This window comes from Carassius carassius, chromosome 36, assembly GCF_963082965.1.
Source record: "Carassius carassius chromosome 36, fCarCar2.1, whole genome shotgun sequence".
Taxonomy (NCBI): domain Eukaryota; kingdom Metazoa; phylum Chordata; class Actinopteri; order Cypriniformes; family Cyprinidae; genus Carassius; species Carassius carassius.
In genome coordinates, this window is record NC_081790.1 from 23,116,994 (window position 1) to 23,177,941 (window position 60,948).

General features: G+C 43.1%; 1 long non-coding RNA gene across 1 annotated transcript; it reads right to left on the reverse strand.

The window, feature by feature from the left end:
* Positions 1-51,114: 51,114 nt before the first annotated feature.
* Positions 51,115-60,578, reverse strand: LOC132116786 (uncharacterized). Its single transcript, XR_009425697.1, has 2 exons — positions 60,258-60,578; positions 51,115-51,409 (listed from the first exon to the last, which is right to left on the reverse strand). It is a non-coding gene; the product is annotated as an uncharacterized LOC132116786 (long non-coding RNA).
* Between the last annotated feature and the right edge of the window lie 370 nt (positions 60,579-60,948).

Consider the following 60,948-nt stretch of genomic DNA (forward strand, 5'->3'; position numbering starts at 1 on the left):
ACGTGTCCGCCTCCTCGCGCCATGTCAATCACTGCGTGAACAAGGCGGGGCTTGCAGAAGGTCAAGAGACTCAAGGATTCAAGTGAGAGAACATGGACAAGACAGTTGGTCCGTGTACGTTTTGATCATTACGGTTTATAGCTTCAATATTTCATTCGCACTTGTGGGCGGAGCTAAAACGTTGCTTTCATTTGATTTGTCGAATCGCTCCACCTTCAGCTCGGTCTTTTCATTCTTTCAGGCAGAATAAGAGTCAGTGCAGTGCGACACTGTAATGTCTGAAACCACCGCTCACGGTTAATAAGCATAATATTTGAATCAGATGTAGCTGGGCACATAATTTGTGCTGCTGCGACCTTCAAATTATCTCTAGGTTGTAGTATTGTATGAATATTGTCCCACTGATAAATACAGTGCAAATAGTTCTGTCTCTTTGGATAAAAGTGAAGTGGAAATAAAAATCAATAATCAATAGACTGAACAGTTCCATGTCTGTAACATTTACCACTCTCGACAGCAACTAGTGTATGAAATGGCAAATGAAAATTATGTAATTATGCTTCCATAATCTTTCACTTTTTTTATTGTGGATCGTCTCATTCTGTTTTTTTACTCCCAAGACGCAGTTTCTGAGCGTGAGTTATTCCATAACGGACACAAACAATACTGTCCATGAAGAACTGAAATGTAAACAAAGGAATTATCATCCATATTACAACGTTATTGCTTAGTTGTACTAAACATGCTCTACGGGATGTCATTCAGTGGACCCTTACCTTTCTAACTAAACTGGGATTTACAGCTGTGGATGTGTTTATGAATCGTTATTACGACGAATCTGGTATGTACTGAGTTTTCATTCCTCATGCTTTCATGTGTACTGTTTACACAAATTTTAGCAAATACATTCTTTATAAGCTTTCCATTGAAAAACAGTGATCTGTCGTCAATGCTTGAGTCTTAGATCTTTATAATGATATATAGTTTGTCAAGATAAAATGTTATCTATTCGTAAATATTGACACGTGCAAACAAGGGGAGTTCAGGGTGCCCGCGTCTGGGTGCATGTTAACAGGTTTTAAACAACTTCAGTCTGTGTGCATTTAATTTATTTAATACATGATTTTTACAATTTAAGTTGAATTACTGAAATAAATGAACTTTTCTACGACATTCTAATTTATTGAGATGCACCTGTATATCCCACAAATTGTCTTTTTGAGCTGATTTCCAACTACATGGAGAAAAAGAAAAACAGATTATGTAGGAGATGCAGGGAACAGTGATTGGGTGTTCTGCAAAGAGAGTTGGAGGTAAATAATTTTGCAGTAACTGTTATGCTGATGTTGTGGCTGGTCAAGCAAATGTTTGTGCTTGTTTCTGTATGATATAATTGTTCATATACTGAACCAAATTGTAAATGCAACATTTTTGTTTTTGCCCCCATTTTTCATGAGCTGTGCCTTAGGCTTGCCACAATAAAAGGCCACTCTAAATTGTGCAGTTTTATTATATTGGAGGGTCCGAAAACCAGTCAGTATCTGGTGTGACCACCATTTGCCTCACGCAGTGCAACACATCTCCTTCGCATAGTTGATCAGGTTGTTGATTGTTGCCCGTGGAATTTTGGTCCACTCCTCTTCATTGACTGTGCAAAGTTGCTATACATTGGGTGGAACTGGAACACACCGTCGTATACGCCAATCCAGAGCATCCCAAACATTCTCTATGGGTGAAATGTCTGTTGTGTATGCTGGCCATGCAAGAACTGGGATGTTTTCAGTTTCCAGGAATTGTGTACAGATCCTTGGAACATGGGGCCATTCATTATCATGCTGCAACATGAGGTGATGGTGGTGGATGAATGGCACAACAATGGGCCTCAGAATCTCATCACTTTATCTCTGTCATCAATAAAATGCACCTGTGTTCATTGTCCATAACATACGCCTGCCCATACTATAACACCACCGCCACCATGGGCCACTCGATCCACAACATTGACATCAGCAAACCGCTCAACCACACAACACCATACACGCTGTCTGCTATCTGCCCTGTGAAAACCAGGATTCTTCCATGAAGAGAACACCTCTACAAAGTGCCAGATGCCATCGAATGTAAGCATTTGCCCACTTAAGTCGGTGACGATGACAAACTGCAGTCACGTCGAGACCCCGATGAGGAAGACGAGCATGCAGATGAGGTTCCCTAAGACAGTTTCTGACTGTTTGTGCAGAAATTCTTTGGCTAATTATTTTTGCCAATTGCACACTCCCTCAAAACTAGCGACATCTGTGGCATTGTGCTGTGTGATAAATCAGCAAATTTTAAAGTGGTCTTTTATTGTGGCCAGCCTAAGGCACACCTGTGCAATAATCACACTGTCTAATCAGCATCTAGATATGCCACACCTGTGAGGTGGATGGATTATCTCAGCAAAGGAGAAGTGCTCACTAACACAGATTTAGACAGATTTATCAACAATATTTGAGAGAAATAGACATAGGAAAAGTCTTAGATCTTTGAGTTCAGCTCATGAAAAATGTGGGCTAAAACAAAAGTGTTGCATTTATAATTTTTTTCAGTTTATATCTATTAAAATACTGATATTCTGGTCTATAACTCCTTCCCGAACTTCCCTCTGGCCTGTATCTTGGTCTCTCATTGGCTGTTGGTCATCGCCGATGTAGTTTTCAGTCAGAAATCATTGCACACATTGTGATTTTGAATTGCTGACAGCTTCAGATATTTAAAATGCCAAATATTTTGCTGGCATCGGCATTGTGTCATTGATTCCCTCATATAGGATGGTTGTGTATATACACTGCCAACACACATTTATGTCCAAACAACGTGTGAAAGTAAATTTTGCATAATAGGTCCCCTTAAAAAAATTACTGAAAGGAAAACAAGATGCTGCATCATGGTTTTGACACTATAAGAATGCTTGGTGTGAAGGCAAAATCTGTTTCCAAGAGTAGCTAGTTAGGGAGGCTGCAGCTTCAGCTGTGAAAAAGTTCAACTGTGAAAGTAAAAAAAGTGAAGTGAAAGTGTTTTGTAGCCAAGTTTGGTGTCCCATTCTTGGAATCTGTGCTCTGCAATTAACCCATCCAAGTGCACACACATATGTCGGCAAAGGGCAGCCATTTTTGCTGTGGCACACGTGGAGCAGTTGGGGGTTCGCTGTCTTCCTCAAGGGTCTCACCTCAGTCGTGGCATTGAGGGTGGAAGAGAGTGCTGGCCATTCCCTTTCCCTCAACCTATTATACTGTTACCGAGACTCAAATCCGTGACTTTTGGGTTACAGGTCAGACTTTCTAACTAGGCCACAACTGCCCCCATGTATCTAATTATTTATCTACATTTTTAAATCTAGGCTGCACACAATTAAACTTAAATCCTAGAAAAATGTGACTTTCCCCTGCTATGATTACAGTCAAGTTCAGCTTTGGTTGACCATTTGACAGAAAGTGGCGTCTCATGACAGTCCACATGTGGTAAACGAAATTTGAAGATGTTTATCCTTTTTCTACCCATAAACCAAAAAATCAAGCCAAAATCTTTTTACATTTTTGTTTGTTTGTTTGTTTTAACTGAAAAAAAAAAAAAATAACAAAGGCACTGTTTTTTACTACTGTCTTCTTATTTCATTTTAAATTGCGAAACAAACTGTCTAAACTCGGACCATTCTGTCAACAAGTTTACCAACTATGCTCACAGTGATTGGTTAGTAGGGGGTAGGTCTATGTCAGTGGTTAGAAATATTGTATAATGAGATATCAAGTTTTTTAAATGAAGTCTATGTCACTAATTAAACAGATATACAGTATGTTCAGCTAATTGTCAGCCTCCTACAGTACATGGCTGCATCTTTTAAACAATTAGCATATAAGTAGCCTTTTAATTTACAGACTAGAATAGTCATGGATGATAAGACATTGTGCAATCATAAAAAATTCAAATAAAAACTAGACGGACGCAAGAACAACTGTTACTTCTTGCCCAACTTACATGAAAAGAATGACATAATCAAAAGGAAATTTTAAGTTGAGATGACTTCCAAAACCAAAAAAACCAGCCTAACAGCATCCAGCTAATGTATGAAGCCTTAGAAAGGGATTTATGTACCCAACTTAAACTCTTCCACCAGCTTTACTTTCGATCCCTATGATCGAAGTTGCCACACTGCTTTGTGCAGGCACCTGGCTCCCATTTACTGTGGCAAGACCTTCATGCAGAACTTTCTTATCATGGAACGATCACAGTAAGGGCAGCCAGCTCTCTCAAGAGCCAACCAAGTGTGCTCCACTCCTAAACAGATGACACACAAACAGCAATGCACCTTCTAAAGCACCTTCTAAAGCTGCTGGAAATAATGTTCTTTGTTTCTTCTAATAACAAGAGATTTCACACACTCACACACAGACAAAGCAGCTTCCTGAAGAAAAAGATGCTGATGACGTTTTATGTGTTTTATGTTTATAGTGGTATCTCATATCATTGCAAGAGTAATTCAATATTGGTGTGTTTCCACATATGATTCAAACACCAGCTCAAATAAAGCTGTCTATAGTGTCAACACCATGAAAAGGATCACGTTCCCTCTAAAGAGAATTTTGATTTCTTGGCCCATGCAATCATGAACATGACAACAGTCCTATCTTACCCACCTTGTCCTGTCTGGCCTGGATCAAACCTGAAATGAAAGCTAAAATTATTTGATTAATTAAACTTTTTTATAAATCCTGCCATCTGTCCTCCATCAAGTATACAGACTTCTAATCAGACAAGCGACCTCATCAGCTCCATCCACCAGTCTGCTAATCTCTGCCGCATGGGCTTTAAGGAAAATGAGTGGCTTGGGGAGGATGGAGACATCGAGATTGGGCGAATGATTATATCTCTCTCTGCCTGAAAGCGATGAAGAGGGAGGTGGCCCTGGTTAAGACAGACCAATCGGTAATTCCCCAGGATGTTAATGAGGCCACTGGGCTGGTGATGAATGCTGAGGTTAAGCCCAAGGATGAGCTCTCGCCTTTATCTTTGCTCATGTCGGACAAAATACTGCATGATCCATGCCTTCTCGACACTCAAGGCCCCTTCATAGATCCATCATGGCCTTTGATTATTGATTGACTGTCTGCAGTAAACACCAGGGCACCGAGAGGTCGTGCCCTTCTCATCTGCCACCACACTGGTTCAATCAAGACAAGCATCATTCTTCTCCATTCACCTCCCATTATGAGGCCTGCAGTCAAGCGATTGTACCCTCCCCCTCTCTGGATAACCTTGCAGGCTGGCTGTTTTTCTTAATGTCACTGCACTTGAAAAAGATTATATTAAATTTTGATCGAGTGGTTTTAATGAGAATGTGTTTCAAGAAACCAGATGGACTGATTCGTATTGTCTTTGGTTAACCCTGTATCTTTTATTGAATACGACACGTAAACAGACAACAAAATATAAAGCATTAGGGGAATAATTTATGTAAAGCAGAAATAAATATTTGAGCAAACCACAACACAAGGTCAAATAAAGTAGTATTTTAATCTATTTTATCACTCGCTCATAAATTATCCAGAATGAAGGTTTGTAGTGGTATACGTTTGTTACTTGACATTCATGGCCATCTAAATTAGATCTTCATGACTAACTTTGGTAGGTTTATAGCATGTTCAAAGCTTGTAGTCATGTTATATCAACATGCAGCCACATGTGTTCAGTATGCTGGGCTAACTAGTTTTATATATATATATATATATATATATATATATATATATATATATATATCTTGCAGGGAGCAAGTCCTTTGGAGGATCAGGTGACCATGGTGTAGCTAGAAGAGGTCGAGACCACCAGCACTGAGAAGGAAAAAAAAAAAATTAAAAGGTTTACTCTACAACACTCAAGTACATTTCACTCAGTCACAGCTAAAAAGCGCTATTATGTATGCGTTTTTTTTTACAAACATGCAAGCAAGCAGACAGCTTGTTATCCTTTTTAAAATAATATCTACTCAATATATTTACTATCCAAATGAACACAGGGACCTCAATAATGTATACAATGGTAACAATCAGTGGATAGAGTTTGAGTATGAATGGGTCATTGAGTAAAAAAATTAAAACTCCAGATGTTACAAACCAAGTTATATTAAACCTAACAACAAAACCATAAAACAGTCTAAATACAACTTGAAAAAATTGAAAAATGTAACCTATTATTAATGCTCTAGTGCATAATGAGAACAACAGGATCATAACTTGTTATTTACTTACAACCCGAATTCCGGAAAAGTTGGGACGTTTTTTAAATATTAATAAAATGAAAACTAAAGGAATTTCAAATCACATGAGCCAATATTTTATTCACAATAGAACATTGATAACGTAGCAAATGTTTAAACTGAGAAATTTTACACTTTTATCCACTTAATTAGCTCATTTAAAATTTAATGCCTGCTACAGGTCTCAAAAAAGTTGGCACGGGGGCAACAAATGGCTAAAAAAGCAAGCAGTTTTGAAAAATTCAGCTGGGAGAACATCTAGTGATTAATTAAGTTAATTGATATCAGGTCTGTAACATGATTAGCTATAAAAGCTTTGTCTTAGAGAAGCAGTGTCTCTCAGAAGTAAAGATGGGCAGAGGCTCTCCAATCTGTGAAAGACTGCGTAAAAGAATTGTGGAAAACTTTAAAAACAATGTTCCTCAACGTCAAATTGCAAAGGCTTTGCAAATCTCATCATCTACAGTGCATAACATCATAAAAAGATTCAGAGAAACTGGAGAAATCTCTGTGCGTAAGGGACAAGGCCGGAGACCTTTATTGGATGCCCGTGGTCTTCGGGCTCTCAGACGACACTGCATCACTCATCGGCATGATTGTGTCAATGACATTACTAAATGGGCCCAGGAATACTTTCAGAAACCACTGTCGGTAAACACAATCCGCCGTGCCATCAGCAGATGCCAACTAAAGCTCTATCATGCAAAAAGGAAGCCATATGTGAACATGGTCCAGAAGCGCCGTCGTGTCCTGTGGGCCAAGGCTCATTTAAAATGGACTATTTCAAAGTGGAATAGTGTTTTATGGTCAGACGAGTCCAAATTTGACATTCTTGTTGGAAATCACGGACGCCGTGTCCTCCGGGCTAAAGAGGAGGGAGACCTTCCAGCATGTTATCAGCGTTCAGTTCAAAAGCCAGCATCTCTGATGGTATGGGCAGCTTGCATGTTTTGGAAGGCTCTGTGAATGCTGAAAGGTATATAAAGGTTTTAGAGCAACATATGCTTCCCTCCAAACAACGTCTATTTCAGGGAAGGCCTTGTTTATTTCAGCAGGACAATGCAAAACCACATACTGCAGCTATAACAACAGCATGGCTTCGTCGTAGAAGAGTCCGGGTGCTAACCTGGCCTGCCTGCAGTCCAGATCTTTCACCTATAGAGAACATTTGGCGCATCATTAAACGAAAAATACGTCAAAGACGACCACAAACTCTTCAGCAGCTGGAAATCTATATAAGGCAAGAATGGGACCAAATTCCAACAGCAAAACTCCAGCAACTCATAGCCTCAATGCCCAGACGTCTTCAAACTGTTTTGAAAAGAAAAGGAGATGCTACACCATGGTAAACATGCCCCGTCCCAACTATTTTGAGACCTGTATCAGAAATCAAAATTGAAATGAGCTCATTTTGTGCATAAAATTGTAAACTTTCTCAGTTTAAACATTTGCTATGTTATCTATGTTCTATTGTGAATAAAATATTGGCTCATATGATTTGAAAGTCTTTTAGTTTTCATTTTATTAAAATTTAAAAAACGTCCCAACTTTTCCGGAATTCGGGTTGTAAATCATTCTTGTAAACGTAGCAAACAATTCCAAGTAAAATATACTTATTGCCTCCCCAGTCTAGGGGATGGGAGGGAGTAATAAAGAAAATGGTGGAAAAATGGGAGTTCTTCCCTTCTACTGACTCCCACAACAGCGCAAGTAATGTGAAAACCAAATAGAATTTATTAAACACAAGGAAGCAAACAAAACTTCAGGAGGGGTCCAGGCCAACATAAACAAAACCTACTAGCTCCCAAAAACAACCTAACTAACCTACAAAATAAAAAGAAAACAAAATACAAAAGATTACCCTAACTCCCTAACTGATCTTAAACAGGAGAAAAAGTATAATCAAAATATATAGCAACCACCTCCCTACAGCTTCCCATGAAAACAAAAGAAAACAAAGATTCTAACAACAAAAGAAAATAACTCTCGTTTGGGCTGAATAAATCCTCCCACAAGAGGACAACTAGAAATTGATCAACAAACTTCTAATCACAACAAATCAGCTACAAACTCTAGTGACATCAGCAGAAGGTACTCTGCTCCAAATTCCCACACTCCAGACATCGCAACTGTCTTTTATTTCCAAGCATTTCCTCGTGTGGGCCAATCAGGATAGGGCAGTCATCAGAAGAATCATCCACTAATTGATCTTCACCTGTTAGTCCTTATCAGCACTTGAGAGGGCGAGAAAGAGAGAACACACAAGGCACATACACAAAAGAGACCGTCCCAATTAAGTAGGGCCTGGGACGCAACACCCCCACCACGAGATTTCAAACTAACAAAAAGTTTGTAAACAACCCCAACCCATTAATATGCTTAGCTTTCCACTGAATGGACCCTGGACAGGGCCTCGGCCACAACATTCTCCGAGCCTTTTTTATGGCAAATGTCCAGATGGTATCCCTGCACCATCAAGGACCACTGCATCAACCTCTGGTTTGAATTAGCCATTTGGGACAGGAACCAGGGGCCCGTTCTTCGTACGTCGCGAACTCAGTTAGCTGGATTTGATTGTTGACGATTTGGCATGATCTTGGATCGTTTGGTTCTTCGAAGCTCATCCTAGACTTGCTGTCATAGCAACAGGTCCGTAAGCTCAAACCTGCTCGGGAGCAGGCTTATTTCATGTAAACAGGATTAGATTGAGGCTTTATAAGCGGAGGAGATAGGGAAGTCTGTCGCAGCCATGTCTTGTCCGTTTTTACGCAAGCAACCTGTTGCGGAAGGTGCGAGAATAATTCGCAGAGCTTTTCAAATTAATCGGGTATTGCGGGATAGAAAGGATCCTTTAGCCCAGCGCGAAAGTGTAATTGTTGAGAGATACCGTTTTTCTCGTGAGGGTGTCATTTACATCATTAATTTGTTGGAACCACACATTAAGTGTTCAACACGGAGGAGTCGGGCTTTGACAACTGCACAGACTGTGTGCATTGCCCTGAGATTCTTTGCGAGTGGCACTTTCCTTTATACTATTGGAGACGCAGAGAACTTGGTGAAAAGTGCTGTCTGTCGTGCCATTCGCAAAGTTTACCTGGCACTCAAGCAGTTTTTAGGGGTTTTTGTGGTATTCCCAAGCCACTTAAGACCCCAGGTTGTAAAGCAGAATTTTTTCGCTATTGCAGGTACATTTATAATTGTTAATTGCATGCAATTGTAACCGAATCAGGTAATGTTATTGTTAAGGGCTCGTGATATGGTGCTGAAACGGCTGTGTGGGTTTAACATTCTTTCGGATATCAAATAGGCGTGATTCCCTGTATTCCATGGTGTAATCTGTGGGCATGACTGACCAATCCGTGTCTAAGCGTGCTATCTAGCGTGATCTCCTGATGGTAAGTGTTTATACGTTATTATGACTGCGAGGGGGGTAGTATTACGATTGTTAACATCTCCGTTTGTTATAGGATTCTCCTTCTCGTTCTATGCCGTGATTGTTGCTACTGTCTCCACACTATTAAAGTGCTGCGGTTAATACGGCCGCGCTGACACGATCATCACTAGAGAGACGGAGACTGCTCGTTTGGTTCTTATCATTGCAGTATATTTGACCCTGGTTTGTGTGGGGGGCTAGTTGGTTCCTTCCACTTGTAGGGGAGCTAACGTTAGCTGCCCTTTGTGTTTTTGTTTGATGTGAAACCTCTGTTTATTTTCTGTTAACTTCTAATTTTTTGGAAGTATAGTTTGTTAGGTTAACTTGATTTTTATTTTCATTTTATTTTCTTTTTTTCTTTTTGTGAAGCCATTTAAACTGCGTGTAATATTTAATCAAGCCATTTAACTGCTCGGTTCATGTGATCAACCACCTAGAAGTACCATTCTATTTTGTGTGTGTGAACCTCTACGGAGCTAAAATTGTCTTGTATTATTTAGGTGACCAACTAATTGACTTTCCTGCGCTTGAATGGTTTTCTTTTCTTTATTTTTGTCATTTATATTTATTGTTGTGAGGATTTGCTTTATTGATGTCCATCTGGTCATCTTTTATGAACCTTGTTATAGTTTCTTCTTTTTATTTTGCAGGCGCTGGGGTCCCACGGGTGGATTGCTCTTCCTCCTCCTGGTGGTGGTCCTTTATCGTGTGCAGTGTACACTGAGTGTGTGATTAAGTGACACTGGGTGTGCGTGTGGAAGTGTGCTCTGTAAAATCAAACTCTACGTTGCTTCCTGCCATTGGGAGCCTCAGGCCTGCCGGTATTTAGTTTTTGTTTTTGTATGTTTTTCTCATTGTTTAGTTTTAAGTGGGTTTCAGTGTCCAACATTTTAAAGTATTTTTCTATTAATAAACATTTGTATTTTTGTATTACTCACGGACTTTTATATTAGGGAATAAAAACTTGCTCGTGTTTCAAAAATTACACCGCCCCGCCACACAATCATGACCATGCCAAAAAGTATGACTAACAGTATGTGTCATTCAGGCTTACCTAACGTGATTGGTGCCATACACTGCACACACATCCCCATCAAGGCCCCACCTGGCCCAAATGAAGGAGATTGTGAACCGAAAGGGGGTTCACAGTGTAAATGTGCAGGTAAGTTACTATTACAATTTATAATATTCCAGATTAGTAATTTATTACACTTAAAAAAAAAAAAAAAAAAAAGGAATGAAATCAAAAAGTATGCAGTTGACTGACTAAAATCTCTCAGATGGTGTGTGACTATGTTCCGTATTACAAATGTGGAAGCAAAATGGCCAGGATCAGTGCATAACTCCAGAATTTTCAGAGAGTCACATTTATGCACATTATTTGACCGTGGTAAGGGAACAAATGTCAAGCTCACAGTATTACACACACACTTATGCTGAGCCTAACAAAACTGCATTTTTCCATTATACAGGGGATTTTGATGGGATCCTGCTTGGAGACAGGGGCTATGCCTGCAGGCAGTATTTTATGACGCCCTTCCCTGACCCAAACCCTGGACCACAAACCAGTTACAATGCAGCTCTAGCCAGGACAAGGGCACGCATTAAAATGACCTTTGGGCAACTAAAGGAAAGATTTCAGTGTCTGAGGGTTGCAACTGACAGGGCCTGTGACATAATGTGTGGCATTGCATGTGCCATATTGCATAACATCGCCACTATCAGAAAGGAGAGGATGTCTGTGGTGGGGGTGCAGCCTGATGATGACCTCCAGCCAGTGCACTTGGACCAACCTAGTGGCAGAGCTGCACGGGACAGAATTGTGGAACACCATTTTTGAATGTGTAATAAAAGACAAATATGCTTAGTTCCCGGAGGTTTATTTAAACAATTCTTTAAAGAAAAGCCAGCATGTCATCTTTTGCCTGCAATTAGAGATAGTATTGGTGACTTTACATAACTATGTGTCAAATGGTGTATTAGCACTTACTCTGAAGGTCCTTTTGAAGCAACTCTTTCTCTAGAGCAAATTTTTCTCTTTTGCAAGTTGTCAAGTTCAATTTCTCCTCTTAATCTGCGTTTTTTCAGCTCAAAATACTCAATTTTTTGTTGAAGATGCCGTTTATGGAGGGAACGGATGTCACCCTGTCATTTTGTAAAAAAAAAAAAAAAAAAGTCAAAAAATACCTCATGCAACAAAAGTAAAAAGTAAAAGTACAACACTGTCCACCTCTGTATTAGTTCTTTGTGCAGACTCTTCTGCAAGCCTTTCTCTAGGTGTGGACTCGTGCAACTCAAATTGCAGACAGAAAGAATAGGTACACAAGTAGGCTATATACAAATTAGTGTAAAGGTATTTATGCACTTACAGGTTCCTCCTCCAAAAGACAGTCTCCTGAGAGGGTTTCTTCACAGTCCTGTGCAATGGAAATAAATGGGTAATACAGAGTGTTGCACTTTCTTCCCTTTATGCAAGTTAGAAAAAGTACACAACTTACTGCATATGCTTCAGCCACCACTTGCATGGGAACAGGTAAAAGTGTTGGTGTATTATGTAAAACTGCAAAAAAAAGGGGGGGGGGGGGGGGGTTGTCATTACAATTAACTACATTGTAAAAAATATAATGTGATCAATAACTCATGGCAACATTGTATTAACTAAAAGTGTAGAAGTTTTCACTTTCACAAAGAGTTGAAATTACTGTAACAGCCATTTGGATTATACTTCATTTAATGCAGTAACAGATCATTTTAAAGTGTACTAAGAGAATTGGAAGCTCATTTAGCCTACCAGTAATGAAGGTGTTGCTGCTACTGTTCCTGTCATTGGGTCTGAGGAAGAGCTGCCCCCAGGGATGCCCTCCACAATGGTTCGCTTTTCATTCAATCCAAGGGCCAGCTCCTCTGCTGGGGTATATTGTGGTGGTGCAGGACCACCACCTGTTTTTTTTTTTCAGCCTTTTTCTTGGTGGCTGTTATAAAGACAAACACATCATTTAACAGTGGCTTTTAAAAAGGAAAAAAAGTGGCTTTTTAAAATAAGAGACAGTATAAATTAAAGGCTACCATTTTGTAGAATATTCATGTATTTCACTTTTACTTGTTCCCATGTTCTAGTGGGTCCAGTGGTGGCTCTGACATTAAAGAAAGTAAATATTAAGTTATTAAAATGCAAAAACACACTGTAGAAAATGATATAAACATCTATGGACAGAACTTACGCATTTAATTTGTCTGCTACTTTTTGCCAGCCCGCTCTCCTGGCTTTTGCAGACATTGAGGTGTTCCCTGTCGTTTTAATTAATGACTCAAATTCGGCATAACCTTCCATTAAAAGCGTTTGTTCTGCTTGGGAGAAAAATTGGCCATGTTCTTTGGCCATGCTGAACAGCCAATAGCAGCATTGCTGATCAATGTTTCTACTATCGATACATATCCCCTTTTAAGCCAACACATGGACGTGCAATTATCTCAGATAACTCAATCCAGCGATACTAATCATACACAACAGGTGTGTTCGAAGAACCCAATTAACCGGATCATGATTAGCACGATTATATCATCTTGGATGTGTCATTTGATCTCGGATGTAATAAGCGACGTACGAAGAACGGGCCCCAGAGGGGTATCAATGTAAACGATGACTGGGTTGTAGTGATCCAAGTAAACTTCAAAGTGCTGCAACACAGAAGGTATGTTAGTGGGGAAACGACAGAGGCAAAGCGCTTACAAAAAGCTCTATAGTAGCCGGTCATCCCCAGGAATCTACATGGTTCTCTTTTGGTGGTAGGAATAGGAAATTCAACAATGGCAGATATTTTTTTCCTCCCCAGGACATACCAGTCCCTGCCCAACTTTTTTTGCCCAAATAGGTAACATCAACCTTGGCAAAATCACATTTGGCCAGGTTTAAAGTTAAATTGGCAGCAGCCAACCGATCATGAGTTAACATGGTGGTTTGTTGTGGTACATCTGAAAATAAAGTAGGATGTTCTCCAAGCAGTTTAACAAGATCCATACTTTGCTCCTTAGAAAGGTGTACAAGATGAACCTCAAGGTTATTTAAAACATCAGATAGCTTCATGCCAATACATGACTGATCTGATGATCTGAGCATCATTTACTTCCAACCCATCTTGCTCAGGGCAGTAAGCAAGAGACATAACCAGATGAACAATATCAACCGGAGAAACAACATGTACAGACTTCGATGACTTTGACTCATTCCGGTCAACATATGCCTTCAACATATTGACATGACACACCCGAGTCTTTTGTCTCTGATCAGGAGTTCGGATCACATAATTGGTTTCAATTAGCTGCCTATCAACAAGGTAAGGTCCAACAAACTGTTTGCAACGCAGACCCCGGCACAGTGAGTAGAACCATCACTGAATCTCCAGACTGAAATTTACGAGAAACACTTTTCTGGTCATGACGAACCTTCATTCTAGCCTGGGCAGCAGCCAGATGTTCTTTAGCCACTTCACAAACTTTCTGAAGACGTGCACAGAAAGAGCTGGCATACTCCTGCACGGTCACTGGTAATTAAGGTTTAGAGACCAACTGCTCACGGAGCAATTTTAAGGGTCCACGAACTGCGAGACCAAAAACAAGTTCAGCTGGGCTAAACCCTAATGACTCTTGCACAGACTCACGTGCTGCGAACATTAACAAAGGCAGCCCTTCCACCCAGACTTTGCCAGAAGCAAGGCAATATGCACGAAGCATGGACTTGTGTTTGGTGAAACCGCTCAAGTGCACCTTGTGACTGGGGGTGGTAGGCACTTGAGGTTTGATGACTTACTCCAAGTTCGGTCAATAGGCCTTTAAACAACTTCGAGGTAAAATTAGTCCCCAAAATCGGTCTGCATGATTCTTGGCAAACCGAAGACAGAAGAACCTTACTAACTCCCTGGCAACAATGTTGGCTTTAAGTGATCTCAGGGGAATAGCTTCAGGGAAAAGTGTCGCCGCACACATCATAGTCAGAATATACTGATGACATAATTTAGCCCTCGGCAAAGGGCCGACACAATCAAGAATCAATCTCTCAAATGGTTCTCCCATCACCAGAATTGGTTGTAATGGTGCTGGGGGAATCATTGCTTTAGACTTCCCAGCCACCTGACATACATGACAATTTTAAAACCTGGTTTCGATAACCAGAGGGTAAAACTACCTGAAATTGTGTATTCCAGCTAGCCTCACTGGAAATACTAGACTTCCACCGACGCATCAAAATACCATCATCCCAAAAAAACCACAACCCTAGCTTCAGGCTTGTCTACTAGATCAACTGCTGCATCAACACAGTTCCTCAAGCTCTGATCAGACTTTTGGGCAGCCGCCAACTGTTCCCTTCCAACTCTTAGAGGACCCAGTTCACTGGTTTGATTGAATTCAGGCTCTGGACTTAAATTACTTGGAGTAACGAATAACTTTCATTCCTCAAGTTCTAGAGAGGAATTCATAAATTTAAAGACAACATCCTCAAACTTCCGGCTCTGAGCCCGAGTCACTACACATGCAGGAAAAACTGAGGGGAACAAACTAGCAAAATCAGACATTGAAGATAGGCTTATCGATAACCAGTGGGCTAGAAAAAACCTTACCACCAGCCAAGTCATTACCCAGCACGAGACCAACTCCCTCCACAGGCAACTCGGAGCACACTCCGAGCTCAACAACTCCTGAAACAAGATCAGAGGTTAGACAAACAGTGTGCAGAGGTAATCTAACACATCCCAGTTCAATGCCACGTACTAAAATATCGGAGCCAGTATGTGTTGCAGCAGAAAATGGCAATAATGGCAATACGCTCTCCAATATAATAGATTGGGCGGCACCTGTGTCCCTGAGAATTGTAATTGGTCTTAACTCAGAATCAGCAGATAACGAGACAAAACCAGACATGAGAAATGGCTGGTACACTGAAGCAGCACTCATGCTTTCACTAACCTCAGAAGGGTTGACAAAAGCAACACTTAGCTTTCCTAGACGAATTTTTCTGCTTCCAAGACTGACACTCAGAAATCAAATGACCTGGGTCAAGACAATAAAAACACACATACGTTTGTCACCCATACGTTTTGAAACATACTTGTGAGAACTCAGATTTTGGCTGATCTGCCCAAACCAAATCAGTAACTGTAACCCAGCAAGAGATCGGTTTCTACTCTGGCGCACGGAAGGAAAAACACTGCTGTGCATTAGCACAAATTCATCGGTGATAACAGCAGCATCCGACAGCTTAGTTACCTTCTCATTTAAGTGCACAACAATATTCTCCGGCAAACAACAGTTAAAATCTTCCACCAGAACCAACTCTAAGTTGTTCTTTTCAAATGTGGACACTTTACTGGAACACCATTTGTCAAAGAGACTCCCCTTCTCTCTGGAAAATCCTACAAATGTTTGGCTGCTTTTACATAGCCCCAAATCTTCTGCCGGTATGCCTCAGGTACCAATTCATAATCTCTAAGCACAGCAATTTTAACAATGTCATAATCTAATGACTGTCCTATAGGCAAGGAAGAACAAGCTTCCTGGGCTTTACCCTCCAAATTACATTGTAGGAGTAAGGCCCACATATCCTTTGGCCACCTAAGTCTCACAGCCACACGTTCAAATGTAGTGAAATAGGAATCTACTTCAGTTACACAGAGTTTTGGAACTAACCTGATATACCTACTAACATCAAAATCTGCTTCCCCTGCTCCATCACCAGGAGTCGAAGCAGCTGGAGCAGACAGAGATGTAACCAGAGACCTCCCAGACAAAGGAAAAGGGGTCACTGGAACATCAGACAAAAGCTGTGGAGCAACTAACCTACGCTCTCGTTCACGATCAATCTCTAATTCAAGCTCCCGTAACATCTAATTATCATATTCCTGCTTTTTAACCAACAGATCTAATTCTTTCAATTTAACTGCCAAATGGAAGCCCGCCTGGTGTCATTTCAGGCACAGGGACTGACTTTACGTCAGAACCCTCAATAACAGGGGTCTTAACTCCATTCCCAGCTTCCTCAGACTCATCAGGTAAAATTCCTTGCTCTACCAAAACCTTTTGCAATTCAGCTTTAATAAGCTTGGACGCATGTCTGGAAACTGAAGAAAAAAAAAAAAAAAAAAAAAAAAAAAAGTCAGCCACATCTTTACGGCACTTGTCAGATATCTCAACAGTGGGACAAAGAGTAAATGAGACTAACTCAAAAGCCATACTCACTCAACGTCTTCCACCAAAAGAAAGCAGCCAAACAAACAAGCTGATGGGCCCCCAATTTATTACATACCTCCCCAGTCTAGGGGATGGGAGGGAGTAAAGAAAATGGTGGAAAAATGGGAGTTCTTCTCTTCTACGGTCTCACACAACAGCGCAAGTAATGTTAAAACAATAGAATTTTAAACAGAAGCAAACATAACTTCAGGAGGGGTCCAGGCCAACATAAACAAAACCCACTAACTCCCAAAAACAACCTAACTAACCTACAAAATAAAGAACAAAATACAAAAGATTACCCTAACTGATCTTAAACAGGCGAAAAAGTATAATCAAAATAAATGGCAACCACCTCCCTACAGCTTCCCATGAAAACAAAAGAAAACAAAAATAGACATTGGTTCTAACAACAAAAGAAAATAACTCACGTTTGGTCTGAATAAATCCTCCCACAAGAGGACTACTAGAAATTCATCAACAAACTTCTAATCACAACAAATCAGCTACAAACTCTAGTGACATCAGCAGAAAGTACTCTCGCTCCAAATTCCCACACTCCAGACATCGCAGTCATCAGAAGAATCATCCACTAATTAATCTTCACCTGTTAGTCCTTATCAGCACTTGAGAGGGCGAGAAAGAGAAAACACACAAGGCACATGCACAAAAGAGACAGTCCCAATTAAGTAGGGCCTGGGACGTAACACTTAAAAATTCAAAATTAAATTTCTACAAGCTACAATTGAGTACTAATATAGAATTTTCTTTTTTAATCTTGCCTAAACTAAATTATTTAATGTAGAAATTAAATTATTTTTTTCATAGTATTTACTTCACCACTAAAGACGCAATCAACCCTAGCTCAGTGTGTACATGCACGAGTCCAGCCTGGATCTCCCTGCCATTAGCTGGCTGAAGTTTTCATCCAGTCCACTTCAAAAACAATCAATAAAAGTTAGATCCCATGGTACAAGGGGGTGCTATTAAATAACTTTCTTCTATTGAAGACTTAATGTTAACCAATGAAGAGATTTTTACCATAGCAATTTTATTTATTTATCAATAAAATTATGATAATGTTTCATTCTTACATTCACCTGTATAACCTATATGAACAAAGCTGATGTCAGATTGTGAAATGATCTGTGATTTCTTAAATAGTGTTGTAATGCATGGTTTTCTGCTAGTTTTTGTCTTCATTTTAGATTCTGTTAAGAATAACAACCTTCACACTGAATAGTAAAGTTTAGAAACACCTTAAAAACTTAACAGTAGTGACTTCTTTGTTTTGTTTTTTTACTTAGAACATGCCTGTATTCCCAGTTTCAGTAGATTAATTTCTGCACAGGTTTGTGGCTGAAGGAGTAGTCGCTTGATAAAATCTTTCATACATGCTTCTTTATACATCTGGAGCCCGAAGGCACTAGTGATTTTTTTTTCTTTGCCATCTGCCGCTCAGAGACCATGGGAACAGGCGGATGTCAATTTCCGGTTTTATCGCTTCAACAATGCAACCTACACATCTCCAGAGACGTCTGGGATGGGCTTGGCCAACCCATGCAGAAAAATGTCAGCCTCCTCCCAGTTTCAAAAAGATTTCAAACCACTCTCATTCATCAGAACTCTTCACCCCAGCTTATTTACACGCTAATGGCAGGTTGGCAGCATGAACAAAGACACCTACAGTTTGGTGTGCCCCGGTGAAATGAAATAGCATAGTGTAATATCCTCCCAGTGTGTCATTTACCCAAATGAAGCTTGATGCAGGTCGCACTATCCACAGGGAGGTTCTCAGTGAGTAGTAATGCTGGGCCAGATTAATAACATCCTGGAGGAGCAATAAAAAGATGCTGACTGAACGCCTTCACATCTCCAAGCCAGTGTTCATCTGGCTTTGACATTCAAATGAACCATGTCCAAACTGCTTTCATTTGTTAAATGATCGCAAGGGTTCGTTATGAATTTCCTCATTTTCTTTCGTGTGTTGCTTAAAGAAAAGCAACCCATTTTTCTGCACACTGCCTTCTCATCATTAAAAACTTGCCCATTAATTACAGTATACATTTTTCTTAGATTTTAAATGAACTGATTCATCATAATTGCTAGAAAGGTACATTAGAAGGCCAACATTGAACCTGAGGAAGTCAAGCGTAGTTTGATGTCTCCTCAATAGACTATGGACCTGATCGCATTTTCACTTATTTCAGTGAAAACAGTAACATCCCAATAATAGCAGACTACAAACAGACATATTATGTACTCAAAAGAATTGTGTGGTTTTTTATTTTTTGGTCAGGAGACAGGCCCAGTAAGAGTCAAACACCATAATTCTACTGCATGCACATGGTCATATTTCACTCCAGACATACACTATGGAATTTCCTCTTCTCTTTATTGACTCGGTTATTTGTCATTCTCTTTGCAAAGGTGCCTGGTAATATTTCAGCAAATGTGTTGATACTTTTTTTAATAAAAATCTAGGTGAGAGGACACAGAGGCCTCTTGAATACATACAAAGCAGAACTTGATGTTCTTTGATCCACTGATAATTTTACTTCGGCTTGAAAAGAGCTCACAGAGTGTAAAAATATTCTTAGCTGGCTCTAACGGTGAGTTAAAACTCCATAACCAAAAATAAAAAAAAGTTAGAAAAAAAAAGAGAAAACTTTGCAACATAACAAAGAAGAAAACTATTTCAACAACAAACCCTCAATATGCTTTAATGTGCTTATGTTAAGACCTAAATGCAAAACGGTTTTCATTTTCGTAGATAGAATTGCTGCCTCTACGGATTCTGGAACCATTCTTCACTCTGCATTATCATTTTGATGCTCACCATCTGTTCTTCTTTTCCTTCACATTTCTCACCAAGTTTGTTCCACTAGAGCACCATAAGGTGAGAGAGGTAGGGAGCAGGTGAGACTGTGGAGGATATGCTGAATTAATGAGAGCTGAGGTGAAGAGGTGGAAATTTGCTTGTGTGAGATGCTACGCTCCTCTACCTTTTTATTATTGGTATGATGTATTTGGATTACTTGAACATTTATATTATACAACCAATTTGAGCAAACTTTTTATGAGTAGGACATATTTTGACAATACTTTATTTTAATTCTTGCATTATTCTAGTCCAAAATTATATCTTCTTCAAGTGCTGAAAGCTGTTGTCTGTTTTGCAATTTCAACCACGTGTGGTCATTTCACATTTCCAAAACATAGCCCTATAATAACAACAACATGTCAGCAACTCTAATGTCTTACCTTATGCCATATACCATTTTATTAAATAATTATAAAAAATATATATATATATATATATATATATATATATATATATATATATATATATATATATATATAATATGCATTTTATTATAAAATATGGTAAACTATTATAATTCCATGTTAAGTGTTGTCTAACAGTTTTGTTACTGCATTATTTATATATTATTTTACAATTTTACAGAGAAAATGAGTCACAATTTTTAATTAATTAATGCTTATTGGAGATGCGAACCGTTTCAAACGATTCAATTCGATTTGGTGAACTGGTTCAAGAAGATCCGGTTACGTAGAATGATTCGTTCGCGAACCAGATATCACTACACTACAGTGAACATGCTCACAACAGACCCGGAAGAGAAGACAATGCTGAATAAAGTCGTTGTTTTTGCTATTTTTGGACCAAAATGTATTTTCGATGCTTCAAAAAATTCGAACTGACCCTCTAATGTCACATGGACTACTTTGATGATGTTTTTCTTACCTTTCTGGACATGGACAGCATACCATACACACAATTTCAATGGAGGGACTGAGAGCTCTCGGACTAAATCTAAAATATCTTAAACTGTGTTCCGAAGATGAACGGAGGTCTCACAGGTTTGGAACGACATGAGGGTGAGTTATTAATGACACAATTTTGATTTTTTTTGGGTGAACTAACCCTTTAATCACCCCAAAGAACCGCTGAAGAACCATACACGGCTTAACAGGCACCTCAACCAACATGCAAGCTGGAACCTGAACATGTGACGATCGAGACCCAGTGAAACACAGGGAGAGAGAGATCCAATTGCATGTATGTTTATTAGGGTAATCCAAACCGTAATCCAAACAAGCCAGGGTCAAAACCAGAAACAATCCAAACAAACAAAACAAAGGAGGAACAGGAAAGGGAACAGGAACGGGAACAGGAACTCGGAATACGAGGAACTCTGAAGACGAGAATACTGGGTAACGGAAGGAAAGGAAGGAAACGGAAGGAAAGGACTCCATGCAGAAAACAGGAAAAGACTGGTTAATATAGGGAGGCTAATGACTAATAAGTGAAGGCACCTGGTGCAAATAACAGGAGTGCAATTACTGGGATGAAGGGACAAGGCTAGTGGGAATTGTAGTGCCTATGGTGAGGTGCCTAAGGGGAAGTGAGCCCACTAGTGGACACCCAGGGAAACAGAGACCAGGCAGCGTGACATTACCCCCTCCTCCACGGAGCAGCTAAAGGATGCTCCACCCGAACCCAAGAAGAAACCAAAGACACAAAGAGACCAGGAGGGAGGTGGAGTGGCGGAGGACCAGGGGGAGGAATGGAGGGCCAGGTAAAATGGGGAAACAGAGACAAGAGGACCAGGTAAAATGGGGAAACCGAGACAAGAGATCCAGGTAAAATGGGGAAACAGAGACAAGAAGTGCAAACACAAAAACAAGGAGCCCAGGAGGGAGGTGGACCAGCGGAGGATCAGGGGGAGGGACGGAGGGCCAGGTCCTTAAAAGGAAACAGAGAGAAAGACAAAGACAAGGAACCCAAAAGGGAGGTGGACCGGCGGAGGATCAGGGGTAGGGACGGAGGTCCAGGTCCATGGATGGAAACAGACAGAAGAGAAACAAAAACAAAAACAAAAACAAAACAACAACAAACACAAGTCCAGGAAGGTCATAACTTGAAGCCCACCAGGGCGGAGCAGAAGACCACTGCATTCGTGCGGTCAGGACAGAAGCCCACCAGGGCGGCGCAGAAGACCACCACATCCATGCGGTTGAGACAGAAGCCCACCAGGGCGGAGCAGAAGACCACCACATCCGTGCGGTCGAGACAGAAGCCCCCCAGGGCGGAGCGGAAGACCACCACATCCGTGTGGTCGAGACAGAAGCCCCCCAGGGCGGCGCAGAAGACCACCACATCCATGTGGTCGAGACAGAAGCCCACCCGGGGCGGTGCAGAAGAACACCACATCCGTGCAGTTGAGACAGAAGCCCACCAGGGCGGAGCAGAAGACCACCACATCCATCCGGTTGAGACAGAAGCCAACCAGGGCGGAGCGGAAGACCACCACATCCGTGCGGTCGAGACAGAAGCCCACCAGGGCGGAGCGGAAGACCACCACATCCGTGCGGTCAAGACAGAAGCCCCCCAGGGCGGAGCGGAAGACCACCACATCCGTGTGGTCGAGACAGAAGCCCACCAGGGCGACGCAGAAGACCACCACATCCATGTGGTCGAGACAGAAGCCCACCAGGGCGGCGCAGAAGACCACCACATCCGTGCGGTTGAGACAGAAGCCCACCAGGGCGGAGCAGAAGACCACCGCATCCGTGCGGTCGGGACAGAAGCCCACCAGGGCGGTGCAGAAGACCACCACAGTGGGATCGAATTAACAGGAGAGCAAGTCTGGTTAGGCAAGTCTGAAACAGAGAACATGAACAAGTTAAGGGTAGCCTCCGTGGCCACGACAGGATCAGTCGAGCGCTCAGACAGTTCGGCTGAGACGTGACAAGGCTCAATTAGTTCAGCAGACATGTGGGAAGGCTCTGGTAGTTCAACAGAGACGTGGAGAGACTCTGGTAATCCCATGGTGTTTAGACTGGATTCCAGAAGATCAATGCTGACTTGACTCTGCTCATGAAGATCATTGGTGGCCTGACTCTGCTCATTAAGATCATTGGTGACTTGCATTTGCTCATGAAGATCAATGGTGACTTGCCTTTGCCCATGAAGATAGTCGGTGACTTGACCTTGCCCATGAAGAACACTGGTGACTTGACCTTGCCCAAGAAGATCAATAGTGACTGGACTTTGTTCATGAAGAATACTGGTGACTGGACTTTGCCCATGAAGATCATTGGTGACTTGACTCTGCTCATGAGGATCATTGGTGACCTGACTCTGCTCATGAAGGTCATTGGTGCCCTGACTCTGCTCATGAAGATCAATGGTGACTTGCATTTGTCCATGAATTTCACCGGTGACTTGGCTTGACTCCGGAGTGCAACGGTGACTAGCCCTGACTCTGGAAGGTCAACGGTGACTAGCCCTGACTCTGGAAGGTCAATGGTGACTAGCCCTGACTCTGGAGGGTCAACTGTGGCTGTTATTCTGTGCAGAGGCGCTGGACATGCAGCCATCTTGTGCCATAACTCTGGACCGGTGGCCATCTTGGGCCGTGGCGCTGGACTGGTGGCCATTCTGGGCAGTGGCGCTGGGCCGGCGACCATCCTGGGCAGTGGCACTGGGCTTGCGGCCATCTTGTGCTGTGACGCTGGGCTGGCGGCCATCTTGCGTCGTGGCGCTGGGCTGGCGGCCATACTGTGCAGTAGTGCTGGGCTGGCGGTCCTCCTGTTTGCAGACCCCGGTTCAGAATCGGCCATCCCACCGGGAGAGACAGGAGTGGCTGGGGTATCCCACGGAAGCCGATGCTGCAAGTAGCACACGAATTCCCAGAACCCAAATGTGTCCAACTGATCCATCTCTATTTGAGGAACTGGGTCATCCAGCCCGGTGTCGAAATAATCCTTTAGGGCCGCATCATTATATCCCAAACCCTCTGCTAGGGTCCAGAACATTTGTGCCATGGCACCCACCTCATTGCCCTCTTGGCGGAGGGTGGTTAATTTTAAATAATTTGCCCTCCGCTCCACCATACTGGCTGGGAAGGAAACATCAAAAGACATACCGCTGGATCTTAGTGGATGGAGTCCTTCTGTGACGATCGAGACCCAAGGAAACACAGGGAGAGAGAGATCCAATTGCAGGTATGTTTATTAGGGTAATCCAAATCGTAATCCAAACAAGCCAGGGTCAAATCCAGAAACAATCCAGACAAACAAAACAAAGGAGGAACAGGAAAGGGAACAGGAACAGGAACAGGAACTCGGAATACGAGGAACTCGGAAGATGAGAATACTGGGTAATGGAAGGAAAGGAAGGAAACGGAAGGAAAGGACTCCATGCAGAAAACAGGAAAAGACTGGTTAATATAGGGAGGCTAATGACTAATAAGTGAAGACACCTGGTGCAATTAACAGGAGTGCAATTACTGTGATGAAGGGACAAGGCTAGTGGGAATTGTAGTGCCTACGGTGAGGTGCCTAAGGGGAAGTGAGCCCACTAGTGGACACCCAGGGAAACAGAGACCAGGCAGCGTGACAGAACATTAATTAATAGGAACCTACAATAGTATGTTTCATTCAGTTCAGCTCCAGCAGACTCATGTTCTTCACAACAGCTGTAATCTAATGGAACTGGCTTGTTACATCTTTCTAACTTGATCTTACTGTTCCCTGCTAGTACCTAGATTTTGATGTTGATAATATAAGACTTAATGCAGCTATCCTGTTATTCATTATTGTCATGATCATTTTTTTCCTTCCTGATTTAGGTTCATGCACTCACAGATAAAAAAGATTTTGTGGTGAAGTAAATACTACATAAAAACAAATGTAATTTCTACATTTAATAATTTAGTTTATAATTATAATTATAATAATTATAATAATTTATAATTAAAGGCAAGGATTTAAAAAATGAAAGTAAATTATATTTTAGTACTCAATTTAAGCTTGTAGAAATTAAAGTTGGAACTCATAAGTATATTTTACTTTAAGTAAATATCAAAGTTATGATCCCATATTTCCCATCATGCACTGGGGCATGAATAATTAAAAAATTGGACATTTTTTCACAGTTTTTGAGTTGTATTTACAATGTTTTATGGTTGCTTTTGTTGTTAGTTTTAGTAACATACTATTTTGTGACATCTGGAGTTAATTTTCTACTCAAAATGATCTATTCATACTCAAACACTATTCTCTGATTGTTACCATAATTGTGTATGATGTGTATGATTGAAGTTTTGAGGTCTCTGTGTTCATTTGGCTATTAATTTTATTGAGTGGACATATTATCATAAAAGTCTGTCTACATGCTTACTTGCATGTTTGCAAAGGAACCACATGCTTTAATAGCATGGTTTTGAGTGTTACCTTGTTAAAGTAAATTTTATAAACCTTCAGATTTTATTTAATTAAATCCTTAAGTTTTACTTAGAAATATATGAGTGCAAAATTTGCAAAAGAAAGAAAAATTAAGTAAATGTACATAGGATTTTTTTTTTTAACAGCATACTTTATTTTCACTGATAAGCATTACATAATGTAAAATGTACAACCAGAGAGTAAATAAAATTTACTGGGAATTCCCAAGTAAACGTATACAACCCGAATTCCGGAAAAGTTGGGACGTTTTTTACATTTTAATAAAATGAAAACTAAAAGACTTTCAAATCACATGAGCCAATATTTTATTCACAATAGAACATAGATAACATAGCAAATGTTTAAACTGAGAAAGTTTACAATTTTATGCACAAAATGAGCTAATTTCGATTTTGATTTCTGCTACAGGTCTCAAAATAGTTGGGACGGGGCATGTTTACCATGGTGTAGCATCTCCTTTTCTTTTCAAAACAGTTTGAAGACGTCTGGGCATTGAGGCTATGAGTTGCTGGAGTTTTGCTGTTGGGATTTGGTCCCATTCTTGCCTTATATAGATTTCCAGCTGCTGAAGAGTTCGTGGTCGTCTTTGACGTATTTTTCGTTTAATGATGCGCCAAATGTTCTCTATAGGTGAAAGATCTGGACTGCAGGCAGGCCAGGTTAGCACCCGGACTCTTCTACGATGAAGCCATGCTGTTGTTATAGCTGCAGTATGTGGTTTTGCATTGTCCTGCTGAAATAAACAAGGCCTTCCCTGAAATAGACGTTGTTTGGAGGGAAGCATATGTTGCTCTAAAACCTTTATATACCTTTCAGCATTCACAGAGCCTTCCAAAACATGCAAGCTGCCCATACCGTATGCACTTATGCACCTCCATACCATCAGAGATGCTGGCTTTTGAACTGAACGCTGATAACATGCTGGAAGGTCTCCCTCCTCTTTAGCCCGGAGGACACGGCGTCCGTGATTTCCAACAAGAATGTCAAATTTGGACTCGTCTGACCATAAGACACTATTCCACTTTGAAATAGTCCATTTTAAATGAGCCTTGGCCCACAGGACACGACGGCGCTTCTGGACCATGTTCACATATGGCTTCCTTTTTGCATGATAGAGCTTTAGTTGGCATCTGCTGATGGCACAGCGGATTGTGTTTACCGACAGTGGTTTCTGAAAGTATTCCTGGGCCCATTTAGTAATGTCATTGACACAATCATGCCGATGAGTGATGCAGTGTCGTCTGAGAGCACGAAGACCACTGGCATCCAATAAAGGTCTCCGGCCTTGTCCCTTACGCACAGAGATTTCTCCAGTTTCTCTGAATCTTTTGATGATGTAATGCACTGTAGATGATGAGATTTGCAAAGCCTTTGCAATTTGACTTTGAGGAACATTGTTTTTAAAGTTTTCCACAATTTTTTTACGCAGTCTTGCACAGATTGGAGAGCCTCTGCCCAACTTTACTTCTGAGAGACTCTGCTTCTCTAAGACAAAGCTTTTATAGCTAATCATGTTACAGACCTGATATCAATTAACTTAATTAATCACTAGATGTTCTCCCAGCTGAATCTTTTCAAAACTGCTTGCTTTTTTAGCCATTTGTTGCCCCCGTGCCAACTTTTTTGAGACCTGTAGCAGGCATTAAATTTTAAATGAGCTAATTAAGTGGATAAAAGTGTAAAATTTCTCAGTTTAAACATTTGCTCCATTATCTATGTTCTATTGTGAATAAAATATTGGCTCATGTGATTTGAAATTCCTTTAGTTTTCATTTTATTAAAATTTAAAAAACGTCCCAACTTTTCCGGAATTCGGGTTGTATTTAAAGCTACTAATAATTATGTTAACGTTTTTACTTGTCAATTATTTGTACATTAACTAGACTTTTCTGAGTGAGAATTGTTTCCAAGCATTTTTCAAGTAAATCCTACTCCACATTTTTTACAGTACACTAGATTTTATTTACAGCAAAGGAAAACGTTTCATGTTACTTATGTAACCATGGTTCCCTGATTAGGGAACGAAACACTGTGTCCTCTAGGGGTAGCTATGGGGAATGCCTCGTCATGACCGGTGTCTGAAGCATACACTGAAAAACACTAACAACAAATTGGCCGGCGACAGCCCATGATGTCACAATTGGTGTGACTATAGTATAAATAGGTGCCGGGAGAACGTGTCATCCACTTCTTTGTCTGAAAGCTAAAGGAAGCTAAAAGAAAGCTAAACGACGCAGTGTCTCATTCCCTATTCAGGGAACCATGGTTACATAAGTAACCTGAGATGTTCCCTTTCAAGGGAATTTTGAACTGCGTACTCTAGGGGTCGCTATGGGGAGTGGTATACCCACGTCACTATGCAGAGGGGAGTGCAGGCCAGAACCATGGTAAGCACGAAGTACCAACTCTACCATTTCCATGGGAGTTGCCCCTGGGATGTTAGACAGCTGTCCGTGAAATTATTCCCTTATGGCCAAAGGCCTAGGCTACATACCCAAACTTACCTGTTAGGGCCAGACTGTTACCTCTAAAGGGATACGACCAAGACCCTAGCATCATACTAAGTCTTGGCCTGTCACACCTGTCTCAATAGATCCCTAGTAGCAACACCCTGTTTAAATAGGTATCCTTAGGTGGATACATAGGTGGAATGGCACCCAAGATGAATGGGGTTTTTATCTCAAGAAAGGGCATGAAGCAACCACGCGAAGCCCTTACCATATAGGATTTTAGAAAAGAATGCAGAGTACTAGTGTGCAAACTTACCATAACATGGATTTTAAGATACCGTTCTAAGGGACTCAAATGGCACATTGAAAGAGCAGCTCATAGATGGAATAGTGCAGCCCAAAACCAATTCACAAGCTAGGACCACGCCACAAACAAACTAAGGAACTGGGGAAGAGTAGAAAGAGGATGAAGGGGTCGAGGGAATGGGATGATGGTCAGGTTGATCAGGGCATCTTGAATTGAGGGCTCAGAGAGACTCAGGGTGGGGGTACCATCTCTAGCGTATATTTAGGCCAGACAATGAGGACCCCCCTGATACAACCTGATAGAGATATAATGTGGGAGAAGGTTGACTAAATGGATGAGAAGGGAGGGAAGGGTGGGTTCGAGAGAACGAGACTAGCAGTGCAGTGTGACGTGGCCCGGTATATATGGAGGTTCTTAGAAGTCAAGTGATTGTTTGGGCGTGCCCCAGCCCCGAACTTTAGTTAATTCCAATTAACTCCATTTCACAAGCTAGGACCATGCCACAAACAAACTAACTCCATGAGAACAGCCCATAGAGCGAGAAATCCAACTCCTCAGAAGGGGAGAGAACTCGAGCGCTCGACAAGAAGCACCATGCTCACAATAACCCTCAATGCTGAGGGGAGCGATGCTTCAAAGTGTGTTCATAGACACATTGGTTGAGTGGAGCCCAAGGTACCGGGGTCTAACTCAGAGAAAGGGAACAAAGCTAATATGCATAATCCTTACCATACAGGGTTTCAGAATCACTTTTGTGGGTTTTAGAAAGTACGTAAAGAGTTCAACGGGCACACTTACCACCATGTGGATTTCAGAAAGTACACAGAGCTTAGCTTGTGTAATTAAAGCTTCCCAAGCATCTGTTCACAGATACCCAGAGGTACTGAACCGAACAGGAGAGGCAAGCTCAAATACAACCCTCTAAGGCGAGGGGAGCACTGCCTGAGACAGCATTACACAAGAAGGTTCTCGTAAATGCCACCTATACTTCCCGCTCTATGCTTCAGCAAGAGGGGATATTAGATTAGATTAGACTAGCATCTAACCAGAAGTGCAATAAGCAGGAAATGCAGAATATACAGTGTCTACAATATGTTACAAATGTACAATAAATATACAGATAAGGCAGTACTATGGACATAATATGCAGATTTTTAAATACTATCAGCATGAGATACAGATAAGTGTACTATGAACATACTATACAGATGGATTATGTAATAAGTTTATGTACAATATAAACAGAAACTATGAACATATGAACATCATTTACAATAGTGCAATGGACAGTAAAAAAGTGCATAGAAAAATATTTTTAGTTTGCAAATGGTATTCAGTATTATTCAGTATTCTGGATGAACAGACAGTAGTGCAAGTAATAACCAATGAACTGTTTTTTGTTTGTTTGTTTGTAAACAAGATGTAGTGTTGATGAGGGGTGAGAAGTGTGTGTGTTTGGTGTGTGTGTGTGGGGGGGGTCAGAGGGCAAAATTCAGTAAGGAGACAGCTTTAGGGAAAAAGCTGTTCCTGAGTCTGCTGGTCTTTGTCTGGAGTCTCCTGAAGCGGCATTCTCTGGATGTTCTCAACAACAGGGAGTGGTGTCCCTGTAATGCGTTGGGTGGTTTTGACCACCCTCTACAGTGCCTTATGGTCAGCAAGTAAGCAGTTCCCATACCAGACTGTGATGCAACTGGTCAGGATGCTCTCGATCGCACATCGGTAAAAGTTCATCAGGATGGCTAAAGACAGCTGGTTCTTCTTTAGTGTCCTGAGGAAGAAGAGGCACAGGTGAGCCTTCTTGACCAGGCTGGAGGTGTTTGTGGTCAAGGACAGGTCCTCCGAGATGATGGTTCCCAGAAACTTGAAGCTGGAGACACATTAAACAACCATCACATTAATGTGGATGGGGTCATGCGTACTTCCTTTATTCTTCCTGAAGTCCACAATGAGCTCCTTTGTCTTGTTGGTGTTAAGGAGCAGATTGTTGTCAGTGCACCATGCGGCCAGGTGCTGTACCTCTTGCCAATAGGCAGTCTCATTGTTGTCTCTGATGAGGCCAATCACCATGGTGTCATCTGCAAACTCAATGATGGAGTTGGATCCATGCACAGACATACAGTCATGGGTGTAGAGGGAGTAGAGGAATGGGCTCAGCACACAGCCCTGTGGTATGCTGGTGTTGAGTGTGATGGTGGTGGAGCAAGTGTGGCCTGACCTAACATGAGGTCTGTTGGCCAGGAAGTCCATAATCCAGTTGCAGAGAGAGGTGTTAAAGGTCCCGTTTTTCACGCTTTTTTGAAGCTTTGATCGTGTTTACAGTATGCAATATAACATGTGTTCATGTTTTGCGTGTAAAAAAACAGTATTTTTCACACTATTCACCTATCTGTATACCGCTGACTTCCTTGTTCTATAAAGTCCCTCCTTTAGAAATACGTGATGAGTTCTGATTGGGCCAGCGGTTCCTGTGTTGTGATTCGACAGCAGCTGAGCGCACACTGCCCTTCTGGAAACGTGCGATTGGACTAGTTTTAAGAAGCAAGTGGGCGGGAGCATGTGCTGGAGATGTACTTATAATCACAGGAGCGTTTTTTCTGACGAGATGCGCATGAAAATCGCATTCGTTTTTTTGCACAGCCCTAACATCTAGTTAACAAAGGTAAACAGCGTTGCCCTTTGTGTAATAAGTTACAGAAACTGTTAAACGCACCAACTTAAATAATAAAATACACTTACCGGTTGTGGTCCACAAACAACGCCTTCTCCAGACAAAGAGGGAACTGCTCCATCTTTCAAACGGGTCATTTTTTGTAGGCGAATTCTGTTAAATAAAATATCTCGCTTGGCATTGAACTTTGAGCTTTAGAATTTTGCAGATATTATTTATACTCTAACAAGAACATTACACACTAACTAAAGTTTAGAACATGGGATCACGAAGAAGGGGACCTTTAATATCCAGGTCTCCAAGTTTTGTGGTCAGCTTGGAGGGAATGTTAAATGCTGAGCTGAAGTCAACAAACAGCATCCGTACATGTGTGTTGTTATTGTCCAAGTGTGTGAGTACAGAGTGCAGCACTGTGCATACTGCATCCTCTGTGCTCCTATTGCTACTGTAGGCAAATTGGTGTGGGACCAGTGTGGGTGGGAGGCAGTCCTTGAGGTGTATTGAGGCAGTCCTTGGGGTGTTCATAATGATAATTGTCAGTGCTACGGAGCTGAAGTCATTAAGTGCTTTCACTTAATGACTTCACACCTACAGACTTTTCCAGAAAATTACCGGTAAATTGCCGTAAAGAGATCATGTGTGAACAGAGTCTTTTAAAGAATACCGGTATGAAAAGTTGTAACATTACTAGTAAATTGCCGGAATTCTGCTGTGTGTGAACGCAGAAGGAAAATTACCAGTATGAGCACGTATGAGTTCAGACGGTGACATAAGACGTCTACTCCGAGCCAATCATAACAATGTGACGCATTCACGCACTGTTTTACGAAAATAAAAGAAATGTCATCCAACTGGAGCAACAATGAAATTAAAGTGCTTCTCCTTATCCGGGCGAATGAAAAAATTTGTTGACAATGACATCTGAGAGGAACTGTTAGTGATGCAGTAACGTATGATAAAATAGCTAACTGTTTACTGTCTCCGAGAGCAATGCATTCACGTCTTAAATATCTAAAAAAATATAAACGACCATCACAAACGAAGTAGTAGTGGAAGAATTTCTTGTTCCTATTATGCCTTTTTTTTTTTTTTTACTTATTTTAGTTTTTACATAGGGAAAAACATATAGGGTACAAACGAGAAGTCAGAGCAGTGAAGAAGAGTGCTGGACATTCGGCATCGGTTTGCCCCGGAACTCACTTGAAGATGTTCAGCCCGTCTTTTTTCCCTATTCTCCCAAAACAGCTTATAGCCTACTACTTTTTCAGCTATTAAAATAGTTCAGTTTTGTATGTTTGGAGCAGTTTTTGGTCGTTAAATGGGCCTATAAGTTGTTTTTAATGTAAGCGGCCAGCACAGAGAGAGAGAGTTGATCATAGCCTATGTTTGATCAGTTTAGCCTTCTCAAATCATCACAAATTCTCTAAAATAAAATCCAAAGATATAAAACAGTTCAAGCATGTAACGATGTTTAAAGTTAAACCCAGATAAATGTGCACTATATCCATTATTTTGTGCGGAGAGTGCTAGATAAATCATGCTTTTTTTGGGACAGAGTTGCCAGCGCGATCATAAAATAAAATAAAGAAATATAAAATAAAGAAACAAAAATGCTTTCTGTCGTCTTGAACAGGAGCACTTACAAAAATAAACTGAAACACAGCGAATACATGCCTCACAGACATGATAAATATATCTATAGAAAGCTTTAAATAAGGAAAAAAAAAACTCTTTCATTACAATCATAATCCTTATAGAAGGCACGTCTAATGAGGAGATGACGAGTCAGGCAACTTCATCCTTGCGACACAGACTCAGAAAACACTAGTTTATTAGTAACTAATTCAAATATATTTTTTACTCTTTCCCTCTGTCACATTCATGGTAATAACATTTTCTAGTGCTTTGCGCTATCTTTTGAACACAGAACTGTTCAGCAGCGCTGACGGCACATATACTAGTATTTGATATGAATTTAACATAGGCTAAATTTGTGAACACCTTCTGCAATGTCGCGCAACTTACAGACTGCAATTTACAATTGCAACTTCATTGTGCTGTTACTCCTTTCAAGGTGAATTTCACTAAATTGGTCAGCTCCTGACAGCATCAGGTGTTTTATTAATGGTGAGTATAATTATTTAAACCAGTCGTCTATTACGACGTCTCTGTAACAAAAGCAGTTGCATGAATGCTAAAGTTTAAAACAAAAATGTAACATCGACAAAAACACTGACCACATATACCCCTTCATGTTTACAAATACAAGCGCAACTGTTTAGAGTTTAGTGATGTCACAGAATTTACCGGTATTTTGGAATAGATGTGTGAATGGTGCTTTTCCGGAAAAAAGATGGAATGTCGTTGACTGTGTGAACAGCGCATTTTTTAATTTACCGGTAAAGTCGTTTTAATTTAATTAATTTTACGGCAATTTACTGGTATTAATGTGTGAAAGGGGCTATTGAGGCACATTTGGGAGGGGTGTTTTGGCACTGGCACAATGGATGTGGACTTAAAGTATGTTGGCACAGTTGCTTGGGTGAGGGACAGGTTGAAAATGTCTGTGAAGACCCCTGCAAGTTGCTCTGCACATGTCCTAAGCACACGTCCAGGAATGCCATCCATGCCAACAACTTTGCATCTATGGAGGTGAGTTTGAGGTGTTGGTGGTCTGCTGAGGGTGTGATCTTGGTGGCCATCTCCTTGCTGTCACTGTTGAAGCAAGCATAAAAGTAATTTAGCTCGTTAAGGAAGGAGACATGTGTGACCATTGGAATAAAGTTGCTTGGCTTGTAGTCACTGATGAATTGGATGATGAATAAGTGTGGTAGGAAACATGTGGATTGAATTTGGGGAGCACTGTCTTTAATTTGGAGTGATTAAAATCACCTGCGACAATAAAAGCAGCCTCTGGGTGAGTAGTCTGTTGTTTACTAATGGCCGCATGCAGTTCGTTCATAGCAAGCTTGGCATTAGCATCCGGTGGAATATAGATTGCAGTTATAATGGTGGAAGTGAACTCCCATGGCAGATAAAAAGGTCTACACTTAACCATGAGAAACTCTAGGTTAGCTGAGCAATGTGTCCCAACAATGACAGTGTTTTTACACCAAGCTTTGTTAACATAAATGCACAATTTATCGCCTTTTGTCTTGCCAGAGTGATCTGCTGTCCTATCTGCACGGAGTGTGTAGTATCTGTCACACACCTGGACTCATTTTGTGTGTTTTTTGCCCCTGTGACCCAGTTTCTGTCTCTATGTGGTTTGATAAGTTCCCAGGTGCGTCTAGTCATTTCCTCATGTGTTCCATGTCCCTGTTAATTTAGTCATTCCATCCACCTGTGTTTTCCCTATTATCCCTTGGATAAAAGCCTTGTCCTTTCAGTTCTGTTTTGTCGGGTCTACTCGTCTACTTGTTACTTGTCACCTTGTCTACTTGTCCACTTGTTACCTGTTACTTGCCACTTGCCACTTGCCACCTGTTATTTGCTACGTACCTTGCCTATGTTTGAGTTAATAAATCCTTGTTTCGTTTAAAAAAAAAATAAATAAAAAATCCCTCGGCTCCGTGTTCCTTCCAGCAGCGTAAGCCGTGACAGAAGACCCGACCTAAAAAGTTAAAAACTGCGTGTTTTCCCTCCGTTTTGTTTTCCGTTTTTTCACAGTCTTTTTCTTTCCGTAGTGTGTCATGGATCCCCTCTATCGCCCCGAATACCTCCTCCTCCTGCTGGAGCAGGAGGGACTGTCTCTCGAGGACCATACCAGACGGTTTCTCTTGATAGCTAATGCCACCAGCTACCCGGACCACGCGCTTTGTCGCCCGAAGATGGTCCTCGGGAGGATTTCGCCGCATTCATAGAGTGGAATCTGGTGAGAAATGGGTCACCTCTCACGGTCGGCCCAATGGAGGATCTCGCCAGGTCCACTCTGGACCCAGAGCCCAGCCTACAATCTCCCCACGGTACGAGGCATAAGCCCGAGCCCACTGATGACGGAGAGCCAGAGAGCAACCCTTCAGACCAGGTGCGAGAGCCGGCGACACTGCCCACCACGAGGGAGCAAAATGTGGAGCGCCAAATGGGTCAAAATGAGGGTGTTTCCAATTCACCTATGCCAGATCCTCTGTTAAGCCCAGGAAGGGCTCCTGATTCCCCGTTAAGCCCAGGACGGGCTCCTGTTCCCCCGTTAAGCCCAGGACGGGCTCCTGATCCTCTGTTAAGCCCAGGACGGGCTCCTGTTCCCCCGTTAAGCCCAGGACGGGCTCCTGATCCTCTGTTTAGCCCAGGAAGGGCTCCTGATCTTCCGTTAAGCCCAGGACGGGCTCCTGATGCTCTGTTAAGCCCAGGACGGGCTCCTGATTCCCCGTTAAGCCCAGGACGGGCCCCTGATCCCCCGTTAAGCCCAGGACGGGCCCCTGATCCCCCGTTAAGCCCAGGAAGGGCTCCAGCCCCAGAGCTTACTCCAATGCCTGCTCCTCCAAAACCCTCCCACCCTCCCACCCACTCCTGCCTCCTCCTCCGCTGTCGTCTGGCTGCCCCTCTGCTCGCCCTCAGCCTACCATCATTGTGGTGCGAGCTCAGCGGGACCGCCATCCTCCAGCGACGCCTTGGTCGGCGTCTCCCTCACCTCCGCCTCCAGCCTCTGAGGCCTGGACTCCGCCTCGGCCCGTTGACCCGTCGGCTCCACCATGGCTCCTAGCTCCTTCCTCTCCGCCGTGGCCCGGCAGTCCGCAGGCTCTGCCTGGCTCCCTCGTCCCTCCGGCTCCGCCTTGGTCTGGCGTCGTCCATCCTATGCCTCGGGACTCCACTCCTCCAGCTTCGCCTCATCCCTCCGTCCCTCCGGCTCCGTCAGGCTCCTTCATCCCCTCGGCTACACCTCAGTCCTCGGTCACTCTGGCCTCACCGCGGCCTTCCGGATCCACATCGCCGCGTCAGTCACCAGAGCCATCAGTTCCGCCTAAGACCTCCGGCTCCTCCCCGTCACCCTGGCTCTTCGGCTCTCCGTCTCCGCCTCGGGCTCCTCCTCCACTTGCTCCGTTGCCGTGGGTCGAGTCCCTGGAGTCGGTGACCATTCCTCCTCCATGGCTCCTTCCTCCGTCGGCCCCACCTTGTGCCGTTATGGCTGTGGCCTGGGTCCTGCTGGGTGCCTCCTGCTTCAGATCCTTCCTGTCTCCTCCCTGGCTCCTCCCTCCGTCATCTCCTCCCTGGCTCCTTCCTCTGTGGTCCCTGTCTGCTGGCCTCTCTTTGTTGTTTCTATGGTGCGAGGACGCACCTACCGGGAGGGGGGAGTACTGTCACACACCTGGACTCATTTTGTGTGTTTTTTGCCCCTGTGACCCAGTTTCTGTCTCTATGTTGTTTGATTAGTTCCCAGGTGTGTCTAGTCATTTCCTCATGTGTTCCATGTCCCTGTTAATTTAGTCATTCCATCCACCTGTGTTTTCCCTATTATCCCTTGGATAAAAGCCTTGTCCTTTCAGTTCTGTTTTGTCGGGTCTACTCGTCTACTTGTTACTTGTCACCTTGTCTACTTGTCCACTTGTTACCTGTTACTTGCCACTTGCCACCTGTTATTTGCTACGTACATTGCCTATGTTTGAGTTAATAAATCCTTGTTTCGTTTAAAAAAAAAAAAAAAAAATCCCTCGGCTCCGTGTTCCTTCCAGCAGCGTAGGCCGTGACAGTATCAGGCTAGCTCAATAGCATTATTGGGTGAAAACCATGACATTATAATCCAAAAGTATCTTACTGTGGATGATGCAAAGCTGTAACTCGTCCATTTTGTTTACCAGTGACTTCACATTAGTGAGGAAAATGCTGGGTAAAGAGAGCCGGTGTTAGCTTATATATATATCATGGAAAACTTTTTAATGGTCCAGGATAAATCTTCACGCTGACATTTCTTTTATGAAACTGCCCCGGATGAACAATATTTGAAAATGTCATTTTAAAAGTCTTAGATATATATAAATTCTGATGAAACCTGTGAAATAAACCCTTTCCCCATCATTTCCCTCCATTTATTCTTTCTCTCTACTCTTCCCAAAAATGAAACTCCATGAACTTTATGAACTCATCCAGACAGAGGAAAAGCTTTCCCATCCCCTGGGATTGACACTCTCCCCTCTTGTTTTATCCATAACCAGTAGGTTAATTTAATTACTTCTTGATAGAGAGAAGTCAATTTCATAGGCACCTAGCTGAGCCTAAAAATTGTGGCCCCATAGGTATGATATATGAGGCAATAACCTATAATGTAATGAAGTCACCTTCAGAGCAGGACCTCTGTCAGTGAAGTAATAATGAATTATAACAAGCATAATAGTATGTGGGTTTGACATGGCAGGCGCTGGGTAAAATGAAATAAAAAAAGAGTGAGTTACACTCTCTGGAAAATGAAAGTTCACTGGCAAATCCATCAGGTTGGCATTTTCATCGTGGATCGCATAGACAGACATATGCTAGGGCAACAGATCACTTGTGATCCTCTGGGCAGTGTTATTTGAATGTATAGTACCATTAGCATAATAAGTTTGAGGTTCTCTTACGAGAGCTCTCTCGTACTGCGTCTTAGCTAAGACGCTACGGGAAAAGTCTCTTTTCACGAAATACTGAAGCAAAAAATTATCCTTAATTTTGTATTTTTGTAAAGCGCATTTGCAGCAGTACACAGCCATAGGCGAGACGGCTCGTTCGCTCATTGGCTTGTTCTGCGGCAACTGCACAGCCTATCGAGCGCGGGCTGATGCAACATCAGACCAATAAGGGCGCTTCGCGCCCTTCTTGCCACTTCCCGCCGAAACGGGTGTGGCCCAACCTATAAAAGGAGCTCGAAAAGGCTGACTCACCTGATTTTTCATCTCTTCAGCGAAGCTCACGCATCGCTGGATCACGGAGGAAGCAAGCGCCGTCTGAGAAAGCACATCAGCAGGACGAGCCATTCTGAAGCTGCTGGCATCGCCGCCTTCCATTGCCGTTCCTGCTGCGCTATCCGGCGCCTATATCCTTTCAATCCTGTTATATACAAGCTGTTCTTTATGTGTGTGTGTGTGTTCGCCCTGCGACACACACTCGTAAAAGAGCTCGCGTCTTTTTTAAGATGCCTTCCTGCGGCTCGTCAGAGCCCCACTCAGCGAGGGAGACCGGTACGTCATCTGTGTCTCCTGCCTGGGTGAAGATCACGCAGCGCTCGCTCGCTGACGGCGGATGCCCCCACTGCGAGCTGTTGCCATGGTGACTCTGAGGACTCGCCTGGCCTTTTTCTCTGAGCCTGCATTCTCCGCTGCGCTGAAGCGCCGTAAAAGCATCGCTTCCAGCGGATTCCGGAACCGTCTTCAGCTCAACCGAGCTCGCCGGTTCGCCCTGCTTCACCGGCCCCCCCCTGCATCGCTTCCCGGTGGGCAGCGCCCGCTGTTTGCCGGCGCGTCGTCCGAGGAAGTCGATCTCAGGGCCGCGTCGGGGGAAGAGGACACGCGCTCTCTGCTGGCTTCGGGCAGTGATGGCTGGGCGAGCTCCGAGGATCTCGCGCCTTCTGCTCAGAAGCCCAGCAGACGAGCTGACATCGAGAAGGAGCCGGGGCGAATGCTCGTGTTGGCCGCGATGTGTCTCGGCCGCGAGTGGTTTGCACCAGCGCCCCCCCCTCTCGTTCCCGGCTGGATGGTATTTCCCTTTCGGATGAGCGTACTTCTCAAAGCCCGCCTCATTTCTTCCTGAGCTTCACGAAGAGGTGGCGAAGGCTTGGAACGCTCCATATTCAGCACGAACTCGTTCGTCTGTCTCACTAGCATTCTCCACACTGATGATGCTAAAAACAGGAACTACCACTCACTTCCGCCGGTGGAACAGGCGATAGCGACGCACCTTTGTCCGCCCTCTGCTGGACGGCGGCAAAAGCGGTGTTGCCATCTAAAGCCTCCTGTGTGACGCTGCGTCGGCACTACTAACGATGGCTGCTTCATCGAAGCGCAGGTGTACGAGTTCCGCTGTGGCCGAGCTCTCACCCAAGCGCGCCGCTGTTTCAGTTCCAGGAGTTGTGACTGTCTCAGCGTTTTCTGCAATGCGCAAGCCTGCACAGTTGCCCGCTTGCCTGCACACAAAAGCCGTTATCACAACAGCTTCAGCAACGCAGCTCGAGACCCCCGTTCTCGCTCTACTGGCCGTCGCCCCGCGCCGCGGGGACCGCGGCAGAGGATTACGGTGAGGCCGGGAGCCCCGAAGCCATCCTGGGAAAGCCATCTACGCATGCTGCATGACGCTGCGTCGGCACTACACACGATGGCTGCTTCATCGAAGCGCCGGTGTACGAGTTCCGCTGCGGCCGGGCTGTCACCGAAGCGCGCCGCTGTTTCAGTTTCCAGAGATTGTGACTGTTTCAGCGTTGTTTTGCAATGCGCAAGCCTGTACGGTTGCCCGCTTGCCTGCACACGAAAACCGTTATCACGGCTACCCAGATATTTCCAGAAAAAGGTGTAATTTCTGGTGTCCCGGCCACGGCCGATGGTGCTATAAATGTAGTGACGATGCCCACTGCTCAGTGCCCATCTCCGCATATAAGCACAGCCCTTCACACAGGGCTCGCGCCTATAAAAGCGACTCAAGTCGATCACGCGCACTACATAGTAGACGTGCCCACTCCTCAGTGCCCACAATCACTATGTCACACGCGTCATGTGGTTTCTGTAAAAACGAAACCCGTGCACGTTCGTCCGGCCACGGCCGATGGTGCTATAAATGTAGTGACGATGCCCACTCCTCAGTGCCCATCTCCACATGTAAGCATAGCCCTGCACACAGGGCCTGCGCCCATAATGTCGACTCAAGTCGGTCGCGCACACTGCATAGTAAACGTGCCCACCCCTCAGTGCCCACAATTACTATGTCACACACGTCATGTGGTTTCTGTAAAAACGAAACCCGTGCATGCTCGTCCGGCCACGGCCGATGGTGCTATAAATTTAGTGACGATGCCCACTACCCAGTGCCCATCTCCACATGTAAGCACAGCCCTGCACACAGGGCTAGCGCACATAAGATCGACACAGATCGGTCGAGCGCGCCACATAGTAAACGTGCCCACTTCCCAGTGCCCACATACACTATGTCACATACGGCGCGGGGCTTCTGTAAAAATGAGACCCGTGCACGTACATTCTGCACAGGCAGACAGCGAGTTGAAAGTGGTAAAAGTGCACACATGCAGCCCACGGTTACTCGCAGATATATCGAGTCCCACGGGACCCGCTCAGCCTCCCTCCAGTCGGTTAAGCGCCGGAACGGGGTCGAGGAAGAGCGATCTGCCCGCTGTGATCAGCGCGCTCCCCGCCTCAGATGCGCAGCACACTCGAGCGCCGCCGTTGCCCAGTCAACAGAGCGCGTTTCGCATCCAGCCCTTAGCCATTCATGCAGATGCATGGTCAGTGCTTCCAGGGGTTTCGGATTGGGTGCTAGGCATTATAAAGAGAGGCTACTCGCTACAGTTTTCTCGACGCCCACCGTGCTTTTCAGCGCGCGTCGAAACTACGGTCAAAACAGAAGTAGCACACATACTTCGGGCCGAAATATCAAAACTGTTGAGCAAAGGGGCTGTAGAGCCTGTGTCTCAAAGCGAGGGGGGGCTGTACAGCAGATACTTTCTGGTGCCCAAGAGAGACGGGGGTCTCCGGCCCATACTGGATCTAAGACAGCTGAACAGGCATTGATGAAACACAGTTTCAAAATGTTCACGACCAGGAAGCTCCTCGCGCAGATTCGCAGAGGGGACTGGTTCATGTCAATAGATCTGAAGGACGCATATTTTCAAATACAGATAGCGTCAAACCACAGGCGATATTTGAGATTCGCCTTCGAGGGCCAGGCATACCAGTTTGCAGTCCTGCCATTCGGCTTGTCCGTAGCTCCTCGTACGCTTACGAGGTGCATGGATGCAGCGCTCGCTCCTCTTAGACTCAGAGGCACACGAGTGCTGAATTATTTGGACGACTGGCTGGTTCTGGCCCGATCATGAGCGGAGCTCATGGACCACAGAGCCGTTTTACTCGATCACCTCGAGAAGCTCGGCCTCAGTGTCAATTGGGTGAAGAGTTCGCTGAACCCCAGTCAGACGATCCTGTTTCTGGGTATAGTTCTGAACTCGTGTTCCATGACGGCGCCGCTGTCACCACAGCGCGCGATGGGCATTCAGCGTGCAGCGAGTTCTTTCCGCTGTGGCGCGACTGTGTCGCTCAAACACTGTCAAAAGATGCTGGGTTTCATGGCCTCAGCATCTCCGGTTCTGCGGCTGGGCCTGCTCCGCATGCGCCCCCTGCAGTTCTGGCTGAAGGCTCGGGTGCCGCGCAGAGCGTGGGCGTCTGGCCGGCTGCATTTCAAGGTCGATCAGAGCTGTGTTGCGGCTCTAGCACCTTGGACAGCGAACGGCTGGTACCGATCAGGTGTAAGCCTGGGGACTTCCCCGAGTGTGAAAATGGTGTCGACGGACGCCTCCACTTCGGGATGGGGAGCGCTGCTCGAAGGCAGACCGTCCTTTGGCCTATGGTCAGAACGGGAAAAGCTCCATCATATCAACTGCCTGGAAATGCTGGCAGTGGAGAATGCGCTGACGCGCTTTTGTCCCCATATCAAGGATCACCACGTCGTAGTCCGTTCGGACAACATGTCCATGGTGTCCTACATAAATCGCCAGGGCGGTCTCGGGTCCCGAAACCTGTACAGGCTGACGGAACGCCTCCTGATTTGGGCTCAACGCAACGTGCGCTCGCTGAGAGCGGTGCATGTGCCTGGACTGCAGAATCTGGGTCCAGACAGGCTGTCCAGAGGCAATGTCCCTACGGGAGAATGGTCTCTACACCCGCAAACAGTTCGGCTGTTGTGGGAGAGATTTGGCATGGCGGAGGTGGACCTCTTTGCGTCCCACGGAAACGCTCACTGCCCCACATTCTTTTCCAAGAACGAAAGCGCGCTGTCACGGAAATGGCCGTGCTGCCCGCTTTATGCGTTCCCTCCCGTCTCCCTCCTTCCGCAGGTGATAGAACGGGTGAGAGAAACGAGATGTTCAATACTGCTTGTGGCACCTCTTTGGAAGAACCATCCATGGTTCCCAGATTTGATGCAATTAGCAGATGTCGCCCCATGGCCGGTACCGTTGAGGAGAGATCTCCTCTCGCAGGCCAGGGGCTCGATTTGGCACCCTCGACCGGAGTTGTGGTCCCTCCATGTATGGGCACTCAACGGTTACCCGCTGATCTCGCAGGGGGAGTGCTAAATACCATCACTCAGGCTAGAGCTCCGTCGACACGACGTCTGTATGCCTCGAAGTGGTCGGTGTTCTCCAGCTGGTGCACAGCTCGAGGTTATTCACCCCTTAGTTGTGAGGTGACGGAGGTCCTCTCCTTCCTACAGGAGCTGTTGGATAAGGGCAGAGCCCCATCCACGCTCAAAGTTTATGTGGCGGCCATCGCGGCGTTTTCTGAAACGGCGTCCGGTCAGTCAATAGGAAGGAACGATTTAGTCATCCGGTTCCTCAGAGGAGCTAGGAGGCTGAATCCTCCCAGACATCCGTCAGTCCCTATGTGGGACCTCGCGGCGGTTTTGGAGGCCTTGAAGGGTCCCCCTTTTGAGCCTATCCAATCGGTTAGCCTTCAGCATCTGTCGTTCAAGACAGTATTCTTGTTGGCTCTCGCTTCTGTGAAGCGTGTGGGTGATTTGCACGCGCTCTCGGTGAGCCAGTCGTGCTTGGAGTTTGGGCCCAATGACTCAAGGGTCATACTCAAACCTAGGCACGGTTATGTGCCGAAATCCCTCAACACACCGTTTCGGGCTCAGGTTATTGCCCTGTCTGCCCTGCCGGTGTCAGGGGAGGATGGAGACTCGAGTCTTCTTTGCCCTGTCAGGGTTTTAAGAGCTTATGTGTCTCGCTCTGCTGCCTCTCGGCAGACGGAGCAGCTATTTGTCTCGTTCGGTGGACGTTCCAAGGGAATGGCTGTTTCGAGACAGACTCTATCCAGATGGATAGTTGACGCCATAGCGTTAGCTTACGCTTCCAGGGGCCTTCAGTGCCCGTTGGGCGTCAGAGCACACTCCACAAGAGGCGTCGCCTCGTCGTGGGCGTGGTCTACTGGGATCTCCTTGCAGGATATATGTATGGCGGCGGGTTGGGCCTCGCCGTCTACATTTATCAGGTTCTATAACCTGGAGGTTCCCGCCTTGCAAGCAAGGCTGCTGTCGGTATAGAAGAATCAGGGCCCTGAGGGGAATTCTGAATTCATGAGCGCTAGGCGCTGCCGACTGTTATATGGGCAGTATTGCGTAAGACCCGCATTGCCACATTGGTCAGGCCTTGCCTCGGCTGTGTGATGTCATATTGCCGCATCTACGGATGCTGCTAGATATGGGACGGAGGGTTTTTCCCCCTTTTTTCTGTCCCGGACTCTCTGTGAGTCCCTCAGGTGACTGTGCACTGTAAATCCTGGGCGTTGCTTCAGGTTTATCGGTGTGTGATCCCTGCGCGCACGGCGTTTTACATCGGGTTCCCGTAGCGTCTTAGCTAAGACGCAGTACGAGAGAGCTCTCGTAAGAGAACGTACTCGGTTACTAAACGTAACCTCGGTTCTCTCTAGAAGAGCGAACGAGTACTGCGTTCTCTGCCGTGCGTACGATTCACTCTGGTTCGCTTCGGCGATGAAATAAATCAGGTGAGTCAGCCTTTTCGAGCTCCTTTTATAGGTTGGGCCACACCCGTTTCGGCGGGAAGTGGCAAGAAGGGCGCGAAGCGCCCTTATTGGTCTGATGTTGCATCAGCCCGCGCTCGATAGGCTGTGCAGTTGCCGCAGAACAAGCCAATGAGCGAACGAGCCGTCTCGCCTATGGCTGTGTACTGCTGCAAATGCGCTTTACAAAAATACAAAATTAAGGATAATTTTTTGCTTCAGTATTTCGTGAAAAGAGACTTTTCCCGTAGCGTCTTAGCTAAGACGCAGTACTCGTTCGCTCTTCTAGAGAGAACCGAGGTTACGTTTAGTAACCGAGTACGTTTTCTTGCATTATTTCTCCTCTGCCAGGTGCCAAACTTGGGGCAAAAGGGCCCCTGGAGGCCTATAGTGAATTTACAGGGCATTTTATAGGAGCAGTAGTATGACGGCAAATTGTCGAAATATGCAAATATCTTTCATATAGATAGATTTTTTGAACAACAATTGAATAAATGTGTTCAAATAATCACTTAAGCAAGAGCTGAACCATTGCTTGTTTATTGCCATTTCATAATAAATATGTAATATAACAAACTAATATATTGACATATTTAACTTTTTAAAGCCTGTATTATTATTATAATAATTATTATTATTGTGTACATGTTTGGGCTTCCATTTTAATACAGCCCTGTTTTAGACCTACTTTATCCTATCATTGATTCATAGATTTACCTTTCTGTTGCTGTTTGTTAAAGCCTTTGATATTGAGATTAAACTATAAAATACACTCGATACTCTTTTGAGATAAAAGAGAAATATTTTCTGCAGGTGATATTATAGGTAAATCTATTTGATAAGCACTGACATTGCTGATAGACAAATTACCACCACCCATCACTAATGAGTCTCAACAAACATATTTCTGATGTGCCCATAATTCTATATATCTCTCTCTTCTTCTCTATCTGTCTCATGTTTGTGCTGTCTATTCATGTCACATTCTATTCCACCTTGATCTGCTCTTGGCCTGGCCATCACCATCCAATCATTTGTGTGTGAATTATGAATGTACGTTTGTACGTTCTTCTCACACCTGGTACTATGCAGTGAAGCAATTCTGCAAATGTGCTGTAAACAGTGAACATTTTTGTAATCAAATGTATTTTTTTCTGTTTACAACATGACAGCCACTGCAAGCAATAAAATGAGTGATTTGTCTTGGTGAAATTGGCTAAACAAATAGCACAGACATCAGACAGTTCTCTAGTCTTCAAAGTACTCAAACTAATAAAAGGACATAGCAAACAGCATCTAAATGGGTGTTTTTTGTCGTTGTGTTGTTGTTTTTGTTTTGTTTTTTGACAGTTTTGTTCTATCATTATACATCTGCTGACTAACCTAATAACGATTCAGCAAATATTTGTGTCAGCTAATGTCTCTCACTTTTCAACTAATAAATAATGCAATGTATTCACATGTTTTACAGGCAATTAGTCTGCAGAGTTAGAGAGGCCTTCATTCAAAAGCAGCACAGCGTTAATTACTGTGCTCCAACTCCGAATCAAGAAACACTTTTCCTTCTAAAATGAAAAACAAAACAGAAAGCATATATATAGGACAGTCATATAACATAATATAACAAATAGAAGAGAGTGTTGTTTTGAGCTGAGAGGATATCAGATGAATGACCAGTGGCTGCTTGAGCTGATAATGAGTCTCTCAGCTGTCTGAGTGGACCTGGATGTGCCTTTGTAATAGGTCTCTGTGAAACCAACAATGAAATTTCAATCTCATCTATATGGAGGGCAGGTCAGGACATCTGTGTAGCTGGTTAAAAAAAAATATTAGTGCTACTGAGTGGAAAATACAACTTTATTATTATTATTATTATTATTATTATTATTAAAAACAAATATTGGCATATAAGATATATGAGCTTTGAACTGTTGATGACCCCCAGAATTGCATGCTCATCCCAATTTACATTTATTTAAATGAAAAGGAACGTCTTTTGAAAATCTGCTTCAAATCATTTTATTTTGCCAGTGTTACGTTTATGAACTTTCTGTTCCCTTATTTGGTCTTCCTGTGCTTGTTTTGGTTAATTGATTATTCCCCACCTGTCTCCAGTTCCCTCATTACCTTCTGTGTGTTTAAATACCCGGTCTGTTTAGTTCTCCCTCGTCCGTGATTGAATGTGTATTGTATTGTAACCTGAATGTGCATCTATATGTAACTTAACCTATTTGTTAAGTTGTAATATAGTATATTGTCTGTTATTCTCCTTCGTTTTCTAGTAAACTCCTCATTTTGATCACCATCCTCCTCCAGCTCTTTAGTCTTTCGTTTAGCACACACCCTAATTTGTAACAGCCAGCCTCTTTAGACATTCAGTTGATTATAAGTAACTTACAACTATGTCAACTGCAGTCACTAGTATCATTAGAGAGCTAGTAGTCTGCCTGCATAAATATCTGCTTAAACTTTATTTTGATGGTCCCCCAGTAGACATTATACTGACTAGAAGTATCTTTATAAGTACATGTCACTTTATTCTACTAATCCTAACATTAACTCTATCCTAAGAGTCAAGCTGTGAAGTTGGTTACAAGTCTATGTCAAATATGTCTTAATTAAACAGATGTTGTGCTACTAAAATGTGTAACCATCATTTAAAGTTACCATGTTTACTTACACCACAGATACATTTGATTGATTCTAAAATTAATATTTATTTTAATCATTACCAGGGCCGGCCCGCGGCATAGGCGGTATAGGCAAATGCTAAGGGTGCCACTCATCCATAGGGATCCATTTTTTTTTTACATATTTTTTTTTATAATAGGCTACTATTTAAAAACCATTCATTCGAAATACTACCAAATAAAGCAAAAAAAAAAAAAAAAAAAAGTCCGGCTCTTCAATCTTCCCCAGCCCATCGAGTGCTTGAAGTGCGTCAGAAACAGAGCGCGCGCACGATCAGTTGTTGGTAATTTGTTGTGTAGCGTGCCCGACGCCGCATCCAATGTAGACAGCACTGCTTTTGTTAACACACAGCTCGTAGAAACGGGCCTGGCAGCTCGCGCCATTTCTAGACACGGTGAAAGTTTCCTGATTGTGACAGAAGGCCAAATTTACATGACACATTATAAATGAGCATAGTCTGCGATAGATACAGTGCCAAAAAGAAGAGAAGAGGATAAAGACACAGGTAAAGAGATGTAGTGAAAGAACAATTTATTGCATAGGAGTAAGATACTATAATTTAATGGCAGTTATTTTTACCTTAAACTTAATGTTAGCAGTTGTTCTGAGTTTTGAGTCCCCAGACTGTGATTTTGTACAATCATGTCAGTTTTAAGACGCATTTTTTATTATCACTTTTTTATTAATGTTTTACTCTACAGCTGTGCAGTTTTGGGGGGATACAGTACAGGCCAAAAGTTTGGAAACATTACTATTTTTAATGTTTTTGAAAGAAGTTTCTTCTGCTCATCAAGCTTGCATTTATTTGATCAAAAATACAGAAAAAAATGTAATATTGTGATATATTATTACAATTTAAAATAATTTGTTTTCAATTTATTATACTTTAAATTATAATTTATTTCTGTGATGCAAAGCTGAATTTTCAGCATCATTACTCCATTCTTCAGTGTCACATGTGACATCCGGTCTATCACATGATCCTTTAGAAATCATTCTAATATGATGATTTATTATGAGTGTTGGAAACAGTTCTGCTGTAATGTGTGTGTGTGTGTGTGTGTGTGTGTGTGTGTGTGTGTGTGTGTGTGTGTGTGTGTGTATATATATATATATATATGCTAAATCATGAACACAATGACAGGTGTGTGTGTATATATATATATATATATATATATATATATGCTAAATCATGAACACAATGACAGGGTGAAATGGGCTGTGATGCATGGGGCGCCAGGTAAAATCTTGCCTAGGGCAGCAAATTGGTCAGGGCCGGCCCTGATCATTACTTAAACAATTTGGTATTTCATAAATATATTTCTAAATGAATATTGTAACATTTTCTTGGGTTGGTACTTTAGAAATGTGAAAATCATAAACTATGTAATCTTGCCATGTCAAAGGTCAAAATATTTTTAAGAAATCTAATGATTTTGAGTTACAAGGTGTAGCATGGAGTAAGAGAGGTTTGGATCCATTTGCAGTATATTAATTTTGGGAATGGTCAGACAGGCAGTAATCAGGTAACAGCGTTAAGTATGTCAAAGGATATCCAGAATCAGAAACAGTGCCAGGCAGAGGTCGGTGCAGGCGTCAGAGAATCACAGGCAGTATGAACATTCCAAGATCAGAAAAGGAAGGAACAAACGGAAGGAACAAACACAAGGAAACCGCTCGGATATGTCAGACTGGGCTAAACAAGACTTCTCCATAAATGAGAGTCCAAACACAGTATATATAGGGGAGTGGTAATGGGGAACACCCATAGACTGTATAAAAAGATGGACGTAGTGTCCATGACGTCAGCAATAGGTTTCCAGAGAGAATTTTTGAAACCAAAAGTAGGCAGAGCGGGCTGTCGCCATCTTCAATCTGGGGTAATCAAAAATAGGCAAAAAGGCGGGAGCTGTGACAGCGGTGACAGCAGCTCTAGTGGCCACGCCCTTAATTATGCAGAACTTTATGACTTAATATAATTTAAACGGATGAGTTATAAAAAAAAAAATCACCCCCCTCACAGTTGTCATGAAGTGTAAAATGAACTATATAGACCAAAATAATTTTTTGCACCAGGCTGTAAACATTTTTTTTCTGCTTTAAAGTTGGGAATTTTAACATGGGGAGTCTATGGGATTGACTCCCTTTTGCAGCCAGCCTCAAGCGGCCAGTCGATGAATTGCAGTTTTAGTCACTTCCGTATGGGCTTCACGAGAGAGAGAGCGGGAGGTTGCCGCTCGGGAACACCTGGTGGTGATTACCCCTATAGCCACGGGACTCTGGGAAATGGAATTCAGACCCCAAATGCAATAGATGATCCTCTCATATATATTATTTCCTGTAGCAGATTCAGACACTGTTTTACCACCTTGACTAATTTAAATTCCATAAATAAATATCGAAATTAATTTTAATTCAGAATTTAAAAAAATTTTAATCACAGAAATTATATAGTGGTGCTGTTATCATCCCAAAGTCACTTTTTCACCCATTAAATTCAACAAATGACCCTGGAAAACCCCAAATAAATTATATTGAGAGAACTGGGTTTTATTTTAACTTCATGTACATGTAAATGATTTGCCATAAAATCTTGTATCTTGCATACATTTTGCAAATATTTGCATGTTGGTACATGTACATATACATGGAGAGATCTAAAATGTTCGATTTATGCCATGTATACATTTGTCTCCTCAAGTAAAACTCAAATCTTTCATGTCATATTTAAGTCTACCATGAGGGACCTATCCCACCCTCCAACTGCATTGAACATCATCATTAAACTCCTGGGATCTGCTATCTCACTCGCCTCTGCGGTTCCTGTGGGCTTTTACCAATTAGCACGTCCTCTTTATCTCAAGTGACCAATAAATCAGTCGGCCATTGGGCTGTGAATTGGCCGCACACCCAAATCTATGGCGCATGTACAAAAGATGCAGAAGCTCGTGATTAAAGTTAACCGAGCAGCTTTGATAATGGCTGCAGGAAATACTGTATGAATAGGATGTGTATGTATGCATTTAAATGAATACCATGCTTTATAAATCACCTGATATCTGTGGTCTTTTGTGGGCAGGACACACATAGCACCATACAATGGTACTGATGTTTTTGAGCAGCTGTTTACGTGCCATATGAAATCTGGTTGTTTTTCATCAGCACAAAAGCTTGTAATTCACAATTTCATTATATGTTTGAGTGACATGCAAAACTTCAAGGGGTATTATCAAAAACCCCTGCATCTTTAATTATACAACTCAATTAAATGAAACAAGAACTGTGGCGGTGTATGTGATGAACTTTTTAATCTGCCCACAAACTATGAGATGCATTTTTGGAGAGCAAATTAAAGTGACAAGCATTTGCCCCAAGTAATTTCTGTTGATAATCTACAAAATGAGTCAAAATGGTTAATTTTTTCTCATAAAAGGGAGATAAATGAAGATTTGATGACTGAAAAGGATCATGAATGTGCTATTTGCAGCTGCAAAGACATGAACTGCTCAGATACAGCATATTCTGAGAGGATATCTTGCCATACACCAAAAATAGAATTTTTTCACGTCACTGTCCAGGTGCCAAGTCTCTAAAATGTAATAAGCCATTCCTTTCAAGAAAAATGAGGGAATCGGTGCACTTCTCAGAATTGCTGTCATTTAAGAAACTTAAAAACTGATTTCAAGAAGTAAAGGCTTGAATACAACTCTCAGATCTTTTCTCTTTTCTGGCTAAATACATCTAGCCTTGCCACACAGGGTCAAACACTTTTACAAGCAGCTGGAGGGAAGGACGTTGCTGAGTGGCACTTTTCTAGAGGAGAGATTGTGTAATCACTCAGATGTTTCCTCTTTATTCATGCCAACAATAACGCATTAGCTGCCACTCTACAAAGAGAGATAATTTTATTTTATTGACATGATTTTGAGTATGACTCTTGAGCTGACTCTTGGTATCGAAATCAAGTAGACAGTAGAAATGACTATCACGTCATTTGCAGTGCTTCATGGGAGTTGTTTTGATTCTCTGATTGGTAAAGATTTCTCTGCTGATAATATAGTTTTTTCATCGGGAATTATACGATTAAACATTATTTTGAAAAAAAAATAATAAGTTTAAATAATGCAGACTGACATCTTAAACCTGAGCATATACCATAGATAATTGTGTTAATATGCTATTTGATTTTAGCGTACAAGCAAATTGTTGTTAGTTATTAGTTATTAGCTATTAGCATACATAAAGGATTTTGCTAAGTCCTTGTGTACATGATACGTTTCCAGTGGTGACAATTATGTACAAAAAAAAAGAATACTCTTATCAATAGATGCATAAAATGAACAAAATTAATGTCTAACCACAAGCAAGTTAAAACCATCTTAGATCAGAGATAAAGTTTGTATGATGCTCTAATCATGCTCATTCAACTTCATAATTTCTAAACAATAATAAGCACATTACATATCTGTTTCCCCCTAAGAACAAGAATTTCCTCTAACTATCTTATGTAATTACCCATAACTGCATAGGGTGAGAAATATATATTTTTTTATTGTATTGTTTTCTCTGGGGAAACAAGTTGAGCATGACATTGCATATAATTACAAAAGTCAGAAACATCTCATGAAATATTAACGATACTCGTACAGGAACACTTATCAGGAGGTTAATGAATTATTATTGCATTTCATCCACACTTAAAATATATATATATATCATATATATCATAAAATGCCTTATGAGTCACACAAGTTATAAGATGTATTCTGGATTACCACTGAAATTATGCTTTTGGAATACATAGAAAAAAAATGCTATTTAAATGTAATTATGTCATATGTACAGGGATAGAACACTTCCTCTTTCCTTTTAGAAAATCTCCAGACAAAATCTTTTTTTTTTTTAATGGCAACTCAATTGCAAAATCCTTCCAGTGCACTGAAATATTCACTCCATAAAAAGTCCCACAATCCAAGGAGCAATTATGTTCACATACACCCTTACTGGAAATTTTGACACATTTTTTAAGCACAAAACATAAAACGGCAACAGCCAGTAGATGACATGCGATAGATTGGGAAAACAAACTTTTTTTTAATTACAAGTCAGCATAAACATGTCGCCAGACAGTGAGCTAATATGTTTTTACAGATGATGCGGGTGAAAGGCTTTATAAATTAAATAAAATTTAGTGTATAAAATGGATCTCTCCTGGCTCCTCTTTGGCTGGTCATCCCCTTGTTCCTCTTGCCCTCATAAAGGCTCCTCCCTCTGTCGGCTCTGTTCCATAATCCAAGTCCATTGTTACTTCATGGCCTGAACCTCCATCCCTCCCCATTGTCCTCTGCTATTCCTCATCTTTGTGCAAGCTATGTTATAGGTAGAGAGAAGAGTTTGAGGCAAACAGTGAATTATTGCTAACTGAAGGAGTACAGATAGTTTGAGAAAACATGTAGCATTGCAAAAATGTTACATCATTCTTTTGGTTTTCAGAAACACAGTCTTAGTCTCTTCCAGTATTGAAGCTAATGCATAAAAATTGGAATCTTGATACATGAATATGACACTATTTGTGTAAACATGTGCTTGTAATATTTAAATCAATGTATATTCAGCCCAACTGCATATTTCATGTCGTTCCAAAGTGTTGGTTATGTATTGTAGTTTGGCCTAAACAACTTCAAAACATTTTTTTAATTCCATTTTGTTGCCATTAATTATTTGCATTTAAACTGTTGATTAATTCTTTTGCTGCATAGTCCATCCGCATTTTTGCTCAAAAACACTGCACATTTAACATTCAGTGACAGTGCAGCATTTGCTGTGATCTAGATTTCATGAGTCAAAAAGAAATGCTTAAAAATGCTCTGTCACCAGAGACTTTCAAGGAATGTGTAGAAGTACAGTGAGACAGCAGCATAGATAGCATAGCACAACCGTCGCCTGCTATTGTCATTATGAATAATGTTGCATTGATCTCAGTGCGCTCTTGAAGTACGCTCCACGCATTAATGAAATTCACATCTCCACTCATGTAGGGATCCAGTACAAACAGCTTGGAGATAAAAGTCACAGTATCACTCAAAGCAAATTATCTTTGGTTTTCAACATGCGTCTACGTTTAAAACACCAGCAAGAGAGGATACGGTCATGGACAAGCGTGTAGAGGCATGCAATATCTGCTATAACTTTTTCGTGTTAAATAATTTGCAGAATCATTATCTAAACATTATCTAATTCACGTTCAGACCTCTATAAAGTGTGATAGTGTTTCTTCAACTTTAAGCACTTTTATGTCCCGGGGGTTGATTTTAAAACTAATTTATTTTAGCTTTTTTATTTTTGTTAAACAGGTTAGAGGTTGTTAAATAGCATATTACACTGAACAAAATTATAAATGCAACACTTATATTGTGGCCAGCCTAAGGCACAACTGTGCTATAATCATGCTGTCTAATCAGCATCTTGATATGCCACACTTGTGAGGTGGATGGATTATCTGGGCAAAGGAGAACTGCTCATCAACACCGATTTAGACAGGTTTGTGAACAATATTTGAGAGAAATAGGCCTTTTGTGTACATAGAAAAAGTCTTAGATCTTTGAGTTCAGCTCATGAAAAATGGGGGCAAAAACAAAAGTGTTTTGCTTTCATAATTTTGTTCAGTGTAATATAGTTTTTGTCTAAAATTTTGTCAATTGCCTTTGCTACTTTTCAGTTACTTTTTTGTCACATTGTATAAATTAATAAAATTTCCATCAATTCACTTAAATGTTTACAAAAAAAAAAAAAAGTTACACATTGCCATGTGTGAGTGTGTTAAATGTCACTTGACATCAAAACATTTTTATTGTCCAGTCAATATGTAATTTGTTTTCAAATGATAAAAAAAAAACATCAATTGACCTCCAGTCAAAATTAATTTACATAAAATTAGAAGCGACCACAAATTAAAATAAATAAAATAGTAATAATGAAATTAAACAGAAATATAGACTGTTGCACAAACCTCTTTACCTACCTCCAGTGGTCAGTTCCTTTATCAACATGACTGAACACCCAGGGGTGCATTCCAGAAAGCACAGTTAACTTACAGTCAGCTATCAAACTTTCGTTTGATTAAACCCAAGCCTTCCTTACTCGAGGTATGTGGTTCCAAAAACACGTCCAGGAGTAAGTTCATTCAACCATGTTCCTGGTTAAGGCTCAAGACATTCTCAACAGAGTGATGATTAGATGAGTCGCTATGGAAATGCGCCACAAGGATGCCTGTTTTCTTTCAAATCAAAGCATAAATACACGTAGAAAGAGCGCACCCTTGTGGTGCGACTGACACAGAAGAGCATACTCAGCATATGGTGATATGGAGAGACACAGAGGAGACTGTTGACAAAGGAATTGTTGAATAAAGTCATTTTTGTTTTATTAGCATACAGAAAGTATTCTCATCTGGAAGAAGTTTGAAACAACCAGGACTTTTCCATCACTCCACCGATCCACTCTTTATTGTGGTGTGGCCAAACTCAATTGTCTCTTCAGTTAAGACACATGAAAACAATATATATATATATATATATATATATATATATATATATATATCTATAAGGGCTGGTAATTTAACGCGTTAATTAGATTAATTAAGTTATGGACAAAAATAACACGTTAAAATTATTAATGCATTTAACGCACTTGCTCCGCCCCAGACCTATGTGGATCATCTGCCATTTCATACAGTCGATTGATGACTAATATGAGGCTGGGCAACAACTTACTGCGTGATGGACCCTAGAGAATATCCCTAAAATAAGACTACATCACATATTTAAGAAATATCACACAAGCTAGATTTGAGCTGGCGCTGCACAGACCGATCGCTGTATGACTTCAAAATACCGCAATAGCGAGCCATATGCTTATATAAGTAGCCATATGCTCTCTAAAGCGGTTTTTTGATGTCAAGTAGAACAAGCCTAATGATTCAATGAACCATTCATAAAGATCCCTTTACTTCACTACTAAATGAATCAGCCATTTGAACAAATCAACGAATGAATAAATGACTTGATAACTTAATCATTAAGACATTACCACCACTTACTGGCAGTTTTAGTTTATTATTTAGAGTATCATTTCATTAAAGAAAAAATGTTTTTATAGTAATAATAATAAAATTAATAAAATAAAGTTATAGTTCACCTTTTCAGAGTAATTTCTCCAAATTTCATGATTAGTTAGATTAATCACCACATTATGTAATTAATTAGATAAAAAAAAAATGTAATTGCTTACCAGCCCTAATATATATATATATATATATATATATATATATATATAGTAGGTGTAACAATTATAATCTCCATAATCATCGGGAAGAAGGAGGCGGGAACCGACGGACAATCAAATAAAGACTTTAATAACCAAATAAACACAAAACAGCGCAACAGCCCCTCGCGGACGACTGTCGCGCACAAATAAAAAGCAAACACAAACTAAAACCCAGGCCTGGTCCTCTCTCGTCCTTCACTGTCGTCGCTCCAGTTTTATATCCTTCCATCTCCTCCGTGGGACTCGAGACCGGTGGGTCGAACAGGTGTCGCTAATCTCCAATCACTCCACCGGCCTCGCTCCTGTTCCCACGTCTCTCGGCCCCGCCCCACTCGTCACAGTAGGCTATATACATGACACTGTATTGTATTATATAATATTGCGCACTATCTGTCACACCCACTGAAGGCTTGGCAGTAGATCATGCGCTGATAGCGCAGAAGTGAACTAACCATGGAACATAACCTGCTCTGGAGCAGGTTATCTTCAGAGAACAAGTTGCTATGGTTACTTACATAACCTGAAAGTTACCTCTGTAACTTCCGAAAGCTGAGGAAGTTATCCACTCGCTTATCCTAAAACATACCCGTGTATGTCACATAACCTGGTTTTTGGAATACCCCATCCCCCACCCCCCGTGTAGAATTTTTTTAAAGCATCTTTAGGCCACTCAGGGCATCCCAGCCACCTGGTTCAGACCCAAAGTGTTGAAATGTCATTTACACCACATAATTTCCATCACAGGATTGTCACGCTGCCTAGTCTCTGTTTCCCTGGGTGTCCACTAGTGGGCTCACTTCCCCTTAGGCACTTCACCATAGGCACTAGAATTCCTCTAGTCTTGTCCTGTCATCACAGTAATTGCACTCCTGTTAATTGCACCAGGTGCAGTAACTTTATTGTCATTAGCCTCCCTATAAATACCAGTCTTTTCCTGTTGTTTGTATGGAGTCCTTACCCTTCGTGTATCCAGCCTTCTCGTCTCCCGAGATTCTCCTTTGTCTTCTCATCCTCCGAGTTCCCGTTCCGTTCCCTTTCCTGTTCTCTCTTTTGTTTATTTGTTTATTTGTTTTGGACTGATTGTTTGGTTTTGACCTTGGCTGTTTTTGACCTCGATTTGGATTACCCCCTATAAACATCTGCGATTGGATCTCTCTTTCTCCCTGTGTCTCACTGGTGCACGATCATCACAGAAGGACTCCATCACTGAGATCCAGCGGTATGTCTGTTCATATTTCCTCCCCAGTCACCGAGCGGGAGAGGAATGGTTTCGAGGGTACTCGCCTGGTCGTGTTTCGTGGGACCAGGGGAGGTCGCTCAGGAGTGAGTGGTCGAGAGGAGGTCCGGCATCACTCTCCACTACGGCCCCCCGTCGACCCTGGGTTCGGGAGGATCGGATGGGAGCCGTCGTCTCACCATTGTGGACGGAGAGGGGAAAGGAGGCGCAAATCTGCCGAGCCAGCACCGCTGCACAAGATGGCCGCCAGCCCAGTGCCGCCGCACAAGATGGCCGCCAACCCAGCGCCGCTGCGCAGAATGGCCGCCGACCCAGCACCATTACACAGGATGGCCGCCAATCCAGTACCACGAGGCAAGATGGAAGCCAGCCCAACACCACAGCACAAGATGGCCGCCAGCTCAGCGTCACGACAAGATGGACACTAGCCCTGCGCCACAGCACAAGATGGCCGCCCGCCCAGAGCCACTGCGCAGAATGGCCGCCGGCCCAGCACCACTTCCCATGATTGCCGCAGGTCCAGCGACACTGCACAAGATGGCCATCAGCCCAGCGCCACGAGGCAAGATGGGGCGGTGTTGGCGCAGTGGATAAGACACATGCCTTTGCTGTAAGAGACCCGGGTTCGAATCCACTGTGAGACACCAATGTGTCCCTGAGCAAGACACTTAACCCCTAGTTGCTCCAGAGGTGTGTGACCTCTGACATATATAGAAATTGTAAGTCGCTTTGGATAAAAGTGCAGCTAAATGTAAATGTAATGTAATGTAATGTAAAGATGGACGCCAGCACAGCAGCACAGCGCAAAGTGGTCACCAGCCCAGCGCCACGGTGCAAGATGGCCGCCAGCTTAGTGCCAACGCACAAGATGGCCGCTGAGACGTTTTTGGATTATTTCTCCATGCTGTCAAAGATCCTAGAGAATCCCAGGAGTGTTCACGTCATGTCTGCTGACCCAGAGACTGATCACGTCACGTCTGCTGAGCCAGCACCACAGTACAAGATGGCCACCAACCCAGCACCACTGCACAAGGTGGCCGCCAGCCCGGAGCCACTGCAGAGGATGGCAGCTAAAGTGGGCTTTCCTGAGTTGAGTCAGGTTCCCGTTGACTCTCCAGAGTTAAGTCAGGTTCCGGTTGACCTTCCAGAGTCGAGCCATATTCCCGTTGACCCTCCAGAGTTGAGTCAGGTTCCCGTTGACCCTCCAGAATTGAGTCAGGTTCCGGTTGACCCTCCAGAGTCGAGTCATATTCCCGTTGACCCTCCAGAGTTGAGTCAGGTTCCAGTTGACCCTCCAGAGTTGAGTCAGGTTCCAGTTGACTATCCAGAGTCGAGTCAGGTTCCTGTTGACCATCCAGAGTCGAGTCACGTTCCAGTTGATCCTCCAGAATCAAGTCAGATTCCTGTTGACCTTCCAGAGTCGAGTCAGGTGCCCGTTGACTTTCCAGAGTTGAGTCAGGTTCCGGTTGACCCTCCAGAGTCAAGTCAGGTGCTCGTGGACCCTCCAGAGTCGAGTCAGGTGCTCATGGACCCTCCAGAGTCGGGATTAGTCACCGTTGACCTTCCAGATTCAGGGTTAGTCACCGTCGGCCTTCCAGAGTCAGGGTTGGTCACCGTTGACCTTCCAGAGTCAGGGCTAGTTCCTGTTGACCTTCCAGAGACGAGTCAGGTGCCCATTGAATTTCCAGAGTTGAGTCAGTTTCCGGTTGACCCTCCAAAGTCGAGTCAGATGCTCGTGGACCCTCCAGAGTCGAGTCAGGTGCTCGTGGACCCTCCAGAGTCAGGGTTAGTCACCGTCGACCTTCTAGAGTCAGGGCCAGTCACCATCGACTTTCCAGAGTCAGGGTCAGTCACTGATGAACTTGCAGAGTCAGGGCTAATTCCTGTTGACCTTCCAGAGTCGAGTCAGGTGCTCGTGGACCCTCCAGAGTCGAGTCAGGTGCTGGTGGACCCTCCAGAGTCAGGGTTAGTCACCGTTGACCTTCCAGAGTCCGGGTTAGTCACCTTTGACCTTCCAGAGTCAGGGCTAGTCATCGTTGACCTTCCAGAGTCAGGACTAGTCACCATTGACCTTCCAGAGTCAGGACTAGTCACAGTGGACCTTCCAGAGTCCAGGCTAGTCACCGTTGACCTTCCAGAGTCAAGTCAAGTCACTGGTGATCTTCAAGGACAGAGTCAAGTCACTGGTGATCTTCAAGGACAGAGTCAAGTCACTGGTGATCTTCAAGGACAGAGTCAAGTCACTGGTGATCTTCAAGGACAGAGTCAAGTAACCGGTGATCTTCAAAGACAGAGTCAAATCACCGGTGATCTTCAAGGACCAAGTCCAGTCACCGGGGATCTTCATGAACAAAGGCAAGTCACCATTGATCTTCATGAACAAAGGCAAGTCACCATTGATCGTCATGAAAAAAGGCAAGTCACCATTGATCTTCATGAACAAATACAAGTCACCAATGATCTTCATGAACAAATGCAAGTCACCAATAATCTTCATGAGCAGAGTCAAGTCAGCAGTGATCTTCTGGAACACAGTAGAAACACCAAGGGAGTATCAGAGTCTCGTCATTTCTCTGTTGAACTATCGGAGCCTCTCCACGTATCTGCTGATCTACCAGAGTCTCTCCTCGCCTCTGCAGAACTTGCAGAGCCGGGTCACATCTCAGTCGAACTCTCTGAGCACCCGACTGATCCTGTTGTGGCCACGGAGGCTACCCTTAACTTGTTTATGTTCTTTGTTTCAGACTTGCCCAATCAGACTTGTCCTTCTGTTCATTCGACCACATGGATGTGGTGGTCTTCTGCTCCGCCCAGGGGGGCATCTGGTTCGGCCACACGGATGTGGTGGTCTTCTGCTCCGCCCTGGGGGGCGTCTGGTTCGGCCGCATGGATGTGGTGGTCTTCTGCTCCACCCTGGGGGGCGTCTGGTTCGGCCGCACGGATGTGGTGGTCTTCTGCTCCGCCCTGGGGAGCGTCCGGTTCGGACGCTTGGATATGGTGGTCTTCTGCTCCGCCCTGGGGGGCGTCTGGTTCGGCCGCACGGATGTGGTGGTCTTCTGCTCCGCCCTGGGGGGCGTCTGGTTCGGCCGCACGGTTGTGGTGGTCTTCTGCTCCGCCCTGGGGGGCATCTGGCTCGGCCGCATGGATGTGGTGGTCGTCTGCTCCGCCCTGGTGGGCATCACAGGATGTCCTTCTTGGACTTGTGTTTTTGTGTTTATTTTCTTTTGTTCTTCTGTCTGTGTCTTTCTTTCTGTTTCCTCCTATGGACCTGGCCCTCCGTCCCTCCCCCTGATCCTCCGCCGGTCCACCTTCCTCCTGGGTTTCTTGTCTGTGTCTTTCGTTCTGTTTCCCTCTAAGGACCTGGCCCTCCGTCCCTCCCCCTTATCCTCCGCCGGTCTACCACCCTCCTGAACTCCTTGTTTTGTGTTGCACCTCTCTTGTCTCTGTTTTCCCATTTTACCTGGTCGTCTTGTCTCTGTTTCCCCATTCTACCTGGTCCTCTTGACTCTGTTTTCCCCATTTTACCTGGCCCTCCGTCCCTCCCCCTGGTCCTCCGCCGCTCCACCTCCCTCCTGGTCTCTTTGTGTTTTTGGTCTTCCCTTGGGTTCGGGTGGAGCATCTGGCAGCTGCTCCGTGGAGGAGGGGGTAATGTCACGCTGCCTAGTCTCTGTTTCCCTGGGTGTCCACTAGTGGGCTCACTTCCCTTTAGGCACTTCACCGTAGGCCCTAGAATTCCTCTAGTCTTGTCCTGTCATCACAGTAATTGCACTCCTGTTAATTGCACCAGGTGCAGTCACTTTATTGTCATTAGCCTCCCTATAAATACCAGTCTTTTCCTGTTGTTTGTATGGAGTCCTTACCCTTCGTGTATCCAGCCTTCTCGTCTCCCGAGATTCTCCCTTGTCTTCTCGTCCTCCGAGTTCCCGTTCCGTTCCCTTTCCTATTCTCTCTTTTGTTTATTTGTTTATTTGTTTCGGACTGATTGTTTGGTTTTTAATCTTGGCTGTTTTTGAGCTCGATTTTGATTACCCCAATAAACATCTGCGATTGGATCTCTCTTTCTCCCTGTGTCTCTCTGGTGCACGATCGTCACAAGGATGCTGCTACACACAGTCCATGATTGTAAATCTGATAGAAAACTGTGGTTTAAATGTTCTATCTTTTTGTAGAAAGATTTAAAAAAAAATACAGAATTTTGGTAGTAAATTAAAAAAGGAAAGAATCCTACAGTGATGTGGCCACAGGGCCAAAATTGCCCTTAATTTAAGATCCACCCATTTCATATAAAACCAGGCATCAACATGAAACTTTCTGCAAATTTCTGAATTCTGACACCCATTTCCTTCCTAAATAAAATAGGATGTTAATATTGTCCATTGCGATTGATTCGACTGGGCAAAGTAGATGTTACATACCACAATGAAGCCAAATGGTTGGAGAGGATGGGCTGAAGAAATAAATATTTGTGAATATTTAAAAGGAAAGTCAAAAGGTATAAAAAGTAACATTTTTAATGTGAAAATTATTCACAAAAAGTCCTGGAATTAACATTGAATAAGTCATATTGTCCATTCTGATTTCATTTAATTTCATGTTAGTCACAGTAGACTTTGGCCCACCTAAACCGCTAACTGCCTATGTAAGTGTATTCTCACCTGTCACGAAGTACCTGCAGCTGTAATATGACATGCTGAAGAGAAGCTCTCCACTGCCATCCTCCCCAGGGGGACTGTCTCATTTGCTTGAGACTGCTGCCGCTAAGGTTCTCTGATAATAAAGGACAATGTCAGAGCCCACACAGCTCAACTCCCCCACCCCAACCTTACACTTCTTCTTCAAGACTGGACCAGCCACTCAAATTAATCAGCCTGAAACAGCATCATCCCCGGCAACTCTGTCACTGTGCAAGTAGACGGAGACGTTCCAGACACTTCTCTGCTGCCTGTCTGGCCTGATTCATCATTAGTCCCAGCAGCCACAGCTGCGGCCGAGAGCTCCACCTGCCAATTAGGGGCACCTGTTCAAACTATGCTGCCAGTCACTCACCATTCATGGTGCGTACACACCCCCACAGTTCACATTGAGCCAGGGCACTTTGACATTTTTTGCTGATTTGGTCTGAGATTTTGCAGAGGATGACAAAGTAATGGCTAAATAAATAAATTATGTTTTTATCACTGGAAAGTGACGGATAAAACATTTAGCTATTTATAAGTAATATGCATTGAAAGGTTTTTAAACACCTTACAGAAAGGTCACTAAATATCATTTTGGTCAATATCATATGCTTACAGTGTGGCCCCATCCGTGAAGCTTGTTCTGTGCCAATAAGTGTGTCATTTAGAT